Here is a 65,614-nt window from a genome sequence, read left to right as displayed (position 1 = left end):
CCTCAGGTTTGCTGCAGGAGGGGGGGGTGGGGGTGGGAGATAAAGTGCTGCTCCCCCTCCTCGAGCAGGATCTTCCCCTTTGAAAGGGCCAAATATAACCGAGATGAGTCAGTTCCTCCGAGCTCCCAGCCCCTGTACAATATGGAACTGGAATTTTTCATTTCAGCACTGCAGGGGAGGCACAACTGGAGAAGACAATGGAGCCAGCCCCGACCCAGGCAGGCACTGCCAGCTCTCTGTGCATGAGACATAAAAACAGTTTTTAATCTAAAAATAAATCAGCTGTAAGTGACAGCCAGAGCAGCTCTGCCTCTGCTCGCTGGCAGCCTGGGCAGGACCAGGCCCTGCTCCCTGCCCCAGGGCAGCTCTTTGGGTGAGTTTCCTGCCCTTTCAGGCCACCTTGGGATTTGCAGCCGGACCACTGAGCCAGGCAGGCTCTCAGCACCTGCACCAGGAGCTTCCTGAGCTGGCATCCGACCCAGAAGCAGACCCACAGAGGGCAGGGAAGCCTCCTGGGCTTCTTTTCTAACTGCATTATGGCAGCAAGAAGGGCAAAGAGGCTTCACCAAGCTGGGCCAAGGTGCTGCACAAACCCAGAAACCCACCCAGCTTCTGAGGGAACAAAAGGGCAGTGAGGGTGTAAGGGGCTGGTGGCCTCACTCTGGCTGAGCTGTGGTCACCTCCACATCATGGAGCAGAGCTGACACCTGGGGCAGCCACTGCCCAGATCCCAGAACCCACCCTCCCCATCCCTGCCCTCTCACTCTGCTTGCTCCTGGCTGGTGTTTGGAGGAGGCACAGAGCAACCCCATGCTCAGGTGTCACAGGAGATCGTCTGCAGGCTCCAGAAAGCAAAGGGGGGGCCCAGGGGCTGCAGGTGGGGGCTGCAGGTGGGAGCTGCAGAGGGGCACAGCTGCTGCAGTGTTGAATGCATCTGAGAGCTGAGGGAGCATCCCTCCCTGCCCCCAAACGTCTCTGTGTGGCAACCAGGTCCCACTCGTGAGGCACATGGAGGCAGAGCCCAGCACACAGCACCAGCTCAGGGCAGGTGAGCAGGGCCAGATCCTGCTCCTCTTCTTTACAAGCACCAAGCCTTGGGGCTGGGGGTGCTGCTGCAGTGGCAGTAAGAGGTTTCTCAGCTTTCCTTTGCTCCTGTCGTGCACTGCTCATGCTAAAACCCTTTCCATGGGGACACCTGGGACACCCCTTGCTACAGAGGGCTCAGAGCTGGGGAGGGCAGAACCTAAGGGGCAGCCTTGGGGCAGAGAGGGCAGGAGCTCCAGATGGAGCAGAGAGATACTGAGGAAGCTGTGGCCCAAGCACCTGGCTCAGGTTTTTGCCAGCACACTGCCCAGCTCACTGCACAACCACCTCAGCCTCTTTGCTGCCTGCTTCTTGCAGACATCCTTCCTCTTCCAGCACCAGTGGCCCCTTTGTCCCCATCGTGGTGGCAGCGTGCTCCCTGTGCATGGAAATCCAACAACTCCCAGCCTAGCTGTGAGGGTCTGGAGGAGGCAGGAGGGGGGGGATACCCCAAACCCCCAACCACATCGGGACAACCTTCTCTGTGTTCTTGAGATGCTGTCACCAGGGCTAGAGCAAACCTTCTGCCTCCCTCATTCTTCCCCCCAGCCTGCTCAGTCTTCCAGCACTGCCTTCACTGGGTTGGGTTTCTTCTTCCTTTCTTTTTGTCCTCTGACTTGACTCCTCGCTGGGTAACGCTGTGTTTGATATTTTTAATCACTCAGCATGCATCAGAGTTTGGCAGCAGAAGAAAGTGAAGTTAAAAGAGAGCAGAGATAGTTTGTCTTTGCCCGGGGCTGCCTGCCAGCGCCGCAGCCTCTCATCCCTGGTGCTGTGTTTCCCTCTGCTGGACAGCCAGGAGCTGCAGCCGACAAGGTTCGTTTAAAAGCCGTCAGCGACCAGCAGCAGCTCTCAACCTTCTGGATTGTTTCTTCCAAGAAAAACAAAAGTTCTGAGCCCTTCTGTCTTGGTTGTACAGATAGGAAGACATTGCACACGCATACAGAGACGTGTCAGCAAGGGAAACGGCCGGAAACTGTGCCGGGGGAGGGTTAGGTTGGGCATGAGCAACAATTACTTTACGGCAGGAGTGGTGAGGGGTTGGCAGAGGCTGCCCAGGGAGGTGGTGGAGTCCCCACCCCTGGAGGTGTTCAAGAAATGTGTGGCCATAGCACCTGGGGAGAAGGTTTGGTGGCTGTGGTGGGGTTGGGTGGATGGTTGGACTGATGATCTTAGAGGCGTTTTTCAACCCAAACTATGCTAAGATTCTATGATTTGTGTGTGCATGCATCCGCATCACCACTAAGCCCTCGCAATACGCCCGAGTGTGGCTTTGGAAGGCTGGGGAGATGCAGCAGCACCAAGTCTGCCTCCGAGGACAGCGAAGCAGCATCCTGGCTCCTCCTCGGCACACAGAATTCAACCCCTAAAGCCCAAACCACTCCTGCAGAACACTGACGCCAGGTCGCGACAGTGCCCGAGGCCGGTGCCGGCTGACGACAGCTCTGTGTGACACCGGGGCCGCTGTAACAGCGGGCAGCGGAAAGGGGGAGCTGAGAGGGAAGCCGCTGCAGCGAGCCCAGCTCCCAGGCGCTGGCGGGGAGCGAAGCTTCAAGCATCTCCAGATCCAGGTGGATCAGCCCGGCAGGCGCCGAGCCGGGGAGGGGGACGGAGGACCGAGGAGCGCCGCAGTAGCCGCTGGGGGAAGCCGAAGCCGATCCCCGGACCCCGCCGCCGCCGCCTGCGGAGGCGCAGGGAAGACAGCGAGACCTCCGTGCCGCTGGGGGGCGCCCAGGCGCAGCGGCCTGTGCCGCGCGGGGCCTGCGCGGGGCCCGGAGCGGAAGTGCTCAGCGTCAGCCATGGCGGCCGCGGCGGTGTCGTCGTTGGGCAGCTTGGGCACTCCCGACCCCGAGGCGGGGGTGAGGCGGCGAGCGGGGAAGGGAGGGCAGGGTGTCCCGGCTCCTGCCCGCGCCGGTGGCTGACTGCGGGCTGTTTCAGGGCTCCTCGGGCTCGGAGGATGAGGCGAAGCCCGGCACGGCGGCGGCGGCGGCGGCGCAGAAACGGGAGGAGCGGCTGCGGAAGTTCCGGGAGCTCCATCTGATGCGGGTACGGGCGGCGGCGGCGGCGGTGGGTGAGCAGGGACCGATCCCTGCCAGCACCAGCGCCGGTGCGCGGGGAAGCAAAGCAGAAGGGGCGGCGGGGGCTGCCCGGCCCGGCTCAGGCACAGCCCGGCCGCGGCCCCATGCTCCCTGGGGAGGTTGTGCTGCAGGTCACTGCTGCCCTCGCAGCAGCGATTCCTGTCCAGTCTAACCCCCACCCGGGCGCGATGATTTCCTTAGCCCTCTGCAGAATGCAGCCTTTCTGCAGTGGCCTGGCCCCCTCTCCCGGGACAGGCCCCGCGGGCCCTGGGGGTTCCATTTCTCCCCTTCCTGGGACCCTGTGCCCATGCTCAACCTCTCTGTGCCTAGAACGAAGCTCGCAAACTGAATCACCAGGAAGTGGTGGAAGAAGATAAAAGACTTAAATTGCCTCCAAACTGGGAAGCCAAAAAGGCTCGACTGGAGTGGGAGCTGAAGGTGGAAGAGAAGAAAAAGGTAAAGACCCAACTGCAGCATCCCACAAGCCTGCTGAGCTGCTGCCCCAGGGCCTGCAGGGCGGCCAGACAGCTGTGGCAGCTTGTACAGACAGTGCCCCCTCACAGATCCCTCTCCTCATGGGGCTGTTGTGTATCTAAAGTGTTGACCTGCTGTCACGGTCCGGAGACATTAGATGTCTCGGTCCAGAGACACAGTTCTTTTAAATATTCCCGTGTTGTGAAATTAAAGGCACAAACGAGGCCAAAGTATCAACAGCTAGACTATTTATTACATAAATAAAGTGGACATAAGAAAGGAAGAGGGAGAAAATAGAGAAAGTGGACATAAGAAGGGAAAGGGAGAAAAGAGAGAGAGAGAGAGGGACGAGAGATAGAAGAGGAAAGGAATTATATTACCACACCCCTCATCCCCCCCAAGATAAAGTCTGTGGAGGAAAGGTGCTGCAGGAGATGTTGGGTTTGTAGAGACACCGTGGTGAGGCTTTTGCTGGAGAACAGCTCTGGTCCTCTGGGGAGATGTTGGGTTGATACAGGAACGGTGCTGAGGATTTGGCTGGAGCTGTGGTCCTCCGGGCAGCTTCTGTTCTCCGGAGCAGCATTGTCCCGGCTTCTCAGCGGCCTGGCCCGTCTCCTGTGTTTTCCTTCATCTCCATTTTTCTCCCCGTTTTTCTCCTCTCCTCTGTTTCTCTCCTGTGTTTCTCTCTTGTGTTTCTCTCTACAAACCAGCAGTTGCTCAAGTCTTTTATACAGTTTTTAGTCCTTAGGTATGTAGTCAAATATTGTCCCTCAGGAATTCCAGTGGCAGGAAATCTGTGTGTTTGGGCAAGACCCTGGCTGGAGGAGGGGGGGATCTCCGTCTACCCTGTCTCCATCCAGACAAAGCTCAGGAAACAGGTGGTGATTATCTTGCCCTAAAGGTGTGATGGCTGGGTCCTTGGGTCCATTGTTGTAGTCCCGTGTTATCACGATGCAATCACAAGCTGATTTGCATCCAGGATTGGTGGACAGGATTCTTTCCACCTTCTTTCCAGGGGCTCTGCTATCACTTTATCTTTGTTGACTCACATAGAGAGAGACAAACTTATTAGACTCTCACACCTGCACTGTCAGGGCCAGTCTGGGTGGTTGCAGATGTGATGCTTGATGCATTGTGAAGGTGGAAATGCTCTTTGTGCTGCCTTAGGAATGTGCAGCCAGAGGAGAGGACTACGAGCGAGTTAAGCTGCTGGAGATCAGCGCTGAGGATGCCGAGAGGTGGGAGAGGAAAAAGAAGAGGAAAAATCCAGATTTGGGATTTTCAGGTAATGGCTCAGCTGTCAGTCCTGTGGTGGATGCCTGTAGCAGTGCTTCAGCCCCAGGCTGAACCAGGAGATAAACCTTCACCCTCTCACCACTCCTTTTCCTTCCCACCAAGACTATGCGGCCGCTCAGCTGCGCCAGTACCAGCGGCTGACCCGGCAGATCAAACCTGACCTGGAGCAGTACGAGAGGCTCAAGGAGCAGTAGTGAGTTGCATTTCCGTGTCTGATACCCTCTGTGCTGTTTCTCCCTGGTTAGCAAACACAGAAGGCTTCAGCTAACCCTTTTGGCACCTGCATGTCCTTAGGTGTGCTGCAAGATCAATTCATCTGCTAACACACTCTGAGGGCTTGGCCTGACAACCTGCCCAGCTTCCTTAATGCCACTGCTGAGGTTCACCTCACCAAGCTGAGCCTTTGATGGTTGTCAAGCCCTGGCCCAGGCTGTCCAGGGCAGTGGTGGATTCCCCATCCCTAGAAGGGTTTCAGAGCCATGGAGGTGTGGTGCTGAGGGGCATGATTTAATGGTGAGCTGGCAGTGCTGGGTTAATGGCTAGACTTGATGACCTCAGAGGTCTCACCCAACCTAAACAGTCCCGTGGTTCTCTGAGTAAGTGCCTTGGGAGGTTAATGTGGAGTCAAGCAGGGATGTCTGAAAGCCATCAGCACTGCTGTGTAACCGCTGCCTCTCTTCTGCCCAGCGGTGAAGCGCTCTACCCCACCTCAGACAGCCTTCTCCACGGGACCCACGTGCCGTCCAAGGAAGGGATCGACAGAATGGTGGCAGACCTTGAGAAACAGTAAGTGAAGGGCCAGGATAAGCCAGGAGCAGCCCCAGGGGAGGCCCTGGCAGCAGCTCCTCAGCCTCTCCCTTTGCCCGGCAGGATCGAGAAGCGTGAGAAGTACAGCCGGCGGCGGCCCTACAACGACGACGCCGACATCGACTACATCAACGAGAGGAACGCCAAGTTCAACAAGAAGGCAGAGAGGTTCTACGGCAAGTACACAGCAGAGATCAAGCAGAACCTGGAGAGGGGAACAGCTGTCTGAGCTCTCCCCCCAGCAGTGCCCCCAGGCAGCCCTCTCACAGCTTGGCAGCGCTGGCTCCTGTCACTGCGTGGAGCTCCTTAAGCAATCTCATGAGCAGGAGTTGCTGGTGGGAGCCATTGGCTTGGTGTAGAGCTTGCAGATGGAGCAAGCAGCTTGGGCTGCTTTGTGTCTGACTTCTTCTCAGTTCAGAATAAAGTTTGTCTCCCTTCTGCAAGGCCCTGGAAGCATTGCTTTAGGTGACTGAATGCTTGAGCTGGGTGGGACCTTGGGGACAGAGGAGCTGCCCCAGCTGCCTGGAGCTCCCCCTGCGCAGCCTGGCAGCAGGAGGGCCAAGCTCAACCCTGGGCAGAGGCTGTGCATGGGGAGATGGAGTATGGGGAAGGAGGATCCCAGGGAGGTGGAGTCCCCATGGCTGGAGCTGTCCAAGGAATGTGCAGATGTGGTGCTTCTGGTTCAAGCAGCTGGGTAGGGTTGGACTCGACTCCAAGGGTCTGTCCCAACCTTAATCAGCCTCATTAAGTCATTGCCATAAACCCCACCCCCTTGGCACATGTGCCAGCCTCCTCTGGGCAGTTGCAGTCTCTTCAAAGAAGCTTCCAGACTTGCAGTCAAAGTCAGTTTATTTTAGTGATTTGTTTTACAAAAGGAATTTAAGGAAGTGCTGCCCAGTCCCCCCCAAGCTTCCTCTCTGGCTGAGCCACAGAGCCCAGGGCACTTCAGTGCTGAACTGCAGCAGCTCTGAGCAGCTCCAGCCTCCTCCCTGCCCTACACAGCAACCTCAAGCAGAACAGAGCCTGCCCCACGCTGAGTCCAGCAGAGATGAGAGCTGCTGAGGTGCAAGGCTGGCAGCAGCAGGAGCAGAGACGCCAGCACAGGCTCCACTTCCAGAGGGGCACCCAGGGCAGCTACTCTGGAGGCTCTCAATGCTGCCCAGCCTGGGCAGAATCATCCCAGGGCCAAAATCTACTCCCAAACAGTAACAAAAAATTGAAGACTGAGAAAGCTCAACCTGCAGCCAGCCACTGCCACCAGTCCTCACCCAACACAGCTCTAACACTTGACACAGGGAGAGGCCAGTGCAAAACTAAAGTTTATTGACTGGGAAGTAAACAATTCCACAATGTGCATGTGCAAAAGAACAGCTACTCAGCTATTGGTTAGAAAAAGTTACCCACCTGGAGGTTTCTAGAGTCCATTAAAGCAATACAAAATATTTACAAATATACACAAGACTCCCAGCTGGGGCTTCCTGGATCACTGTGCTCTAGATCTGAAAGAGAAACCTAAGACTCCAAAATTAACATCTCAAAATAAATACTCAGTATTAACAACAACAACAGAAGTGTCCTCAACCTGATCCGAGCTCAGATCTCACTACTGAGGGGAGCAGAGGGCTGCAGGCAGCCTGGGCCACAGGCACTTAGCGTGCCCTGAAGGCTGCACTTTTAGGTGAGAAGTTCAGGAAGGTTTTCTTCTCCTCCTTCTTGACAGGAACCCACTGCCCATAGGGACTTCCCCCCTTCCTGTCTTCTTCTTTGGCCACAACAACTGCTGGTTCTTTAGCCACACTGCTGGCTGGTTTCTGCAGCACTGGCTTTGCCATTGTGTTCTGGAAAGAGAAGGCAAAGGACTGTTTACAGTGCTGGCAAGAGAAGGAACAGACCCAAACCTGTCAGCTGAGAAAGAGGGGACCCAGAGCTGCCAATTTGAATAGAATAAACCAGGTTGGAAGAGACCTTTCAAGATCACCATGTCCAACCCATCAACCAATCCAGCCCACCTGAACAGCTAACCCATGGCACCAAGCACCCCATTAAGTCTCCTCCTGAACACCTCCAGTGATGGTGACTCCACCACCTCCCTGGGCAGCACATTCCAAAGGGCAATCACTCTCTCTGTGTAGAACTCCTTCCTAACCTCCAGCCTAAACCTCCCCTGGCACAGCCTGAGACTGTGTCCTCTTGTTCTGGTGCTGGCTGCCTGGGAGAAGAGACCAACCTCTGCCTGTCTACAACCTCCCTTCAGGTAGTTGCAGGGGCTGTCTGTGCTGGTTACACAACTTTCATCCAGTTAACTGACACAGAATTCAGGAAGCTGCTTTTTGCTTGGCTCTGCATTATCCAAACACAGAACCTGGAGCAAGCTCTGGTGGGACCCAGCTCCACCACGCTGCTCAGGCCTCCTTACAGATGTTCAGCATGATCAGGTGATGGAAAAAGGACATCTGTCCTAAGCACAGCTCTGCTGGCTTTGCAGTGCTCTGCTGCTGAAGCACTGACCTTCCTCATCACCAAACCACTGCAGCCTGGTGCTGCTGTGCAGATCTGGCAGCTGGGGCTGGGCAACACATGAAGGAGGGATGAAGTGCTGGACTGCCATCTGGGGAGGTCACACTTACATTGGGACTGAAAGAAATGCTCCTCTGTATGGTGGCTCTCTCCATCCCACTCCTGGCCATGTCTTCTTCAAGTCTTCTGGACTGCTAGGGAAGAGCAGAGGCAGCTTAAGTGGGAGGACAGATCACCTCCTGCAAGGCAGTCACTAGAGCATCATCTGTCTGGTAGAGCTCTTTCAGGCATTTACTTGTGTGAGCTACTGCCAATATGCAAAGAGATCAATGCTGAACTCGGGCTGGAAAGGATCTTGGCATGTTTATCAACGTGCTGCTGCCAATCCAGAGGTGACCTGATGCCAGGCCCCAGTTAGAGGTGACAAAGCACTCAAAGAAGTGCCAGCATGGAGTGCCAGGGCAGAGCAGGTGGCACGGAGCTGTGCACAGCCATCCTGCAGAGCTTTGGATAATGACAGTTAACTTATCTGCAAGTGATGCAGGCCTCTTCTTCTGCACTCTCTCAACATCTGGAATATATTGCATATATTATGAAAGGGATGCCTGCACCAGTGTGCTGCAGCTCTCAGTACATTTACTTCCATTTGCTCCAGCTCAAGAGTTACTGCAGCTTTGCATTTACCAGCCTGACACAACAGAACCAAACTCAAAACCAAAACCAACCAAAACCAAACCAACATCAACAAAAAAAAGGCAAAGTCACTTTCCAGCTGCTCCAAGTTTCTCCCTCCCTTAACTGCACAGCAGCTATCACCCACAGTGTCCCTTAATTACCACCAGATTTTCTTCATCATGTCTGGAACCATAGTCATGATTTCTATAAGACAGAAATAGAGGATGTAAAATGCATTGTGTGCTTGGGAAGGGTCACTTCTGGGAAACAGTTTTGTTGCACAGGAAAAGCTTTTAACAGTTTCAAGAAGAGTAGAAAGAGCTGACCTTAACAGAACAACCAACCAAAAACCACCACTGCTCACTGAGGCCTGGGAAGGAAGCTTCTTGGTTTAGGTCAGAGACACCAAACTACTCTAATGGGCAGCATTTCACTAGGAGAGCAGCTCAATGCAAGCTACATTCACCTCTCCTCCTCAGGCTGGCACTGAGGGCCAGCTGGCTTGGGCTCAGGGGCTCACCCACCTGGGGAGCCCCCAGTGCTGCCTGCCCCCAGGCTGCAGTGGTTTCTAGAGTAGCTTTTAGCATTCTGGTTAAGTCTCAGGTTTTTGTTCAAGGGTTTGAATTCATCATCAGAGCCCACAGTTCAAAACTACAACACAGCCATGCAGACAAGAAGGCTCAGGAGGTGCTTCTTTACCTTTGCACTGAGAATACTCCAGCCCATACTTACCTCAGCTGGCTCGCCAGCATCCTCCTGCTCTGGTTTCTCAGGTTTGATCTCTTTGGAAGGTGGAAGGATCTTCAAGCTTGCTGGCAAGACAATGTTATCTGTTCCCAGAGCTTTGGCAGCATTAGCTTTTGCAATTTCCAGGAGTTCCCTCTTGTCTGTAAGGGAAAGGGAAATGTCCTTCTCTCAGCTTTGAATCAACATCATAGTTACACAATGGCCTAGGCTGGAGTAATCTCCAAGGTCCCTTCCAACATCCCCACCGTGGGCAGGGACACCTCTCAACTACACTTGGCTGCTCAAGGCCTCATCCAACCTGGCCTCTAACACCCCCAGGGAGGAGGCAGCCCAAAACCTCCCTGGGCAGCCTGGGCCAGTCTCACCACCCTCCTCCTGAAGAACTTCTTCCTCAGCTCCTGTGTCTCCCTCAGCTTCAGACCCTTCCCCCTTGGCCTGTCTCCAGACATCCTCATTAGAAGTCCCTCTGCAGCCTTCCTGCAGGATCCCTTCAGGTCCTGGCAGGCAGCTCTAAGGTTCCCCTGGAGCCTTCTCCTCTGCAGGCTGCACACCCCCAGCTCCCTCAGCCTGTGCTGCCAGCAGAGCTGCTCCAGCCCTTGGCTCATCTTTGTGGCCTCCTCTGGCCTCTCTCCAGCAGCTCTGTGTCCCTCTATCTTTACACCCACACACACCTGCTCCTGCAGGCCTACCAGCTGCTCTCCCTGCACCGAGCGGGCTCCATTCTCACCACAGCTCAGTACTCCAACACCTGTTCATAACCACAGAGCTCTCCTCCCCCCACACTGCTGGTACAACACAAGGGGCAGAACCTGGCTGGCTAGACACAGACTGCCTGCTGTGAGGCTCTGGAGCCAGGCAGTGCCCAGGCCCTACCTTTTTCACTCAGGTGGAGAGGTGACCTGCTCCGAGACCTCGTCCGGGACCTGCTCCTCCAGCTCCTGTAGGCCTCGCGGTAGATGGTTCGGCCGAAGCCGTAGTACCTGCGGCCTCTGGAGCGGGACCTGCTCCTCGAGTAGGACCGCCGGTAGTAGGCCCTGCCGCGGGAGCGGCTGCGGCTGCGGGAGCGGTAGCGCGGGGGCGAGCGGCGGGAGCGGCGGGAGCGGCGGGCGTGGTAGCGGCTGCGGTACCGGGGGTAGCCGCGCGAGCGCGAGCGGCTGCGGGAGTAGGAGCGCGAGGGCCGGCGGGAGCGCCGCGAGCCCTGCCGCCGCGACCGCGACCGCGACCTGGAGCGGCTCCGGCTGCGCGAGGACGCCGACGAGGAGCTGCTGGAGCTGGAGCGCGAGCTGCGGGAGGAGCGGCTGGACGACCTGGCGGGCGAGCTCCCGCAGCTCCTCCTGCGCCTCGGGGAGGCCTCCCTCTTCCTGGGCGAGCTGAGGCTTAGGTCATCCATGCAGCCCGTCATGGCCTCGGTCTTCCGGCCCACCGCCTTCTCCAGGCGGCTGCCCTCAGAGCCCTGCTCCGCCCTGGCTGCCGTCCTGCAGTACCCAGTTTCTGTTCCTGTGGGGGGCAAGGAGGGGAAGCTCAGCACTCAGCACTCACATCCCCCAAGGCATCCCAGCAGCAACACCAAACAGAACCACAGAACAGGCTGAAGAGACCTCCGGGATCATCAAGTCCAAGGCTGTGACACAGAGGCCAAAACCTCAAGGCTAATCAGGCACACCCCAAGGATGCTCATCCAGGTCACTGGCATGGTTTGGACATGACAGATTCCATTCCCATCATTCCCTCTCCTGTAGTCAGTCTCCTACAGGTCAGCACAAGGTGAAGTTTGCTCCTGCAGCGGCACGGAAGGCTCACTGCTCTCCTCCAACAGGAGAGGAAGAAAGCAATGAACAATCTCCAAGGTACACAGCAGCTCCCTGCAGAAGCTCTTCCCCAGGAGGGTGGTGGAACACTGGCACAGGCTGCCCAGGGAGGTGGTGCAAGCTTCATCCCTGGAGGTTTTAAAACCAGGCTGGATGTGGCTCCGGGCAGCTTCAATCATGTGGGAAGTGCAGGGGGGGCAGAACTGGATGATCCTTGAGGTCCCTTCCAACCCTGACAATTCTACTCTTGACCTTATCACCTGCAAAGAACTCTGCACATGCCAGGGGCATCTGCAGCAAGCTGCTGCTAAACACATTCCACCCTAGTGTAAAACACGGCTCAGGATCCCCTCCTCAAGCAGCTGCCACTCCTTAGGGTCAGGATGCAGCAGGGAAATGGCTGTCCCGGCCCGGCCCGGCCCTCTAGCGGCAGCCATCTCACGGCTGCGAAGCTCTCCTGCGCTCCAGGGCGTGACTCGGGCTCTTGTGCAAGAGATCTTATCTCCACGTCTTGAAACCCTGGAGCTACGTCACCGCTTTGCCGTCCCAGGCAGCTCTTTAGTCACAGAACCTCTGCTCAGTGTTTATCGCCCCCCACCCCCCAGCCCAGCCCGGCCGACACCCTCCTAAAGCCCCCCCCCAAAGCCCCCAGCCCAGCCCGGCCGAACCCTTCTTGCCAAAACAGACCAAGGCTGCCAAGTTCCAGGCGAGCTCGCAGAGGCATTCCCTGGGCTCCCTACAGCTCAGGTTTCACTGCTTCCCCTCCAAGCGAGGGCCAAGGTCAGCAGCGCTGTCCCGGGCACGGCTGAGAGCCAACAGCCACCGAAGGCTGCTCCCAGCGCGGCCCTCGCCCTGCCCCGGCCCTGCGCGGAGCCGCCCGGGCGGCAGCGGGCAGGGCTCCCCCGGCAGCGGGCAGGGCTCCCGCCCGCCCGGACCCTGCCCGGCGACCCGCCCGCCCGCAGGCTGACTCCTCCGGGAGCCGTTCTGGCTGCTGACGGCAACTTACCGCTCGGAGCATCCGGGCAGCCGCGGGGCTGGTTCCCGTGAGACGCCTGAGCGCTGCTGGAAGGGAAACACCACGCGTGAACAAGGCGCGTCCCGCACCCCGCCACAGCCACCCCTGCGCCTCAGACGGCAGAGCAGGAAGGGCCTCTGGCCGCCCCCCGCAGCCGCTCCTCACAGGCTCCCCGCAGCCGCCCCCCGCCCCTGCCCCATGAACTCACTGGCTCCAGCCCGCCGCGCCCCCCGCGCAGGGGTCCTGCTCCTGTGGGGACGCCTGAGGAGACAGCCCCGCCTCGTGAGTCACCCCCATAGCGACCGGTGAAGCTCCCTGCGCGCAGGAACCGAGCCGCGACAGCAACGCCAGCAGGACGCAGCCCTCGGAGCGACCGCCCGCGACCGCCACCCAGCAGCGACTGAGCGCAGCCCAGAACCTTCCAGAACCGCTCGCTCGTTACGCAACAGGCAGCCAGGGCGCGTGCGCAGAGCCTGGGCGGAGCCACGGCGCGCCCGCGCCGCCCGCCCTCCCCCTGCGGCGCATGCGCAGAGCGGCCCCGCCTGGGCCGCTTCCCCACGCACTCACCACGCGTGCGCGGGGCCGCGGGTGGCGGGGGGGCGCGCATCAGCTGAGCGCCGCGCATGCGCAGTGCGCGCCCCCGCGGCTGGCTGGAGGCGGCCGTGCAGCGCCCGCCGCCGGTCCCTGCCCTCAGGTGAGGCGGGGGCGCGGCGGCAGCGGCGGCGGCAGCGCGCCCCGGGGACGGGCCGCCGGGCCGCCACGCCGCGGCGCTCGGCTGGGGGCGGCGCCCTTCGTCCCGGAGATGGCTGCCGGGCGCCGCCGGATGCCGCCGGCCGCGGGCGTGAGAGGGAGGCCAGGCCCGCGGCGAGGGCTGGGGTCGGTGACCGGCGGTGCCCTCGCCGCCGGACCGGCCCTGCCCTGGCCGGGGGGTCCGAGGGCAGCTCTGGCAGTGGCAGGAGGCCTTGCGCGGTGCCGTGCGCCGGCCCGGGCTGCCCCGCGGCGTTGTCATCGTTGTTCTCATCACCATCGTTGTTTCTCCCGCAGGTCTGCGGAAGCCGAAAGATGTCAGGGTTCCTGGAGAGCCTGAGGTGCTCCGAGTGCGTGGACTGGGGAGAGAAACGCAACACGATCGCTTCCGTGGCGGCCGGAGTGCTGGTACCGACTGCCTTAGCCGCTCCCGGGGCTCGGGGAGAGCTGCCGGCTGCCCGGGGGCTCGGAGGCGGGACCCGCAGTACCGAGCACAGAGACCTCCTCCCGCAGAGCAGCGGCAGAGAGCGCCCCACAATCCCTGCGGCAGCTCACACTGCCCAGCTGCCACCCCTCTGAGAGCTGCGGGCAGCAGGCAGCTTCCTGGCGTGGCTTGGAGGAGAACCTTTCCAGCCCCTACTGCCAACCAGCTCTGCCCTCCTTTGCCTGTGGTTGGAGGCTGAAAATGATCTTACACACTGACCCCCCCTTTGTCCAGGGTCACTTCTATGCTGTTGAAGGGTTCAGCTCCATCTGTTAACCTGGCTTGTCTGACAGTTTTTCACAGGCTGGTGGATCATCATAGATGCAGCTGTGAAGTACCCTAAGGTGGAAGACTTCAACCACTCCTACCATGCTTGTGGGGTGATAGCCACTATTGCCTTCCTCATGTAAGTGACATTCCTTGCTCCTGGAGCTTAAGCTTGGTGCCCCCTTTCAGTGGTGAAGCAACAGAACCCCAGACCAAGTTCATATCTGGAGCATTTCTGGTGCCTCTCTGATGTTGGTGCCCATAATGCAAAATGAATCAGTGTGGGGAACAGGACCAGGTCTGGGGGGGGAACTGTTTAGCCTTATTCCTCTTCATCAAAGCCCAACATCATCCTGGTTTGGGCAGCTTCCTGAGCAGTTTCTGCTGTTGTTTTGCAAGCACTTCTGGCTTTGCCTTTGCTTGCTGAGCTCTCTCTCCTCTTCTGCTGCTGCAGGATCAATGCTGTCTCCAACGGACAGGTGCGGGGGGACAGCTACAGCGAAGGCTGCCTGGGACAGACAGGTATGGTGCTGCCAGCTGTTGGTCTGGGGACGTGGAAGGGGTGTAGGAGCTGTAGCAGAGTGTGTGCTGTGTGCCTGCACAGCTCTGGTGTGCATGCTGAAAGCCCCCAGTGTCTGCACTGAAGGTGCCTGTGTCTCCCTCCAGGTGCTCGGATCTGGCTGTTCATTGGCTTCATGATGGCTTTTGGCTCTCTGATTGCTTCCATGTGGATTCTCTTTGGAGGTTATGTTGTTAAAGGTAAAGCACAGCATGGGATGTGACCTGATGCACGTCCAGAACATGTCAGGTATTTTAAAGGCTTCCCCCTGAGGGTGCTGAGGCACTGCAGTAGGTTGCCCACAGAAGCTGTGGAGGCTCCAAGGCTGGGAGTGTTCAAAGCCAGGCTGGATGAGGCCTTGAGCAAGCTGCTCTAGCAGGAGGTGTCCCTGCCCATGGCAGGGGCATGAATCTGGCTGACTTTTAGGATTCCTCCCAACCCAAACCCTTCTGAGTCTATAAATCAGTACTGAATTTCAGAACTCAGCCCAGTTTCAATCCTGGGGTTCCCTACACCACCCTCCCACCACTCTGCTGTGAGTGGAGCAGATTTATCTGCTTGGAAATGACAAACCTCCCCCCAGCCTCAGCAGGAGCACAGGTCCTGGGCACCTGGGAGCTGTGCTGCAGGTTCCTGGGAACAGCTCCCAGAGTAAACCTTCCCAGCAGACTGCTCCCAAAGCCTCCAGCTGAAATTGTCTGAAGTGCAAGAGGTTGGTTTGGCTGAGGGAGGGCAGTGTGGTGGTTCTGAGGTGCCAGGGATGGGATGTGCTTGGAAATGGCTTCCAAAAGCTGATGGTTGCTGTCTTTTGCTAGAAAAAGCAGCAGTGTACCCAGGGATTGCTGTCTTCTTCCAGAATGCCTTCATCTTCTTTGGGTAAGGCTCTCCTCCTTCCTCCATTTTTCATGAGACAAACCAAAATGTGCTGTGGTCTGGGGCAGAGTTTGAAGCCCAGACCTGGGTGGGCCCAGGCTGAGAGCAGCTCTGAGCAGGAGAAAGGCATCAGGGGAGGCTCCTGGGAGCCATCTGTGCCATGCTGCACAGAACATCTTCCCATGGAGAGGAGAGGGCTCCAGGGGGCCCTCAGAGCTGCCTGCCAGGACCTGAAGGGATCCTGCAGGAAGGCTGCAGAGGGATTTCTCAGGAGGGTGTCTGAGCCAGGCCAAGGGGGAAGGGTTTGAAGCTGAGGCAGAGCAGGATCAGACTGGAGCTGAGGAAGAAGTTCTTCAGAACCAGGGTGGTGAGACTCTGGCCCAGGCTGCCCAGGGAGGCTGTGGCTGCCTCCTGCCTGGGGCTGTTCAAGGCCAGGCTGGATGAGGCCTTGGGCAGCTGAGTCTGGCTGGGAGGTGTCCCTGGGCAGGGTGGGGAGGTTGGAGCAGAGGAGCTCTGAGCTCCCTCCCAGCCTGAGCCCTGCTGGCATTGCATAACCTGCTGCTGAAGGCAGGGGCTGTCTGGGCTGGGTGTAGGTTTCACTGCAGGCCCAGCAGCTGGCCCTGCAGCACCAGCAGCTGCTGTGTCTGACACAGGAGGCTTTGGATCTGCTGCACTCTGACCTCCTGTCCCCCCTCTGCTCTCCACAGAGGCCTGGTCTTCAAGTTCGGCCGCACGGAGGACCTGTGGCAGTGAGCGCAGCCGGGGAGCCCCCAGGCTGGGCTGCTTTTTAACTCCACACTCCCCACCTTTTGTAAAGCCCATTTTTTGTAAGCAGGTGTGGCTGAAGAGGAGTCCAGGCAAACTTCAGTCTCAGCACTAAGCCTCCTGGCTGTAGCCTGTTGTGTTTTGTACTCCCCCTGTGTCGGTTCGGTGTGGTCCTGCTCTCGGCGCGGGTCAGCTCGCTGCCGGGGCTGAGGGCAGCCTCCTCCTGCCAGGGTGTTTGCTGCAGGGCAGTAGTGTAGAGGGAAACATGGATCTATGTAACCAGCTCTTTGTAGGACAGCTGCAATCCCAGACTTCACTGAACATGCTTCAAAGCTCCCTTTTTAACATCTATTTATGAACCTCCTCCTCTTCCTGGACAATATAACCATCTCTGCAGGTTCAGCTCTCGGTCTCTGCCTGTTTGTTTGTCATGAGTTGCATCATTTTAAGACCTCTAAACTCTGCTGGGTTGGGGTTGGGTTCCCCCCACCCCACCTCCTGGAGTGTTTTAGTCATCCTCCAGTGACAAGAAGGAAGTAGCTGGTGAGCAACAGCTGCTTGGGTTGCTGTGGGTGATGGTGTAGAGGCACAGGATCAATTATGCTCCCCACAGAGCTTCCTGTTGGCCATTTTCTAACCACTGTAAGAACAAGGAAGTCTCTCTCAGAGCAGAGCTCTCCTCACACCAGGGACAGTCACTACCAAGGAGAACTTTGAGCCCCTCTCCCCATTCACCCAGGCTGGCTGCTCCAGAGACCAAGGAGGAAAGGGAGATGGAAGTCAAACTTCATTCCTCCAAAGCCCTCTGCCAGAGCTCAACCATGTGAGTGGCCAAGATCTGCCTGGTTGGTTGCAGCTGAGCAGCCTGCTGTAGCTGGGGCTGTCCCTGCTGCCTCCAGGGGGCTGCACTGGATGAGCTTCCAAGGTCCCTTCCCACCCAAACCACTCCCTGACTCCACACTGGGACTGTGTGGAGTGTCCAGGCTGAGAGGCACCTCAGAAGCTGGGGGCAGCTGCTGCCTCAAGCACACCACTGACTCCCTTATGCCCTGGAAAGGCCAACTTGCCCTTCCTCCACCAGGGATTCTGCATCCCTTGAAACCTGCTCCACAGCTCCTGAGCCACAGAGCTTTGCTTTGCTTGATCCCTGCTGGGTGCATGGAGGTCAGCTGCCTGGCACTGGGCACCCGAGGGCTCAGGCCCTGCCTGCAGCACTCCCTTCCTCCTCCTCACTTCAGCCTTAAGCAGGTGTGCTGGAAAGAGGAAAGCAGTCCCATCTGGGCTTTGGTTTTATTGGTAAGCATTTTGGCAAGAGGCTGACAGCAAGCTGGGCAACTCATCTGGAAGAGCAGGAAGCCTGAGGCTCACTGCACCTCCAGCCAAGGGGCTGCCTGCAGAGGATGCTCTGCCTGGCCCTCCCCACTGTGTGCAGCACAGCCCTGCTTGGCTTGGGCCAAAACAGCTCTGAAGTGAGTCCTGTGCCTTGGTGCCAGGCAGGACCAAGGGCTGCTCCCTTAGCTTCTCCTGCCCCCCACACCCCTGGGGCAGCCAGAGCCTTCTGGGCAGCTGAGCCCTCGGTGCTGCAGACTGTCAGGGCCCAGCCAGGCTGTTCTGAGGCTTGCAGCCAAATCTGACCTGTGAGCAGACACCCCTGAGCCTGGGGACACTGTCCCCAAAGCTGAGTGATTTCACTCCTGGCCAGCTGAAGCCCCAAGGAGCTTGGCCAAGCCAAGGCATGATGGATCTTTCTTGAAGCAGGCAGGTAGCTCCCAGGAGGTGGTGAGGTGCAGGGCTCTGGGCCTGCTGCAGCTCCCTCCTCACACCCTTGCCCAGCAGAATTAATGCAGCTGAACACACAAGCACTTGAGCACTGGGTACCAAGGAGCATGGAAGCCCTGACAAACCAGACTGCAAGGTACATCCTCTGGCTCTCAGCAGCTACAAGCAGTTCAAAGCTTCTAAGCATCTGGGTTGGCAGCAGTGGCTGCAGCCAGCTCTGGGGCTTGCTCTGGGGGTTTTGGTTGACGCATCCTACAAATGATGAATCTAAGCAGCAGCCCAAGCAGCAAAGCAAACTGTGCTCCAGCTGGCAGCTGTGAGATGTGCAGCCAGGAGGGCTGCAAGGATAACTTCAGCTGATGCCCACTGACTCTCAGCTGCTCCCCCAGCCCAGCCCTGCCTCTGCTCTAGAGGCAAGCAGGGAAAAGCTTCTCCTGGCTATGTCCCTTCCCAGGAGTCCTTTCATTCCAAAGCCATCCTCAGGGATTCCTCCATTCCCATTCCATCCTCAGGGCTTCTTCCATTCAAAATCCAACAGCCAAGTGGGGAAACTGTGGAGACAAAGATCCCTGTATGACCTCTGAGCTCCCTTCCAGCCTGAGCCCTTCTGTGGTGACCACGCATGATCCACCCTGAGCCCACCCACAGCTCTCAGGACCCTTGCTGCCCACCAGGCTTTCCTCCCCTGCAGGCTCTGGGTCAGCTGGGGGAGCAGCTCCTCTCTTTTCCAACAGGGCAGCCCAAGCTTCCTGGGGGAGGGAATTCTCCCCTCCCAACTAACCCAGAGCTCAAGGTGCTCTCCATTCCCATGGGGTGCATTCCACACTGAGACTTACCTCCCAGTAACATTGGTCTTCAAAGTACTTGGACACAGGGGTGGTCCTAAACACTCTGAGGTTTAAGATGGAACCTGGTGGTAGAAACACAGAGAGCAGGGCAAGGGCAGGGCTGTGTGCACTGCAGGGCTCTTGGGAACACATCAGCATGGAACCCAAACTCAGCACCAGACCAGAGCCACAGAAGCCTTGTGGCTGGGACAGACCTTTAAGGTCATCAGCCCTTAGCCCAGCACTGCCAGGGCACCACCAGCCATGGCCCCTAGCCCCACACCTCCCTGGCTCTGAACCCCCCAGGGATGGGGCCTGCACCACTGCCCTGGGGCAGGGCTTCCCAGCCCTTCTGGGGAAGGAATTGTTCCTCATGGCCAACCCAAACCTCACAACCCACTCAGGCCCTGTCCCAGGGAGAGGAACAAGGGCTGAAGGCTTGGTTCTCCACTGACCTGTGATGAACCCTATTATTGAGGCCACACTGATGGTCAGGCAGAAGGCTCCAACATGAATCATCACCAAGGCACCCAGGCTGCAAAGCAAGAGAAGGATTTCACCTCCTGCAGCTGCTGAGCTCAGCACCAAGGCTGAGCCTGGCCCTCCACAGCATTTCCCAGCACAGTTCTCTCCTTCTCCACTCTCCCTGCAGCTGCAGCTCAGTGCCTTAAAGGAGCCAAGCAGAAGCCCAGCCCAGGCTTCAGAAGGTATTGGTTGGCTCTCAGAAACCACCACTTGGGTCCCACAGCTTCCTCCACTGTGTCTGTGTCAATAAGGGCATGAGGAGAAGGGTAAGGCCCTAAGGCTGCACTGTGACTCCCTCCTGTGTGAGGTGAGGCAAGCAGAGAGCTCCCTGTGGGACACAACCTGAGCTTGAAAGGCCAGAATGAGAACCCAGATCACACCAACCAACAGAGGATGTCCTGAGCTGAGCCCCTGGAGCTCTCCCCAAGGACAGTTTCCAGTTCAGAGCCCACCCTGGCTTTAGCCTTGCCCCTGACTCAGAGTGAAAGCCTCACCTGATTGCTGCCCCCTGCACCAGCCCCCAGGCTCCCCAAAACACAGCCCAAGAGTCCTGGAGGGAGGCACCTCCCCAGCCTTCACCTCCTGTGCCTGCTGCATTTACCAGCAGCCAGAAACAGCCAGAGAGCAGCACCAAAGGCTGAGCCTGACAGCTGGATCCCAAAGCTGCCCAGCCCTGAAGAGTCTCTCACTGACTCCTTTGGACCTCATCTCAGATCCTCTGATGTCAGAGGGAGTCTCTGTGCTGAGACTGAGGCCTCCTGGGGTAGAACTCTTCTCCAGGCAGACCACAGCAGCAGTGAGTTCAACTCAGGAGTTAGGAGCAGCTAAGAGCTTCTGTACCTTGGTAAATTGTCCCAGTTTTGGACCACCAGGAGGACAACCTGGGCAAGGCCTCCAAGCACTGCAGGCCAGCCAAAAGTGAAGTGCACTCCAGAGGTGTCATGGATCTTGAGAGCAGGGTTCAGGCATCTCTGGAAGGAGAAGAGGTTTCAGGGCTGCACTGAAGGAGCCAGGCTGGTGACAGCACTGGTGGCTGCCCCAGAGCTCCAGCTCTGCTCCTGCAAACTGCAGTCCTCTGCTCTGCTCAAGAGCATTCCTGGCTGCCTGGCCTCAGCCTCCTGCAGAGGGGATTCCCATGCTGCAAAAGGAGGTTTGGCAGCATCAGGGAATCCCAGAGGGCTCAGGCTGGGAGGGAGCTCAGAGCTCCTCTGCTCCAACCTCCCCATACCCAGGGACACCTCTCAGCCAGACTCAGCTGCTCAGGGCCTCATCCAGCCTGGCCTTGAGCACCCCCAGGCAGGAGGCAGCCACAGCCTCCCTGGGCAGCCTGTGCCAGAGCCTCAGCTCCCTCCTGCTGAAGAACTTCTTCCTCAGCTCCAGTCTGACCCTGCTCTGCCTCAGCTCCAAACCTTTCCCCCTGGGCCTGGCTCAGACTCCCTCCTGAGAAGTGCCTTGCAGCCTCCCTGTAGGCTCCCTGCAGGCACTGTGAGGCTGCTCTAAGCTTTCCCTGGAGGCTTCTCCAGGCTGCACAGCCCCAGCTCCCTGCCCCTGCCCACCCTGCTCTGGCTGCAGCCAGCACCCAGCTGCCTTTGGGCTGCAGGAGGCACTGCTGGCTCCTGGGGAGCTGCTCAGCAATCAACACCCCCAAGGCTCTCTCAGAGCTGCTCTCAGCCTTGCAGTGTGACTCCTGCAAGCCACCCAGAGCTCCCTGTCAGACCTGAGCCTTACCTGCAGGCAGTAGGCCCCCAGGCTGGTCAGCAGGCTGGCAAGCAGGCCCAGGATCATTGCAATCCAAGGGGACTCGATCCTGGGAGCTGCAGAGCCCACAGCAACCCCTCCAGCCAGCACTGCACTCTGGATGTGGCTCTGCAAAGGAAACCAACAAAGCCATGAGAGCCCAGGCAGCACTTCCAGCAGCCCAGGCTGACAGAGCTCAGCATCCCCTCACAGGTCAGAGCTCTCCAGGCTGGCTCTGGGCCTCTGAAAACTCCAAACCACAATCTGAGGCTGGTCAGAGCCTCAGTGCCCTGCTCAGGAGGCTAATGGTGAGAGGATCACAGAGTGGTAGGGGTTGGAAGGGACCTCCAGAGCTCCAGGCCAATGCTCCTGCCAGGGCAGGGCAGCCAGGGCAGGGGCAGCCAGGGCAGGGGCAGCCAGGGCAGGGGAGCCAGGGCAGGGGCAGCCAGGGCAGGGGAGCCAGGGCAGGGGCAGCCAGGGCAGGGGCAGCAGGGGAAGCTCCCTGGAGCTGCTGGGCACACTGCTGAGTGCCAGGCTGCACTTGCCTGCACTTCCCAGCACTACTGAGAGGACAAAGCAAGGCCTCCCCCCGAGGCAGTGCCTTCCTCCCAGGCCTTACCATCTGGAATTTGCCATCCTTTGTGGTCAGAGCAGAGAGCACAAAGGCAGCCACAGTGCTGGCTGCCAGGGCAAAGTAGGTGTTGGAGATGGTTCTGCTCCTGCCCTCCTCATCCAGCAGCAGGTTGAAGCTTGGCCAGAACAGCCAGAGGAAGAGAGTGCCTGGCAGACAGAGACAACCAACTGCCAGCCCCTGCTCCAAGCCCCAGGGACTCCATCAGCAGCTGCCCCTGGAGGGCTGCAGGCTGCCTTCTGCTGCAGGGGCTGGGAGAAGTCCTGATAATAACCCCCCTGAAAGGTCCCTCCAAGGAGGAGAGTGCCACACAGTCAGCCCAGCCCTGCTCAGGGCCTGCCTCCTGGGCCCTATCACACTCCCCAGCCCTCCCCAGGCTGCTATCTTGCTCCCCATGGGGCTGGGCAGGGACTGCCCTTTTCTATCTCTGCACAGCACCTTGCAGAACAGAGCTGAGCCCTGGCCCCAGCTGGGGAGTGCAGCAGGACTGAAGCAGCAGCTGGGAGCTCAGCTCTGCTGTGCAGCTCCCTCAGCAAAGCTCCTGACAGGCAGAGGGGCAGCCTGGCTGGGAGAGGCAGCAGGTGACTGCCCCAGCCTCTGTGCTGAGACTGAGCCAACCCACCCAGGCCCAGCAGCAGCAGCAGCTCCCAGGCTGGCAGGGCAGCTGCTGAGGGCTCCCAGCCACTCTCAGCACAGCAGCAGCACTCTGCTGTGCCTGCCTGCATTCAGACCTGCAGCTTCAGTGAGCTGTGGCCAGCCCCCAGACCTTCCTCCTGCTCTCCCTGCAAGCCCTCCCCCCTCCAGCTGCCCAAGCAAGTGCCTTACCCAGCATGGAGAGCAGCTCTGCCCTCGGGGTCCTCCTGCTCTTCTCAGAGCTTGGGGCTGGCTCAGAGAAACGGGAGGAGAGTGCCAGGCCAAAGCAGGCTCCAAAGAGGTGCACATGCCTCATGGGGATGCTGTCTGGGAGCTGGAGCAAGAGAACAACCCCAGCTGAGGCCTTTGATGCAGCTCCTGCTCTAGCTGCCAGGGTGAGCTCCCTCCAGGCCTCTGCAGGAGTCACTGACTGCAGCTTAGCTCCCCTGAGCTCAGTGCAGCTCCCCAGAGCTCAGTGCAGCTCCCCTGAGCTCAGTGCAGCTCCCAAGCCATGCACAGAGACCCTGGGGCAGGTTTCACTGCACATCCAGTGCAGGCCTGGCTCAGGCTGGGCTGGGCTGTCACTCACCCTGGGCAGCAGCCAGGCTGACTGCCACAAGGAGGAGGTGAAGCTGTTCAGTGCCTCAGCAGAGGTCAAGGCCTCCACCCAAGGGCTGGGGGTGGTCAGGGCATGGGCAGTGCCCAGTGCTCTCCCTCCCAAAGCCAGCAGAGCTGCTGCTGCTCCAAGGCCAGGAGGCAGAGTGTGCAGGGTTTGGAGTCCCAGGCTCCAGCCAAAAGCACAGCCACAGCCTGGGCAAGGGGAGACCAAACCCTGCTGGAGTCAGAGCTGCTCAGGCTGCAGCAGACCCTGGAGCTCATCCAGGCCAGCACTGCTGCCCTGCCAGCCACCTCCCCAGCACAAAGCCTGCATGGCTTGTAGGCCCCTCCAGGGATGAAGCTTCAGGCACTGCCTGCATGCTCCTGCCAGCAGGGCACCAACAGAGCAGCAGCAGGCAGCATCCCAAAGCCCCAGGGACATCCCCCCCAGGCCTGGGGCACACCACAGCACCTGCAGGAACACCTGGGTCAGCCATCTGCTCCCATGGAAAGCCAGGACCTCCACAACTGTCATCAGGATCAGCTGCACAGGATTGGCCTTCCCCAGCACAGCTCCAGTGGAGATGACCACAGCAGTCATGCTCACAACAGCCTTAGTGATCCTGCAGGGAAGCAAAACCCTGCCAGGGCCAAGCAAGGGCACTCCAGCCCCCCCAGACTGTGCCAGGGCCAAGCAAGGGCACTGCAACCCCCCCAGACCCTGCCAGGCCCAAGCAGGTGCACTGCAACCCCCCCAGACTGTGCCAGGGCCAAGCAAGGGCACTGCAACCCCCCCAGACCCTGCCAGGGCCAAGCAAGGGCACTGCAGCCCCCCCAGACCCTGCCAGGGCCAAGCAAGGGCACTGCAACCCCCCCAGACCCTGCCAGGGCCAAGCAAGGGCACTGCAACCCCCCCAGACCCTGCCAGGGCCAAGCAAGGGCACTCCAGCCCCCCCAGACTGTGCCAGGGCCAAGCAAGGGCACTGCAACCCCCCCAGACCCTGCCAGGGCCAAGCAGGTGCACTGCAACCCCCCCAGACTGTGCCAGGGCCAAGCAAGGGCACTGCAGCCCCCCCAGACTGTGCCAGGGCCAAGCAAGGGCACTGCAGCCCCCCCAGACTGTGCCAGGGCCAAGCAAGGGCACTGCAACCCCCCCAGACCCTGCCAGGGCCAAGCAAGGGCACTGCAACCCCCCCAGACCCTGCCAGGGCCGAGCAAGGGCACTGCAGCCCCCCCAGACTGTGCCAGGGCCAAGCAAGGGCACTGCAGCCCCCCCAGACCCTGCCAGGGCCAAGCAAGGGCACTGCAGCCCCCCCAGACCCTGCCAGGGCCGAGCAAGGGCACTGCAGCCCCCCCAGAGCTCCTGAGGCAGCTGGCACCATGGCAGTGCTGACCCACAGCAGGCCCCCAGGGGAAGCCTCTCTCCTGCACAGAGAGCAAGCAGCAGCTGCAGGCTGCAGCCAGTTACCTCTGCAGGCCATCCAGCCTCTGCCTCTGGAGGGGCACAGGCAGTGCCTGCTCTGCCAGCACAGAGCTCTGCACGCCCAGCACGAGCAGCAGGAGGTTCAACCCAATGCTGCTGAACCCAAACCTTCTGAGGAACAGGAAGGAGAAGCCAAACCCAAACAGCAGCATGTGGCTGACATCTTGGAAGGCTGCAGGACAGAGCAGGGCAGGGGGGAGGGAGGTTACTGCTGGGGAAGTCATCTCTGCAGAGGGAAGCCCTGCTCAAAACCCCAGGGCAAGAGCCCCAGCTGAGAGGCCTGCAGCTAGCACTGCGGAGGGCCAGAGGCTGCCCAAGAGACCAGCTCCAGGCTTTGGGCAGCTGGAGGTGCTCCCTGGGCCGTGCCCACAGCCCCCCAGGGCTGTGCCCACAGCCCCCCAGGGCTGTGCCAGCCCTCACCTGCAGCACAGCACCAAGCTGCTCCCAAGCAGGTCTCCCCTGCTGAGCCACAGGGCAGGGAGGCCACCACAGGAGCACCCCAAGGATCAGGCAGCTGCTGTCTGTCACCTTCCCCCCTGGGGCCAGAGCACAACCCATGCACAAACCATCCCCAGGCTGCATCCCACCCCTGCATTCCACTGGGCTCCCTCCAGCAGGCCCCATCAAGCAGCCAGGAGAGCAGTGCCAGCCTGGGCTGCCACTCTGCAGCACAGAGCCATCCCTGCCAGGAGCTCCCAGCGGTGCCAGGCCTCAGCTCTCCCTCCCTGGGAGCCAAGAGCCCCCCAGGCAGGCAGCAGCAAACAGCGCAGCTGAGTGTCCCGTCACAGCTCTGGCAGGGGTCAGTGCCCAGCAGCCCCGGGAGGGAGGGCACCCAGGGGGCACTGGAAGCATCCCCCCGCCCCTGCCAAGCCCAGGGCTGCTGAGCCCAGCCCCAGCCCCCTGCAGCAGCAGCGCTGAGGCCTGCCCCGAGGCAGGCTGCGGAGCTCACCTGCAGAGCCAGGGCTGAGGGCGGGCCCCGCGCCCTCGGGGACGAAGAAGTAGAAGAGGAGCAGGAGGAGAGCCTGCAGCAGCAGGATGAGCCAGGGCAGGCTGCCTCGGAAGCTGCGGTAGTGAGCAGGCATGCTGCCCCGCCCGGCCCCGCCCGGCCCCGCCCGGCCCCACCCGGCCCCGCCCCGCCCCGCCCCGCCCCGCCCGGCCCCGCGCTCCCCCAGCAGTGGGCTCGGGAGAAATGCCCCACGAAGCCCAGAGCAGCAGGAAGGAGGTGATGGGGGCAGGACTGAACAGCCAGGGGAGGTGACAGAGCCTGGGAGGAGTCAGCAGGGAGCAGCTCCTTATCTGTGCCAGGCAGGAGCATGACCTGCCCCCAGTGCACCCAGGGAGCCCTGCTGGGCACAGCCAGGGAGCCCTGCTGGGCACAGCCAGGGAGCACTGCTGGGCACAGCCAGGGAGCCCTGCTGAGCACAGCCACAGAGCCCTGCTGGGCACAGCCAGGGAGCACTGCTGGGCACACCCAGGGAGCCCTGCTGGGCACAGCCACAGAGCCCTGCTGGGCACACCCAGGGAGCACTGCTGGGCACAGCCAGAGAGCCCTGCTGGGCACAGCCAGAGAGACCTGCTGGGCACAGACAGAGAGCCCTGCTGGGCACAGCCAGAGAGCCCTGCTGGGCACACCCAGGGAGCACTGCTGGGCACACCCAGGGAGCACTGCTGGGCACAGCCAGGGAGCCCTGCTGGGCACACCCAGGGAGCACTGCTGGGCACAGCCAGAGAGCCCTGCTGGGCACACCCAGGGAGCACTGCTGGGCACACCCAGGGAGCCCTGCTGAGCACAGCCACAGAGCCCTGCTGGGCACAGCCAGGGAGCCCTGCTGGGCACAGCCACAGAGCCCTGCTGGGCACAGCCAGGGAGCCCTGCTGGGCACAGCCACAGAGCCCTGCTGGGCACACCCAGGGAGCACTGCTGGGCACAGCCACAGAGCCCTGCTGGGCACAGCCAGAGAGCCCTGCTGGGCACAGCCAGGGAGCCCTGCTGGGCACAGCCACAGAGCCCTGCTGGGCACAGCCACAGAGCCCTGCTGGGCACAGCCAGGGAGCCCTGCTGGGCACAGCCACAGAGCCCTGCTGGGCACACCCAGGGAGCACTGCTGGGCACAGCCACAGAGCCCTGCTGGGCACAGCCACAGAGCCCTGCTGGGCACAGCCAGGGAGCCCTGCTGGGCACAGCCACAGAGCCCTGCTGGGCACAGCCAGAGAGCCCTGCTGAGCACAGCCAGGGAGCCCTGCTGGGCACAGCCAGGCAGGCTGGCAGCACCTCCTGCCCCAGCACACCACCCCCAGGGCTCTCTGCCTGCGGTGGGGCTGTGCTGGCTGCCTGGCCTGCATCAGAAGCAGTCAGTGCCTGTGCAAGCAAGCCCTGAGCCTCAGGCAGTGCTGGCCCTGAGCACTCAGATCCCTGAGGGGAATCAGCTCTGCTCCAGCCCCCAGCAGGACACATGGCTGTGGAACTCTGCATGGTCACCCCCAGGCTGGGGTGCCACAGGCACACAGCACTCTTCAGAGGGCTGGGAATCAAACCACTGAGCTGCACCCTCCAGATCCTTCAGCTCTCACTGAGCCTCCACCCAGAAGTGCCTCAACTTAAAACCACAGAGCTGGCAGGGCTGGAAGGGAGCTCAAGGCTCAGCCAGCTCCAGCCCCCTGCCATGGCCAGGGACACCTCACACCACAGCAGGTTGCTCACAGCCACCTCCAGCCTGGCTGCAAACACCTCCAGGGCTGAGGCTGCCACCACCTCCCTGGGCAGCCTGTGCCAGGCTCTCACCACCCTCATGGGGAACAGCTTCTGCCTCACAGCCAATCTCAATCTCCCCAATTCTAGTTTTGCTCCATCCCCCCCAGTCCTATCCCTCCCTGACACCCTCCAAAGTCCCTCCCCAGCTCTCTTGCAGCCCCCTGCAGATCCTGGAAGGCCACAATGAGGTCTCCTGGGAGCCTTCTCCTCTCCAGCCTGCACAACCCCAACTCCCTCAGGCTGTGCTCACAGCAGAGCAGCTCCAGCCCCCTGCTCCTCCTCCTGGCCTTTCCCTGGACACCTTCCAGCCCCTCCAGATCCTTCTCTTGCCTCATGGTGACTGCAAGGCACTGCTGGTTATGGCTCCTCTGGTAAGGCACAGCACAGCCTCTTTTAAAGCTGCTGGAGTGAACACCTGGGGCAGAGGAGCAGGGCTGTGTGGTGGCAGCTGACTGTGCTCAGCCCTAGGCACAGCCACCACCATTTGCTGGGTAAGGGGATTTGGCTCTTGATAGATCAGATGATGTGGTTGATAGATCAGATGATTTGGTTATTGCTGATCAGATGATTTGGTTATTGCTGATCAGATGATTTGGTTGATAGATCAGATGATTTGGTTATTGCTGATCAGATGATTTGGTTGTTGCTGATGATTTGGCAGCTGAGGACAACCTAAGGAGCCATGAACTGAACGCTGCTACCTGCTCCATATCCACTCTGCTTTTTTTCTTGCTAGCCTGGAACTCTCTCGGTTCAGCTAATCCAGGGGATTAAACGCACATAATTATGCCTCAGCTTTCCTCTTTGGAGGCCATTCCCAACCCCAGAGCCCTGCTCGAGACAGGCACGGCACAAGCAGGAGGGCAGAAAGCCACCTGCTGGCCACGGAGAGCTGCGCTGGACAGACACACAGCACAGATCACCGCCCTCGGGTCTCGGGAAGCTGCTCCTGCGAGCCCAGGCTGCATGGCAGGGGTCTGAAGCCCTCTGTGAGGGTGGTGAGACACTGCAGCTTCCTCATACACCCCCAACTGGTTCACCAGCCTTCAAGCCCAGGACTTAAGCACCTTAACCCCCACACCACTCAGGCCTAACAAACCCAGGACTTAAAGCCCTTAGCCCCCACACCACTCCTAAAGGACACTGAGAGACTTCCCCAGGTGCTGCCCTGGCTTCAGTGAAACCCCAGTGTGGGAAGGTCCCCTGCTCAGCTCCTTGGGGTGGGAATTCTGTGGCCATGGGGGGCTCACTCAGAGCTGGCAAACATTCCCCAGCCAAGAGAAAGCCTAACAGCTGAAAGGGCACTTTCGACACTGACTCAGTTCATTGATGCAGAGTCTTTTGTGTGGCTCAGAAATCAATGCATCCAATTAGCTCTCAACAAAGTCCCAGGGCTCACCCCCAGAGTGAGAGTGCCCCTGGGCTCCTTTCAGCACTTGGCCACGGGCAGAGGAACACAATGGAATCTGACACTTGTTACCAGATCCCCTCTCAGCGTCACCACTCAGGGGAAATCCACCACAGGCTAGAAAGTCAGCCCTGGCTCTCCCGGGGGTGGCACACCACGGTGTGAGTGCTGGCCAACAGCTTCAACTCCCTCGGGTTAGGAAAGATGTTGAGCTGCTGGAAGGTGTCCAGAGAAGGGCAACAAAGCTGGGGAGGGGTCTGGAGCACAGCCCTGGGAGGAGAGGCTGAGGGAGCTGGGGTTGCTTAGCCTGGAGAAGAGGAGGCTCAGGGGAGACCTTCTTGCTCTCTACAACTCCCTGAAGGGAGGCTGGAGCCAGGTGGGGGTTGGGCTCTTCTCCCAGGCACCCAGCACCAGAACAAGAGGACACAGTCTCAAGCTGTGCCAGGGGAGCTTTGGGCTGGATGCAAGGAAGAAATTCTTCAGAGAGATTGGCCACTGGGATGTGCTGCCCAGGGAGGTGGTGGAGTCCCCATGCCTGGAGGGGTTTAAACACAGCCTGGCTGAGGCCCTTGGTGCCATGGCTGGGTTCATCAGGTGGTGCTGGGTGCTGAGTTGGACTCGATGGGCTCGAAGGTCTTCTCCAGCCTGGTTCGTTCTGTATTCAGGATGTGACAGGGTGTGAAGTACAAACCCGTCTCCAAGCGAGACTCCACGGCCTGCAGCACGACCCCAGCACCTCACCCCCACTCTCCTGTGCCGGTTTTAAGGCACATCAGGAGCCGCACGCCCCAGGCTCAGCCCAGCGTCCTGTGGCTCTCGCTCAGGGAGGTCCATCACGGCCAGAGCGGCCTGGCGAGCTGCTCACGCCCAGCCCAGCGCTTGGCTGCAGAAGCCAAGGCAGCCAGGAACGGAGGGGAGATCCCTGCCCCCCCCAAGCGGCCCACGGCGGGCGGGTGCCGCAGCGGGCCAGGCCTCCCTCAGGCTCGGGGGCCGCCATCGGGTTCCTCACGGCTTCCACAGTCCAAGGGAAGCCACAGAGGCTCGGGGCGGGGACTCTGCCGGGCGGACGCCGGGGTGTGGAGATCCCAAACCACAACCCCCGGGCCCCAAGCCGGCGGCGCTGCGCTGTCCGGCCGTGACTCGGCAGCCGCGGGCGGCGGCGGGACCGCTCTGCCCCGCCCCTCACCTCCCATTGGCTGAACGTCAGCCCCTCCCGACAGGCCTCCCTTAGGGACTACCTTCCCATTGGCCGAAGGCTGGCTTCCCTCGTGACCTCTGATTGGCCCATCTCCAGCCACCCTCCGTCTTTGGGCCGATCGGCGAAAGAGAGGCCAGGTCGCCCCACCCCTCCTCACTTACTGCCTCACGATTGGACCGATCGCTTGTCACTCTACTGTGTGGGTCCTTTATTGGCTGGACGGGGTCTGTCAGTCACTCAGTTTTCTCCTCCTCCGTGAGCTGTCAGTACTGGGCTGTGCGGTGGGGGACGTACAGGGCGCGACAAGCTGCCAGAGTTTAGCTTCCCCATTCCCAACAGCTTATTTGCCAGCAAGCTTGTCAATCAAGTGTAAGGGGCGGTACTTCAGGGCTAGTGTGACAGAGGAAATTGATCCCTCCTTTTTCCGTTTCCGAGTGGATAGCTGCGCTGTCCTTTTATTTTTATTTGCCTCTTCCATTGGGAAGCTTCGCTGTCGATCACAGCACAGGGCGGGAACAAGCGCAGAAGGACAGTAGGCGGGAAAAGAACGAAACCTTCCCAGGGATTGGCCCGCAAGCCATCAATTCACGACTCCCTCCCTTTGACGGGCTGGCGTGGCCGTCAATCAAGGGCGTGGGCGGGCCAGCCGGTGGCGCTGGGCAGAATCAACTTTCTGGTGTCGCCATGGGGCTCCTCGGCCGTCCGTCTGCCTTTCCGCGCTGCCTATTGGTGGAGCAAGCTGTCATTCCGGCGGAGTCGGCAGCTTGATTGGGCAGCGCCGCAGGAGGCGGGGCGCTGCGCGGCGACTGCGCGGGGGGACGCGGCGGGGAGGGACGGACCAGGAATTATTTTTATTTCTTTGTTTCCCAGGGAGAAAAAAAAAAAAAAACCACCTGGAAAAAAAAATACCAAGGGGGAAAAAAAAAAAAGGCAAACCAGCGACCCCAGCCCCGGGCGAAGGAACCCCCCGCGAGGGGCGGATGCTGCTGCCGTGAGCGGGGCGGGCCAGGGCAGCGCGGGGCCGGGAGCGCGGCGGCGGCGGGCCCCGGGCCGGGCTGGGCCGGGCCGGAGGCGGCCGGGAGGATGAAGCGGCGGAGCGCGGACTGCAGCAAACTGCGGCGGCCGCTCAAACGCAACCGCATCACCGAGGGCATCTACGGCAGGTACGGAGCGGGGGGCGGTGGCGGCGGCGGAGGGGAAGGAGAAGGAGGAGGCAGAGGGAACGCACCGGCCCGGTCCCTTCGCAGCGTCGTCCCTTCAACGGCTCCCCGCTGTCCCGCGTCCCCGCCGCGACCCTGTCGGTGGGGGCCGCCGCGACATGGCGTCCGGCTGCCCTCCGGCGCTGCCCCGCCCCGCCCCGCGCCCTGCTCGCGCCGTCGCTAGGCCGCGCCGACCCCTCCGCCGCCCCCTCCCCTGCTGCCGGCCCCGCCGGGGCCGGGGGGGAGCTGCTGGCCAAGGTCCTGCCGGCTCTGCCTGGAGGAAGCGGCGAGGAGCCCTTGGGAGCCTCCCGCCACCGTCGTGCCCGGGCGCTGGAGCCTGCAGAGGACCCTGGCCGCCCTGTCTCCCGGGGGAGGTTTCCCGAGCGACTTCTCGGGGCTGGGTGTCCCCGGGGGGGTCAGGCTGGGGAACCGCACGCTGTGCTTCAAAGCGATGTGGTGCCGAAGGACGCGGTTCAGCGCCAGGCTTGGCAGAGTTCGGCAACGGTTGGCCTCGGCGGTCCCGGACGTCGTTTGCAGCCGCAACAATCGAGCGGTTCCAGGGCGCTGTGACAGCAGCAGCGTGGCAGGGCAGGCTGGCTGCTGCCCGGCGCTAGGGCGAAGAACCTCGGGCTTCACGTGGTGCTGGAGGTGCTGTGCCGTGGCCTCTGCGGTGGAAGCGTGCCAGGGTGAAAGGTGTAGCAGCGAGCGGCAGGCTGCGTGGGTGCTGCGCTGGGTGGCCCCGTGTGGGGCGAGCACCGCAGGGAGCTGTAGCTGTCGCTGCCCTACCGCTGCCCGGCGGGGTGGGGAAGGAGAGCGTAGTGAAGGGAGAGCCGCGTTCAGGGGCAGCAGCTCCGCGCTGCCTTCGAGCAGCAGCTGGTTTGCCAGCTGTTGACATGCGGAGCACACCGAAGCAGGGAGACGTTCCCAAGCGTTTGCTTGTGGTGAGCGTATTCTAAAGAGCGTTTTGAGCTCTGCCTTCCTGGCTGTGCATGCCAAATTTTGTCTGACAGGCACTGATTCTGTTTCTCTGAATAAGGACTTCTGAGTTTGGGTTAGTAGGGAAGCTGTGCAGCGCTTGCTGGAGCACAGCGATCCACTCCTGTTTCTACTTCAGTTGAGGTTTGTGTATGCAGTGGCTGGAAGCTTGAGCAAACTCACACAATGCAGATGTTAGCTTTGCATGAGGGAAGCAGTTGACTGTGAGCCCTCAGCAGCTGTCACAGCCCGTTCTCACTGAGTGAATCCCTGCGTGAGAGCAGAGTTGCTTTTGACTCTCAGGTGTTGAGGAAATGGTGCTTGGGGTGTTCAAAGGCATCCATTGCTCACAAGCTAATGTTTGAGATGATTGATCATAGGAAAAGAATTCAAGTACAAGCAGTGCCTTATGGAATTACTCAGTTTGAGAAGTCCTTCAGCATCCTGTGCTCTCTGCTGTCTGTGAGGTGGCTGGCTGGGCAGGTGGGGTGAGGGAAGGAAGGAAAAGCGGGCAGAGCTGAGAGCACCACCAGCTGATGAATGTGTCGAGCGTGGAGAGCTGTTGGAGCTGTGGGAAGAGCTGAGACAGACACCTGGCTTCTTGGACTCGCTTTTGCTGGATGTTTTAGTTCAGAGCTAGGCTTTTCAGCCTGTGTTTCATTTCAGCCTTTGTTTCATGCAGCTTTTGGGTGCACAGGAGTAGTCAGTGACTTCAAAGTATCATCCCACAGAAAGAAGATTGAAAGTAGAGTGAAGGCTTGACTCTGGAAATCCAAGCAGGGAGAGGGATTTCTGCACAGATCCTGGCTCCCCCTCTTGCTCTCCTGCTTCTCCTATCCCCTGGTGGTTTTTTAACCCCCCCTCTCTTTTCTTTGCCCTCCACAGCTCAAAGAGACACAGGTAGCTTCTCCTATGACTATAGATCTCTCCATGCTTGTAATGACTGTAGTTGTTTACTCTGTTTATCTTAATTGTCACCATCAGCTTACACAAAGCCAGTAAATACAGTTATCAGGAGGTAGCATCATAGTGTTACAAGCAAAGCAAAGGCTGAACAAACAGCATGATTGAGATACTCAACTCTGCTAGGATTTCTGTTTGCTCTTTGAAATTGAGGCCAATCTTCCCCTCCTTGTTCCCTCTCCAAGCTTTGGGTGCAGAGCCAGGCACAGCTGCCACTGGCAGACACATGTGAGTGCCCTTGAGAAGCTGCAAAGCTGAGGGGCTGTGGAGCAGGTGAAGCAAGGAAGGAATTGTCCTGCAGAGCTGCTGCTGGTGGGGTGCTCTCTGGGTGTAAATCTGAAGCAGATTACAGGAAGCACCTAGGGGAAAAAGCATTCATAGTCACAGAGTCAGAAATGAAAGCTCTCAGGGTGCAGTGCAAAATGTGAATTGCCTGGCACCCTGGATGTGAAGTGCTGTGGCAGCTCATGCAGGAGCTCTGAGGGGTCACAGCCTCACTTACTTGGCATTTTACAGCTGTATTTCTTTAAGGTACTTCCCCCCCCACACACACACACATTTACTGCCTGAATTAAATGGACTGTTTGGCTTCAGCCCCTCTCAAACACTTCCAAAGTCATTCCTGACCAATCTTCCCCCTGCCCCTTCCCCACCAGCTTGCCAGCAGCTGCCCTCCCTGCTCTTCTTCAGACTGCTTTTTCCATCCTGCAGTTTCCTTCCTCCTGCTCTTTGCCCTTTCCCCCCTTTCAGTTTACTCTCCCTCCCCATCTCCAGCTCTGAGGCCCTTCATGATGTGCCAGCACTGCCTTTAGCTCTTTCCCCCTGTGCCTGAAGCCTTGGGTGGCAGTGGTGCAGTACCACAGCTTCAGCTGAATGCTGCCATCTGTGCTCTGCAAAACCTGATGAATCCCCATCTACTATGTGCAGTACTTGTGATATTTAGAGGTGTTACAGTGCAGAGGGAGCATCACAACAATCAGAACAGAGCTGCTTTCAGTAGGCCTCCAAACCCAACAAACTCCTGATGGGAAGCATGAGAGCTCCTGGCTCTTTCCACAGTGTGCTCACAACTTGGCCTTTTTCACTGCTTTTCAGGCTCTCTGTTGCCGTTGCTCTGCAGCTCCTGCCTGATTAACATCATACCTCTGACACTCAACATGCCTGAAAGCCTTAGTTGTTAATTAAAGTATTCATTGCAGCTTGTCATCAGTTAAGCAATTAAAGTTTACTTGTTGCTGCTTGCTCCTAACTCTTCCCAGTCCCCATCCCTGCTCTGCTTTCTTGCTGATGCTGCTGCTTTAGGCTCTACTGAGTCATACTGGCACTTGGTACCAAGTCTGGCTGGTTGGATGTCAAGATGAGTTCCACATGGCAGTGGCTTTAGCTTGCACTGTCACAGCAGCTGACTTCTGCTGTGGCTCCTGGATTTCCTGACAGCAGGCCTCAGACACTTGGGGAATGGGAATGTTTGCAGCCCTATGGATATGTGTTGCCCTTATCACAGCCCTAGCCTGGGCTGGCAGCCAAGTGAGTGCCTGGGAGGATGTCTGTGTCTGATCTCCAAGTGCTTACTGACTGCCATAGGGGCAGGCTGGGCATCTCTGCTGGGCATCATACCAGGAGCCCTGTGCTGGGGGACTTCTGGTTCTCTGTGCCACCCAGCTTCTGATGTGGCTTCTTTCCAAGGACTTGACTCTTAGCTCTGCTGACAGCCAAACAAACTGCAGGGCAGAACAGCTCACCACTCACTTCAGGAGCGTGGCTTGCTCTCTGTTTAGGCTTTTCCTTTGGAAAGCTGTGATGGTTCTTCCTCCTGATTTGTTCTGGCACTTTTTTTGTAGGCTTTCTATATGGAGGGGAAAACCTTTTGCTTCTCAGCCTACCCTGGAGGTCTGTAACAAACCAGCAGTGCTACCTTTTAGGCCTTCCACTGAAATTCAGATCTCAAATCTGATTTAACTTGCATTTAAATGTGTTCTGCAGTGTCAGCCCCGATGGTGGATGTGATATCACTTCCCTCTGCCAGTGACTTTCATTCCCTGCTCACTGCAGTTCCTCCTGCTTGCTTTGCTGTGCTCTGGATCTGGTGTTTTCAGCTGAGTTACCCCAGTGGGTTCACAGCTTCTCCTGTTTCAGCACTGCAGCTCCACTTGCTGATTTCATGCCTGTGGTTCTGCAGCCCCTTGCACTTGCTTCCAGAATCACTGCTAGGGGTTTTCTGCTTTGTCTTCCTTTGCTTGACACTTGCATAGCTCAGCTGGCCTGCTCTGTGCCATTATCAGACAGTGAATACACAGTCTGGGAAGTTTCCTGGGATTCTTTGCATTTTCCTTCTCACCCATTCAGTCAGCAAGTGTTCCACACAATAGCTCCCAATATAGCATCATGGAGTGGTTTGGGTTAGAAGGGACCTGGCAGATCATCTAGTGCCAACCCTGCCCTGTGACACCAACATCTCCTGCTGGATCAGGCTGCTCAAGGCCCCATCCAACCTGGCTCTCAAGGATGGAGCCTCCACAGCATCCCTGGGCAGCCTGATCCAGAGCCTCAGCACCCTTCTGGGGTTGACTTTTTCCCTAGTGTCTCATCTCAATCCAGCTCCTTGCAGTTTGAAGCCACCCCCTGGTGCTGTCAGACAGCCCTGGCACATCCCAGCAGCTGTGTTTTCTCCCCTCCATGCTTGCTGTGGTTACTCTGTTGTCACCTTTCGTCTCCACCAGTAATGATCTCCCATCTTTGTGTGTTCTTCGGCATCACCAGTGATGGCCATGTGACATCCCCAGTGTTCTGGCTGGGTAACCTTCAGGTGGTGATGGGAGATGAGCAGGGCTGAGCAAAGTGTGCTCAGCTTCACCTTTCTGAAGCCTGCCTCTGTGCTTGGCACCCTGCCACCCTCAGGCTGTCATTGTCCCCTGTGAGTCAGGCTGCAGAGTGCAGCATGCCCCCAGTGCTGCTCCCAGTTTGGCTTTGGGGTGTGGTTTGAATCTGGGGAGGCTCTCTTGAGTGAGTTCCTTTCTCTTGAGGTATTTTTACCTTACAGCAAGCACAGTGTCTGTTTCTGTGGGGCAGTAAAAAGAGAACAAAGAAGAAGAGAAGGGAAAAAAGGAGGAACCACCAAAAAACCCCAGGGGGACAAAAAGAGGCAATGGCATCTGGCACTGGGGGGCAGGGAGGAAGAGCAAGGAGGCAAATGATGTGCTTGAAGATTCCCAGGGGGGCACAGGCACTGCTGGGTTATGAAGGAGTCTTTCTCTCCAGTGTGCCTTAGCAATCCCCTGAGCTTTCAGCGGCTCTGCAGCGCTGCGGTCGCTGCTCCTGGTCCCCTGCCCTCCTCGGCAGCGTGGCCAGCCTCCCCCCTGCGAGCTGAGGTGCCCTGTGCTGCTCTGGGAGGGGAAGGCCTGGCCTCCTTCACCCTGTCCCAGCACTCCCCCCTCGGACACGTACAGAAAGTCTGCCAGCCCGGACGGGAGGCACTTGCCCTGCAGGGAGAGGCTGCCGGCATCCTCCTTGGCACCCCCGAGCAGGGCCGAGCCGAGGGCTGGGGAGGTCAGGCAGCGCTGTGCCGCTCAGTGTTACCTCCGAGCCAGGCTCCTGACGCAGCAGCTCTCGGAGCCGGGGAGGTGTGTGGATGTGCCCAGAAAGATCACTGACCGGGGGGAGGCTCCCAGGCTCCGGAGGGCTGCCGCTGCGCTCCGAGGGCTGGCTGGGGGTGGGAGGGGAGGCGCGGAGGGACAGAGCCTCGCTAACAATGGCAAGGGAGGAACCGTGCCTGGGAGGGATGGAGGGGCTGAGGAGCGAAGATGGGGAGGCTGGCACACAGCAGAGAGAGGGAGGAGGCTGCTGCTGAGCCACTTCAGTCATTTCGTTCCTCTGATCTTACCTGAAGGGTCTGTGGTACCAAACCCAAGAGCAGAGCAGTGCTGAGGGTGGCCAAGGGAGAGGTCTCCCAGCCTGCTGCCCTTGCAGCTTTAACCCTGGCTGGCTGCTTTGCAGCTACTGCTGGCTCCTGCCTTCCCTGAGGAGGTGTCTGTTCAGGAGGCACCTGGAAGTCAACTGCTGAGCCATGTGCCTGCCAGGCACAGCACCCCTCGGTGTGCAGCTTACACCCTCACAGGAGAAGGGGAGCTCCCTCCTACAGAGGCTCATTGCCATCTGCAGTGTGCAGCCAGGGTGCTGCCAGCCAGCTGTGTGTGGAGCTGTGGCAGCACAGAAGCTCAGCACCCCTCTAAAGCCAGCCCATCCCCGGGGGGGTTGATGGTCTGAGGCTGCTGCTTGGATCAGTTTTATAGAATCACAGAGCTGGCAGGGCTGGAAGGGAGCTCCAGGCTCAGCCAGCCCCAACCCCCTGCCATGGGCAGGGACACCTCACACCACAGCAGGCTGCTCACAGCCACCTCCAGCCTGGCCTTCAGAACCTCCAGGGATGAGGCTGAGGTGTTTAGTGATGTGCTGCAGTCTCTGGGGGGAGCATGGGGTAAAGAAAAACAATGGATGGAGTTCAGCACCTTTAAAATGTTTCCTGAGTGCCTGTGTGCATAGAACCACAGAATTCCTTCAGGTGGAAGAGACCTCTGAGATCATTGAGTCCAGCCAGCAACCCAACCCCCCATGGCCACCAAACCCTGGCCCCCAGTGCCATGGCCACAGGTTTCTTGAACACCTCCAGGGCTGGGGACTCCACCACCTCCCTGGGCAGCCTCTGCCAGTCCCTGACCACTCTGGCACCAAAGAAATAGTTCCCAATAGCCAACCTAAGAATAAAGCAGCAGGAGGAGTCCTGCAGCTGATCCTCAGAACATGTTACCCACCCCAGAGCTTTGCTGCTGAGGCCAACACAAGTGGATGAAGTGCTTTATAAAAGGAAACAACTGTCTTGTGTCTCAGTCTTGCACTCATTAAATGCTTAATTGCCTTTGAGTCCTTCAGGTGACTGAGGAGCCAGCTCTTGAATATTGTGGGGAGAAGCTTCTTCCCAATGCTGTGCTGCTACAATTCCCCTTTGAAAGGTGGTGAAAGTCAGCAGGGGCTGGGGACTGATGGGGGTTTGCTCTCAGGAATCAGTGTAATGGCTGTGCTACAGAGCTCTTACTCAGCAGATGCTGTAACCCAGAGCAGCACTTACCAGCTGAGCAGCACTGCTTCTGGCAGCTCTCCGTTGCCACAAGTGTGACTCTGATGGGTTTCAGGGGCAGAAGGAGGAGCAAGAGCTGGGAGTTCCACCCAGGACAGAAGTGCCTACACCTCACAGCAGCCAGAAGAATGATTGCCTGGTGTGCTGCTTTGAGGGAGCTTTCTCAGGTCTGAAGCAGCAGGGCCAGGAGAGTGTGGTGGCTGTGGAGCCAGGTGGCTGTCACCTCTTGTGTCTGAATGGCTTCTGGGTGCAGCTGCTTGCACTAGGGTTGTGGTGGAGATCTAAACCTCAGTAACCAGAGAGCAGCAGCATGTGCAGGCAGGGACCTGTCTAGCAACAGGGCCAGGGGGAATGGTTTGAAGCAGGGTCAGACTGGAGCTAAGGAAGTTCCTCAGCAGGAGGGAGCTGAGCCTCTGGCACAGGCTGCCCAGGGAGGCTGTGGCTGCCTCCTGCCTGGGGATGTTCAAGGCCAGGCTGGATGAGGCCTTGAGCAGCTGAGTCTGGCTGAGAGGTGTCCCTGGGCATGGTGGGGAGGTTGGAGCAGAGGAGCTCTGAGCTCCCTTCCAGCCTTCTGATAGACATTGTCTCTCTTGTACCTCCTCTGGAGCTCTGCACAGCTTCCTGAACAAGCTCCATGGCCATGAGTGGTGCAGAAACTTGACCCTAGCTGGCACTGGGTGTGCAAACTCTTGGCAGCTTATCAGTAAACATTCCAGGGCAAAGTTCTGCAGAACTTGTTGGCAGTGTGAGAGAGGAGGGAAAACCACTTGCTGAAGGGAAAACTGCCCTTGATTTAAGCACCAAGTGTACTTGTTACCACCCCAGCCCCTCAGTGCACCCCCCTCAGTGCAGTGCAGCAGGGCAGATGGGCTTGGGGAGCGTGGAGGGGCATCCTAGAGCTCTGGGTACTGGGCTTTGGGCAAGAGGGGGTTTGCATCCTCCTCCTTGGGCTGAGCCCTCAGGTGCTGCAGTGCTAGATATGATCTCAGAGCATTTGGAGCTGTGGAGCCAAGGAGGATCATCAATGGCCCAAAATACAAGGGAATGTGGCTTTGAGATAATTAAGAGCTCTTAGACTGTCTGGTCTGAAGGCTCCTGTGAAGTGCTGTAGCTCTTGGGCTGTCTGGGCTTCAGGCTCCTGTGCCTCTATTTTTCTGGGGCTCTTTTGTGGCTTTGGAGTCCTTCCTTTGTCTGGGGGTGTGGGGTTTTGTTGTTTTGGGGCTTCTTTGGAATGGCTGCACTTGCTTCAGTGCAGTCCTGGGCAGTCCTGGTCTCTGCCCCTCCACAAAGAAGTGCCCATGGAGGTCACTACCTTCTTGGGAGTGCTCACCTGCAATTCCCTTTCTCTGTGTGTCTGCTTGTGTGTTTTTTTGCAGCACTTTCCTGTACCTGAAGTTCCTGGTGGTCTGGGCCCTGGTGCTGCTGGCAGATTTTGTCCTGGAGTTCAGATTTGAGTACCTGTGGCCATTCTGGCTCTTCATCAGGAGTGTTTACGATTCCTTCCGCTACCAGGGCTTGGTAAGTACCACCCAGACCCCCTGGCCCTTGGGAGGGAAGGCCTGCAGGCTTCCAGGGCACATGCTGCCTTGGCTGGTGCTGATGGTCATGTCCCCAGGTGAGCCAGGCTCAAGGCTCTCCTCTCTGCCTGCCTTGTCTGTGGCATCAGCAAGTGGAACATCTAGCACTCAGCATTTGCACCAGAGCAAAGCCCTGTGTGAATTCCTGAGGGTAGTGAGGTTTGGATCCCTGCACCACAGGGTGTGCTGGGGAAGAAAACACAAGCCCTTGCCTGCTGAGAGATTGGCTTCTTGTCCAGAGACTAAATGACACTGCTGGTTGGTTGGGGGTGGCTGTTCCAGGTGGGGAATGCAGTGATGGCAATGCTGGATCAGAACAAAGCAGCAAGGAGTTAAATGTAGCTGTCTGGAGACTTGCTGCGAGAGCAAGCACCATAGGATGAGAGGGAAGGGACTGAAGCTTGAGGAGGGAAGATTCAAACTGAAAATCAGCAAGAAATTCTTTGCAGGGAGGCTGGGGAGAGCCTGGCACAGGCTGCCCAGGGGGGCTGTGGCTGCCTCCTCCCTGGAGGTGTTCAGGGCCAGGCTGGAGGAGGCCTGGAGCAGCCTGGGCTGGTGGGAGGGGTCCCTGCCCATGGCAGGGGCTTGGAACTGGAGGAGCTTGAAGGTCTCTGCCAATCCAACCCATCAGTTGCCTTTCTTTTCCCTTAGTTGCCTAGAACTCTCTGTGGCCAGACTGCTGCTTCTCTTTGCCCTGATCACCACAGGATGGGTTGGGTTGGAAGGGACCTTAAAGATGCTTTCATTCCACCCTCCCTGCCATGGGCCATGCACAGCACTGCTGCTCCTGTGCTGCAGTCATGGTGTCACCACTCATTGGCTGCTAGCATTTCTTGGGACAAACTGACCCCCTCCTTCTGTTCTCCCCCTCCCCATTCTTCTTTCAGGCCTTTTCAGTGTTTTTTGTGTGTGTAGCATTCACATCCAATATCATCTGCCTGCTCTTCATCCCAATCCAATGGCTGTTTTTTGCTGCCAGCACCTATGTGTGGGTACAGTATGTCTGGCACACAGGTAGGTTCCCTCTTTTATTCACAGCTTCAGAATCTCTCTCTCTCTCTCTCCAGATGCATGGATACAGATACCTCAGAGCCCTAAGTAACAGGCAGGAAGCCTCTTCTGCTTGTAGTAATGGCTTCATTCAGTTCTCTTCTGCTCAGAAGAAGTTATTTTGCCTTTGTCAGTAATGCTGACTTGCACTTTGCTGGGGTCCTTCCTGGAGTAATCATTAAGAGGCTGAGCAGTGGAACTGAAGAGCTGTAAAGAACAGTTCCAGAAGAGTAAGGGAACAGTTACTTTCCTGCCTTCAAATGCCACAAGAACAACCAACCCAACCATTTCCCTGATTTCCAAACACTGCTGCAGCAGTTCAGCCAATACAGAAGCAGTTCAGCCAAAGCAGAGCAACCCAGGCAGCAGTGAGATTGTTACATCCATCCTGCTGCTCAATTAGTGTGCTGTTAATTGGGGATTTTATTGTCAGTCCAATTGGTATTAGTCAAAGCTCTGTCAGCTGGATTCAGCTGCTGAGCAGAAAAGGCTCTGGGAGGACCTCAGGGCTGCCTCAGAGCAGGGATCCTGCAGGAAGGCTGCAGAGAGACTTTTCCTGAGCCAGGCCAAGGGAATGGTCTGAAGCTGAGGCAGAGCAGGGTCAGAGTGGAGCTGAGGAAGAAGTTCTTCAGCAGGAGGGAGCTGAGGCTCTGGCCCAGGCTGCCCAGGGAGGCTGTGGCTGCCTCCTGCCTGGGGGTGCTCAGGGCCTGGAGCAGCTGAGTCTGGCTGAGAGGGGTCCCTGGGCATGGAGGGGAGGTTGGGGCAGAGGAGCTCTGAGCTCCCTTCCAACCTGAGCCCTGCTGGGATCCAATCAGGAATCTTTAGGGATAAAACTTCCTTCTGTGTTGGGTGGTTGGGGTTGGGTGGCTTGGGGGTTTGTGTTGTCAGGGAGCTTTTCACTCCACAAGCCCTTGAGGCTTGGGGCTTTTTGTACTCTTTCTTGGTAGCAGTGCAGCAGGTCCCAGGAGTTTGCAGGCTGGCTTGGCTCCTTCCTCAGCCTGCTGCTGCACACAGTCATCCCTCTGACAACTTAGTCACTTACACTAATGACAACGTGGGAGCTAATGGAAGCTGCTGGGAGCCAGTTGCTGCCCAATTTACAGCACAGGGAAAATCTGGAGTTATTTTTAGGGCTGTATTAATATGGGAAGGTGTTAGCTGGAGCCCTGCTCAGGGCTGGTGTTCAGAAGCCCTGCAGGAAAAGCCTGGTGGGCCAGGTCTGGCTGGAGCTGTTCAGCTTGTGGAGTACTGTGATTTACTACAGCCTCTGGGATTCTTCTTCTGCAGTGCTCATCTTAGGGAATAGGAACTTGCTCTGGTTTTGGTGTGGAAGGTAGGATCATTTTAGGTGGGCTTCTGCCTGGCTGAGCTGCTGAGTTCCTGTAAGCTCTGCATAGCCTGGTCCAGTTGAGGATGTCCCTGCTGACTCGAGGGAGGGTTGGATGAGCTGACCTTTGGAGGCCCCTTCCAGCCCAGCCCATTCTGTGGTTCTAAGCTGACAGCTTCTACTGCTCCAGCTCTGGTGTCCCCAGCAGAAGAAGGCTACAGAGCTGTTGGGGTGAGTCCAGAGCCACAGAGGTGATCCAAGCAGCACCTCTGCTATGAGCACAGGCTGGGGGAGCCAGGGCTGTGCAACCTGGAGAAGAGAAGACTCCAGGGAGACCTTTGAGCTGCCTTCCAGTGGCTGAAGGGATCCTGCAGGAAGGCTGCAGAGAGACTTTTCCTGAGGGTGTCTGGAGCCAGGCCCAGGGGGAAGGGTTTGGAACTGAGGCAGAGCAGGGTCAGAGTGGGGCTGAGGAAGAAGTTCTGCAGCAGGAGATGTTGATGTCAGGCTGCTCTCCAGGACCTGGTGTGTTTTTGAGGCCCATGGCCTGTGACTGGAGTTGGTTTGTGCAGGTGTCCAGTGTGCAAGCAGCAGTGCAGTTTGCCATGGGCCAAGAGGTTTAAGAGAGTTTTGCTTGGCTACTGATTTCCCTTCTCACCAGCAGTGTCCTGATGGAGAGCTCTGAGCTGCAGGCTCTTGTCATTGCTCTACATGGAGGCAGCACTACAGTGCTTCCCCCCTCCTGTCTCCTCAGCTTCTCAGCTCACTGAGATCTACCTAACTTGGAGTGAAGAAGTCCAGGCTGAACTACTTCTGAGTCCAAGATCCTCAGCTGAAACATTACCTCACCCTCTGCAGCTCCTTCCATGTGTGCTCCTTCCCTGCTCTCTGCCAGGCTCTGGCACTGGCTGGGCTTCTCTTGGTTTTCACTGATGCCTTAGGAAAGGAGCAGAACACAGTAAGGAGCTTCACAGGTTGCACTGGGCTGGGAGGGACCCTCAAAGGTCACCTTCTCCAACCCCCCTGCCATCAGCAGGGACATCTCCAGCTAGATCAGGCTGCCCAGGGTTACAGCAAGTCTGATCTTGAAGCTGATGTGGGACAGGGCACAGCACAGACTGTGTCAAGGACTCTCCCACCCCCTTCCACTGCAGGTGTGGCAGCAGAGCATGAAGCTCAGCCACCACTGAGTGACTGAGGATCAGTCACTGCTGAGCAGCCAGGGGCTGGAATGAGATCTGTTGGGACCAAGTGCAAAACAGGTGGAGTCCTGTTCCTGTTTGCCCCATCCACAGGTGGAGAGACAAGTCTAGAGCATTCCTCCCCACAGCCATTTAGAACCAGAGCTGGAAGGGAGCTCAAGGCTCAGCCAGCCCCAAGCCCCTGCCATGGCCAGGGACACCTCACACCACAGCAGGTTGCTCACAGCCACCTCCAGCCTGGCTGCAAACACCTCCAGGCAGGAGGCTTCCACCACCTCCCTGGGCAGCCTGTGCCAGGCTCTCACCACCCTCCTGGGGAACAACTTCTTCCTCACAGCCAATCTGCATCTCCCCACTTCTAGTTTTGCTCCATCCCCCCCAGTCCTATCCCTACCTCAAGAGTCCCTCCCCAGCTCTCTTGGAGCCCCCTGCAGACCTGGAAGGCCACAATGAGGTCTCCTGGGAGCCTTCTCCTCTCCAGCCTGCACAACCCCAACTCCCTCAGGCTGTGCTCACAGCAGAGCAGCTCCAGCCCTCTGCTCCTCCTTGTGGCTCTTCTCTGGACACCTTCCAGCACCTCCAGAGCCTTCCTGGAACAGAGGCTCCAGAGCTGGCCCCAGAGCTTCAGGTGGCGTCTGCGCAGAAGGGGAGAATCCCCTCCCTGGCCCTGCTGGCTGTTTCCTCTCAGTTGGCTTCAGAGATGAAAGCTTAGAGTGGGTTTAAAACAAAAGCCTCCTCAACAGCTGCTGGTGGAGAGAGCCTCTGCAGCCTCCCTCCAGCTCTGCCTGAAAGTTCCCTCTTGGAATGGTTTCAAAATAGCTGTGGAAGTATTTCCTGCTTGTGCCTGTTCCTGAAGTGTTTGTTTCTCTCTTCTCCCACCAGAGAGGGGGGTGTGCTTACCAACAGTATCACTCTGGATACTTTTTGTTTATATTGAAGCAGCCATTAGGTTTAAAGATCTCAAAAACTTCCACGTGGACCTCTGTCGTCCCTTTGCAGCACACTGGTAAGTGCCTCCTGCTTCCCTTGGGGCTTGCCTTTGCCTTTGGGCTTTACCTCTCCTCATCAGCCTTTTGTTCCCCCACCACCACCAGGGAAGGAAATAACTACCCAAGGTTTGCTTGGTCAGCTCTCCCCTTGCACATTTGCCACCCAGGAGCCTGTGAGGATTGTAGAATGTAGAGGATGAGAATCAGCCTAAAGAGGAGGAGATCCCAGGAGGACCTCAGAGCTGCTGCCAGGACCTGAAAGGGATCCTGCAGGAAGGCTGCAGAGGGACTTCTCAGGAGGGTGTCTGAGCCAGGCCCAGGGGGAAGGGTTTGGAGCTGAGGCAGAGCAGGGTCAGAGTGGAGCTGAGGAAGAAGTTCTGCAGCAGGAGGGTGGTGAGGCTCTGGCCCAGGCTGCCCAGGGAGGCTGTGGCTGCCTCCTGCCTGGGGGTGCTCAATGCCTTGAGCAGCTGAGACTACTTGAGAGGTGTCCCTGCCCAGGTCAGAGCAGATGATCCCTGAGGCCCCTTCCAGCCTGAGCCATTCTGTGATTCCCTGATCTTTTGTGGGCATCAAACAGCCTTTGGAAGTGCCTCACTTAGGAGGCTGACCTTGAAGCTCCAAAGGAAAAACATCTGATCACTCAACTTAGCTCTTCCACTTCCCTCCCTGACAGATAAGAGGTAAAGAATTGAGCTCCCAGCCAGCCCCTGCAGCTCCATTTGCTGACAGAACTGTCAGAGAGCTTTGACATTGATTTGGTTGTGCCTATCAGCTGCAGCAGGAAGGATTTCAGTGTTCTGATTACCTTGTGCCACCTGCACCAGCACAGGCCACAGCCAAAGCCTCCCAGGGTACCTGACCAGGGTGTTCCACACCCTGCACAAAACAAACAGGTCTTGGACCAAGATTTTGGACAAAGCACAATGGCATTGCCTTTTAAACACTGAGGTTTGGAAGGAGGGCAGAACTGGGATGGAAGGGACTCTTAACCATGAGGCTCTCCTCCTCCTCTGCTCATTCAACAGCACTCTGCAACTGGCTTTCTAAGGAAGCTGCCAGAGTGCAGGAGCCATTTGCCTCTGCCAGTGGCTGCAGCCCTGGGGAGAGGCAGCTGCAGCCCCACTTCTAGAACTGATGACAAGCTGAACCATTTCCACCCAATTCAGCAGCAGAAGGAGCTGTCTTCCCAGCTCCTGAAGTGCTTTTGTAGCATTTCATTAGTGCTTAAGGGATTTATTGCCCAGCCTAGACAATAGAAATGACATGTCTCCTTTCTGGGAGGCTGTAGCCCAGGGAGCTGCACCAGATCACTCCAGGAGCAAAAAAACCAACCAGGGCACAATTTAAATGGATCAGAAGAGCTCTGAGCTCCCTGCCAGCCTGAGCCAATCTGCTCCAACCTCTGCCATGCCCAGGGACACCTCTCAGCTGGACTCAGCTGCTCAAGGCCTTGAACACCCCCAGGCAGGAGGCAGCCACAGCCACAGATTTTCCTCTCTTTGACTGTTCCCTCCTTCAAAAGCTGGGTAGCTCCTAGCCTGAGCAGGGAGCTCATCCTGCCCTGTGCTCAGCACTGCTCAGGCCACACCTTGAGTCCTGTGTCCAGTTCTGGGCTCCTCAGTTTGGGAAAGAGGTTGAGCTGCTGGAAGGTGTCCAGAGAAGGGCAACAGAGCTGGGGAGGGGTCTGGAGCACAGCCCTGGGAGGAGAGGCTGCAGGAGAAGAGGAGGCTCAGGGGAGACCTTACTGCTCTCTACACCTGCCTGAAGGGAGGCTGTAGCCAGGAGGGGGTTGGGCTCTTCTCCCAGGCACCCAGCACTAGAACAAGAGGACACAGTCTCAAGCTGTGCCAGGGGAGGTTCAGGCAGGGTGTTAGAAAGAAATTCTTCTCAGAAAGAGAGATTGGCCACTGGGATGTGCTGCCCAGGGAGGTGGTGGAGTCCCCAGCCCTGGAGGTGTTCAAACACAGCCTGGCTGAGGCCCTTGGTGCCATGGTTGGGTTGATCAGGTGGTGCTGGGTGCTGGGTTGGACTCCATGATCTCCAAGGCCTTTTCCACCCTGGTTAATTCTCTTCTCTTCTCTTTGTCTCCAAGCTGCCTTTGCTGTGTGCATTGTCCTAATCCTTTTAATCTGTGCTCCAGTTAATTGCTGTCTGTGAGGAGCTGCCATTCCCTCTTGATCCAGAGGAGCCTGCAGCGTTGAGCTGCAGCTTTGGTGCAGCACAGCAGCAAGGGGGAGAGCTGTCTGTGATCCAGTTGTGCTCACAGCTCTTGGGTTTTTCCTGCAGCTCCTTCACCTGCTGCTGTGGTGGCAGTGGGAGCAGTAATGCTGCCTCTCTCTGTGTCTGTTCTAGTATTGGTTACCCTGTTGTGACTCTGGGCTTTGGCTTCAAGAGCTACGTCAGCTACAAAATGCGCCTCAGGAAGCAGAAGGAAGTGCAGAAAGAGAATGAATTCTACATGCAGCTCCTCCAGCAAGCCCTGCCCCCAGAGCAGCAGATGCTACAGAGGCAAGAGAGGGAGGCAGAGGAAGGCAAGTTACACTTCTGAATCTCTGTGCTGCTATTTTGAAACCATCCTGCTAAGGAAGAGCTTCTTCAGAATCATCCAAGGGGTTGGGTTGGAAGGGACCTCCAAAGGTCCCAGCCCCTGCAGGCAGCAGGGACACCTTCCACTAGAGCCCTGGGGAGCCTGCCCTTGAGTATCTCCAGGGATGAGGCCTCAGCTCCCTCCCTGGGCAACCTGCTGCAGTGTTCCAGCAGCCTCCTGGGGCAGAACTTGTTCCTCACATCCAATCTCAACCTGCTCTGCTCTCATTGCAAACCATTGCCCCTGGGCCTGGCCCTGCAGGCCTCTGGGAGCAGTCCCTCTGCAGCCTGCTTGTGGCCTGCTTCAGGGACTGGGAGGCTGCCCTGGAGCCTTCCCTGCTCCTACCTGCAGTCCATGTTGGTTTGTTTCAGTGAGCTTAGAGGAGTGGGAAATGAAGTTCTTTTGGTAGTGGTTACCAGGGCAGAAGGAAAGTTGTCCTGTGGCCTGACTTCTGGAGCAGCTCTGCTGTGAAGCAAAACTGAGAGCCCTGGGGCTGTTCAGTCTGGAGAAGGGAAGGCTGAGAGGGGATCTGATCAATGGCTATCAATATTTGAGGGGTGATGGTCAGGGTGTAGGTGCCAGGATCATGTGGGTGGTGCCCAGTGGCAGGACAAGGACCAGCAGGAACAGGATGGAGCCCAGGAGGTTCCACCTCAACAGGAGGAGAAGCTTTGGTGTGAGGGTGCTGGAGGCCTGGAGCAGGCTGCCCAGAGAGGCTGTGGAGTCTCCTCTGGGGAGCCCCCAGCCCCCCCTGGCTGTGACTTCATGGTTTGGGGTTGGCTGAATGAACTAAGGGCTTTGGGGTTTGTTTCTCTTGGTACTGCAGCAGCCAAAGGATTAGCTGAGATGGATTCCTCGATGCTTTTGCAACACAATGGAGGCATTCCAGCCAACAAGAAGCTCTCTGCAACCTTGCCAGAGCTGGAATACAGGGAAAAAGGGAAAGAGAAGGAGAAGGATGCCAAGAAGCACAACCTCGGGATAAACAACAACATCCTGCAGCCTGTGGACTCTAAGATCCAGGAGATCGAGTACATGGAGAACCACATCAACAGCAAGAGGCTGAACAATGAGCTGGTAGGGAGCACGGAAAACCTCTTGCGGGAGGACTCTTGCACCGCCTCCAAGAACTACAAAAACGCCAGCGGGGCCAACTCCTCCCCGCGCAGCCACGGCGCCGCCAACGGCAGCCTGCCCTCCGCCCCCGCCAAGAACGAGCGGAAGCAGAAGTGTGCCGGCAAGAGCCCCGGCACGCACAAGGACTTCCTGGAGAACTGTATTCCCAACAACCAGCTGAGCAAACCCGATGCCCTGCTGAGGTGAGTGGCAGCTGGGCCCCGGGCCCCGCCGCGGCCCTCGCCTGCCTTGGCAGGGCACAACCTGGGCTGCTGTCAGGAAGGCAAAGCTCTCTGGTGGTAAGGTGACCCAGGCCTGGGTTCCTGGGGGCTGCTCCTCATTCTTCTCTCTGGTTTTCTACACAGCCTTCAGCAAACTGCCTCCCCCCTGCTCCCTGCCTCCCCCCTGCTCCCTGCCTCCCCCCTGCTCCCTGCCTCCCCCCTGCTCCCTGCCTCCCCCCTGCTCCCTGCCTCCCCCCTGCTCCCTGCCTCCCCCCTGCTCCCTGCCTCCCCCCTGCTCCCTGCCTCCCCCCTGCTCCCTGCCTCCCCCCTGCTCCCTGCCTCCCCCCTGCTCCCTGCCTCCCCCCTGCTCCCTGCCTCCCCCCTGCTCCCTGCCTCCCCCCTGCTCCCTGCCTCCCCCCTGCTCCCTGCCTCCCCCCTGCTCCCTGCCTCCCCCCTGCTCCCTGCCTCCCCCCTGCTCCCTGCCTCCCCCCTGCTCCCTGCCTCCCCCCTGCTCCCTGCCTCCCCCCTGCTCCCTGCCTCCCCCCTGCTCCCTGCCTCCCCCCTGCTCCCTGCCTCCCCCCTGCTCCCTGCCTCCCCCCTGCTCCCTGCCTCCCCCCTGCTCCCTGCCTCCCCCCTGCTCCCTGCCTCCCCCCTGCTCCCTGCCTCCCCCCTGCTCCCTGCCTCCCCCCTGCTCCCTGCCTCCCCCCTGCTCCCTGCCTCCCCCCTGCTCCCTGCCTCCCCCCTGCTCCCTGCCTCCCCCCTGCTCCCTGCCTCCCCCCTGCTCCCTGCCTCCCCCCTGCTCCCTGCCTCCCCCCTGCTCCCTGCCTCCCCCCTGCTCCCTGCCTCCCCCCTGCTCCCTGCCTCCCCCCTGCTCCCTGCCTCCCCCCTGCTCCCTGCCTCCCCCCTGCTCCCTGCCTCCCCCCTGCTCCCTGCCTCCCCCCTGCTCCCTGCCTCCCCCCTGCTCCCTGCCTCCCCCCTGCCTGCCCTCACGGGGCTGTTGTGAGGCACAACAAACAGCTCTGACGATCACTGAGCAGAGTTGGACTCCCTGTTAGAGCTCAGTGGCTGTGCTCTTGGTAAACCTTCCGTGGAGCAACCTTCACCTCTCCAGGGAGCTGAGTGGGGTTTGATGGTGCCTGAAGAGTTCTTTGTCTGGGGTTGTTGCCCCTGAAATGTTTGGTGTGTTGGTTGTTGATGCCAAGTGTCAGGCGGTGCTGTGCCGTGCGGCGGTGCTGTGCCACCAGAAGCAGCTCTGGTAAGGAAGAGGCAGTGTGTACCTGGTCAGGGGGGATAGGGAGGGCAGTGGTTGGAGACTGGAGCTGGGGAGATCTGGGTTGGCCATCAGGAGGAGGCTCTGTGCAGTGAGAGTGGCAGAACAGCAGAGCAGGTCGCCCAGGGGTGTGGTTGAGGCCCTGTCCCTGGAGACATTCAAGATCAGGCCTGAGGTGGGCAGCCTGCTCTCCCTGGAGCTGTGCAGGGGGTTGGACAGGATGACCTTTCAGGGTCCCTTCCAACCCAATGCAACCTGTGAGATCCATCTAGAGCAACATTTGCCTCCCAGCCCTGGCTTGTGTCTCTCTCTTCCCTTCCCTCGTGTGCTGAACACTCTTGAGCCAACAAATCCTTGTTGGCCAACTCAGCTGGCAGATGAGGTTTGAATCCCTGCAGGTAGCTTTGGATAATTGGGTTTTAAACTCTGCTCTGTCTCTGAGGGTTTGTGCTGTGGGAATACAATTACTGGAGTGGAAATATTATCCTCTCCTCTGGTAAGCACTCTGCCAGTGCTTGGTGTATCTCTGCCAATTAAACATCCAGACTAATTAATAGCTAAAGTCTGTAGAGAAGTTGTGTGAAGCAAAAAGGGAGGAGAGAGCACTGAGTCAGTCTGAGCTGGGAAGCCCATTCAGCTGGGACCAGTGGGGTGCAGCTGGCTCTGTCCTCAGCAAAGCTGCTCCTAAGCACACCCAGGACTGCTGCAGTTGGATGTTGCCACGTTGAGGAGGGCTTCTCTCTGCTCTCCATGCCTTATTTGCTCCCTAAAGAAGGGAGCAGAGGAGTTCAGCGTTGCTGCAGTTCCAAATCTCATCCCCAAGTGTGGAGACAAGAGAGGGGAAGCACTTGACAGCAGAACTTGGCAGGCTGAGAGTTTTGTCCCCTGCAGCTGTGACAAGGAGTGAGCTCTGAACCTGCTGTGCTTGGAGGCTGAAGTTACACAGCCACATTTTTCTCTGCTGTCATATTAGGGTCACTGGAATTGTCCAGAGTGGGTTTCTGCTGCTGTGAGGGCAGGCTGAGGGAGCTGGGGTTGTTCAGCCTGGAAAAGGCTCCAGGGAAACCTTAGAGCAGCCTCACAGTGCCTGAAGGGATCCTGCAGGAAGGCTGCAGAGGGACTTCTCAGGAGGGTGTCTGAGCCAGGCCCGGGGGAAGGGTTTGGAGCTGAGACAGAGCAGGGTCAGACTGGAGCTGAGGAAGAAGTTCTGCAGCAGGAGGGAGCTGAGCCTCTGGCACAGGCTGCCCAGGGAGGCTGTGGCTGCCTCCTGCCTGGGGGTGCCCAGGGCCAGGCTGGATGAGGCCCTGAGCAGCTGAGTCTGGCTGAGAGGTGTCCCTGGGCATGGAGGGGAGGTTGGAGCAGATGAGCTCTGAGCTCCCTTCCAACCTGAGCCCTTCTGTGATCCTAACCCAGAGGTGAGTGTGAAACAACCCAGGCTGTGTCCTTGCAGAGTTCTGTCTCCTGTGATTCCCTGGCTGGGGACAGAGTGTTCTCTGCCTTTGTGCAGTGTCACCTCACTGCTCTGGAAGTGACTGCAGCCCCTTGAGCCTGGTGCTTGCCAGGCTGGGGGTGTGATGTGGCTGTGGGGCAGCTGCTTGGTGTACACTGACTTCCCCCTGTGCAGGCAAGCCAGCAGCACAGCAACCTCCAAGCTCCTGTGTGCTGCTGCTGCTCTCAGTGTCTTGCAGAGGTAGATGCCTGAAATCATTCCTGAGACCTCATTTCCCTTCAGATGCAGTCTGCAGCTCCTGCCCCCCCTGGCAGGCTGGGCTGGGCTGGAATGCCCTGGAGTGGAGACATTCCTCTTGCTTGTGTTTTTGAGCTGGTCTCTTGCCCTGGCCCTGCAGTGCAAGGCACTTTCTGCAGCACCCCTTCCCCTTCCAGCAGTGTTCCTCAGCCCATGGTGACACTTCAGCCATCCCTGCTGGCCCCTGGGAGTGGCTGTGTGGGGCCCTGCCCTGCTGCCCAGCTTGCAGATCTGCTCAGCTCCCAGAGCAAGATGCTTTTTATAACTCCTTGGCCAGCAGACTCCCAGCAGGATGGCAAAGCCAAGCTGCTTTCCTTTTGTGTCCACAGATGATTTCCCTGAGCTGAGTAACCAGGATGAAATGCAAAGTATGCCTTGTGACTGCTGCCTGGGACCTGGGAGGAGCAGGGCTGAGGCAAGACAAGGCTGAGGGGTCTGGAGAGCAGGAGCCTGACATGCTTGGGGGTTTTCCCTCTTCAGTACTTGCTGTGACAGTTCTGCTGCAAGGCTCCTGCCAGTGGGGTTTCTGTTTTCTGTATGTACAGCCTTGCTCTTGGAACAGGAAGCTTTGGGGGTTGGTCTGGCTGCTAAGCAGTTAGTGGTTAGTGCATGTGTGTTTGGTTGTCTGGGGAGGAAGATGCTGATCCCTGTCTCTGGTCACTGAAATAGCATCTTGAGAGCTAAAGCAGAAGGATTCAGGAGGCTCCATCCCTGCTGAGAGCTGGGGCTGTTCAGCCTGGGGAAGAGAAGGCTCCAGGGAGACCCCAGAGCAGGTTTCCAGTACCTGAAGGGGCTCCAGGAGAGCTGGGGAGGGACTTTGGACAAGGGCTGGGAGTGACAGGATGAGAGGGAATGGGTTTGAGCTGGAATAGGAGAGATTGAGACTGGGGATTAGGAAGAAGTTCCTGGTGGTGAGGGTGGAGAGCCTGGCACAGGCTGCCCAGGGAGGCTGTGGCTGTGCCCTCCCTGGAGGTGCTCAAGGCCAGGCTGGAGGAGGCCTTGGGCAGCCTGTGCTGGTGGGAGGTGTCCCTGCCCATGGCAGGGGGCTGGAGCTGGATGAGCTTTAAGGTCCCTTCCAACCCCCCCCTCTGTCAGGGTCAGAGTCTCATGCAGTGTGGTGGGAAGGGAAGGGAAGTGCAGAGCAGAGAAGCAAAAGCATTGGGAATGTAAATGGGAACCTGGGAGAAGATCCTGGGTGACCTGCTCTGTGTGGCCCTGCTCTGGCAGGGGTTGGCCTTGGATGATCTCTTCAGCTCCCTTCCAAGCCCTCCTGTCCTGGCATTCTGTGACCCTTCCTGCAGAGCCTTTTCAAGGCACTGTCAGCACAGTGTGTGGGCTGCTCAGAGACAGAAGCCCCTCTGAAATGCCAGCAGGCAGGAGCAGTTCTGTGTAGCACAAGGAAGAAGCAGCTTGACTTTTGTCTCTCTGTGGATTGCTGCCTTTTGGGTGATGAAAAACGTTCTGAGGAGCTTCTGGGAGCAGCACCTTGGTGCTGCAGGAGCTCCCTGAGGCAGGCTCACTGCTGGGGCTGCTGCTGCCAACAGATGGGGCTGGACCAGAGCACAGGGGGAAAGAGAGCTCTTAGCAAAGCCTCTGAGTCCTTTCTGGGCCTCTTAGAACGTTGGGGGTTTGTGTGCATGGTGTTCAATTCGTGTGCAGCTGCCAGGGGATGGTGGATTTGCATCAGCTGAGCAAACCAAGCACCCAGGCTGTGCTCTTCCCCCAGTTATCAATGTGAGGAGGATTAAGCTGAATTGAGTTGTCTTTAAGATGCTCCATCAATCTTCCCCCGAGCATTTGGCAGAGCACTCTGCCTTGGAGGTGATTACTGATTAATTCTCTTCATCAGGGAGATCAGGAATGATCTGTGGCAGTGCTGGGAGAAGAAATGGGGGGGCTGGGGGGGTGGAATCTGCATTTATCCTGATGCCAAACAGAAAGCAATTGGCCTTGGCTGGCTAAACAAACAGCACAACAGAATCCTCTGCAGCTCAGGCCTCATCCTGAGGATGGTTGTGTGTCACACTGACTTGGGGAGGGAGAGAGAAGCATTTTCTAGAACCCAAGTTTTCTTGCCCCCTGCTTTGTAAGTAACACTTCCACTAAGCTTGGCAATGAGAGACTTAGAGAAAATGAAATGGGAGACAGAAAAATAATAAGAAGGAAGAAAAGGGGAGAAAAAACCCCAAAGTGCTGTGTTACTGGGTCACTTGTCACTGCAGCAGCAGGGCAGGGGGGGAGCAGGGGGGGAAGCCACACACCAGGCTCTGCTCCTAGCAGTGAAGCTCTCTCCCTTCTCAGATGAAAGCACCTCAAGACCAACCAACATCACCTGGGTGCTGGCTTGTCTTGAGGTGCTTTCATTTGAGGAAGGGGGCAACAGGGAGGGAGGGGTTTAACCTCCTCTGGAACTGATGGATGGCCAGGGGAGGTTTAGACTGGAGGGTAGGAGGAGGTTCTACACAGAGAGAGTGACTGGCCATTGGAATGGGCTGCCCAGGGAGGTGGTGGAGTCACCATCACTAGAGGTGTTCAGGAGGAGACTTGATGGGGTGCTTGGTGCCATGGGTTAGTTGTTTAGGTGGTGTTGGATTAGTTGATAGGTTGGATGTGATGATCTTGAAGGTCTCTTCCAACCTGGTTTATTCTATTCTATTCTATTCTGTCTATTCTATTCTATTCTCTCTGGCTGGATACAGAGAAGAGCTCTGCCTTGCTTCTCCCCAGCAGGAGATTTGTAGGCTGAACAGGACTGGGTGATGGAAGATGGATAAGAACCTGGTTCTAAAGGCTGTGGTGACATGAGGGGCAGTGGGCTCAAACTAGAGAGGAGCAGATCTAGACTGGATGTGAGGAACAGGCTCTGCACCATGAGGGTGCTGGAGTTATGGAGGCTCCGAGCCTGGGAGTGCTGAAAGGCAGCTTGGCTGGGGCCTGGAGCAAGCTGGGCTGGTGGGAGGTGTCCCTGCCCATGGCAGGGGCTTGGAGCTGGGTGAGCTTTAAGGTCCTTTCCAAGCCAACCCATGCTCTGAGTCTGTGAAAGCCCCAGTCAATAACTGGGAGAGCAGAGGGCTCATGTGATGTGGCAGTGCTCGGCAGGCCTGGCTGCTTATTCACTCTCTTGTGATCTGCTTTGATTCCATCCCCCTGCCATGTGGGATAGTTCATTATTATTATCATTCAAAAACTCTTTCTTTTGAAAATCTGAGGGGATGATAAAAAAAGAGAGAGGGAGATCAGGTGAGCTGGGGCTGCCTCAGCAACTTGGGTTTTATTAACCCATTTGGGCTGACGAGTGTGTTAAACGAGCAGGGCTTGCACAGAGCCTTCCCAGCCCTTCCTGCAGCTACAGTGAAGTGTACAGCAGATGGTCCCTGTTCAGGAGCAATTACAGCTAAATTTACTGACTCCTGAGCTGGGGATGGCTTGGCAGCTGCTCTTTGTTCAGCATGCACAAGCTGTGCCTCCAGAAAGGGAAGCATCCTCAGGTGAGGATTCGGCAGCCTGCCCCACAGCTCCGCTCCTGCCCCTGCAGTCATCTGCTGAGAAGAGCAAACTTTCCTCCTCTGTTGGCCTGCCCTTGGCCCTGACTTCTCAGACTGAGGCATTTCACTTCTGCTTGGAGAATTCATATGGGTTGGGTTGGAAGGGACCTTCAAGCTCATCCAGCTCCAAACCCCTGCCATGGGCAGGGACCCCTCCCACCAGCCCAGCTTGCCCAAGGCCTCATCCAGCCTGGCCTTGAACACCTCCAGGGAGGAGGCAGCCACAGCCTCCCTGGGCAGCCTGTTCCCATCCCTGACCACTCTTGCCTCAGAGAAACTTTTCCTCATCTCCAACCTGAGCCTCCCCCAGCACAATTCCAGGCATTTCCTCTCCTTCTACCACCTGAGACTAGGGAGAAGAGACCAACCCCACCTGGCTCCAGCCTCCTCTCAGGGAGCTGTAGAGAGCAATGAGGTCTCCCTCAGCTGCTCCTCACCAGCCCTGTTCTCCAGACCCTTCCCCAGTTTCACTGCCCTTCTCTGGACCCACTCCAGCACCTCAATGTCTTGGGAGTGAGGGGCCCAGAGGTGCCCCCGCAGCCCTGGAGGCCCATCCTCACCGGTGCCGTACCGAGGGGCGCTCACAGCCGCTGCCACCTTTGCTCTGCCCATTGGTGGGTTGTTTTAATTTGACATGCACGAAACTTGAGATCAGTGGGAAGGGAAGGTTGAAACTGTCTCTCCAATTGTCTGTCTCAGGTTGGAACAAGACATCAAAAAGCTAAAGGCTGACCTGCAGGCCAGCAGGCAGATCGAGCAGGAGCTGCGCAGCCAGATCAGCTCTCTGAGCAGCACAGAGCGGGGGATCCGATCCGAGATGGGCCAGCTCCGGCAGGAGAACGAGCTGCTGCAGAACAAGTAGGTGTCCCCCACGCTGCCAGCTCGGCCTGGGGGGCTGGCATCTGGGGAAGGAGGAAGGGTTTGGTTAGGTTCCTCCAACACCTGAGTCTGCAAATGCAGCCAGGCTCGCTGGGGACCCTCGGGAGGGATTCGATGTCAGTAAGCGAAGCCCTGGGTTAAATCCCCTGCCTGCTGCCTTCCAGATTACACAACGCTGTACAGATGAAACAGAAAGACAAACAAATGATCAGCCAGCTGGAGAAGAAGCTAAAGGCAGAGCAGGAGGCACGAGCCTTTGTAGAAAAACAATTAATGGAAGAGAAGAAAAGAAAGAAGCTGGAAGAGGCGAGCGCCGCCCGGGCTGTCGCCTTGGCTGCCGCCAGCAGGTACTCACTCCAGCACAGCGCCGAAATGGCCTTTGGAGGGGCCTGGGGGGAAAGCATTTGTCACTCCCTTCCACTTAAATGAGTAGTCTGCGTCTGATTGCTTTGTTCTGAAAGAGCTTTGTTTGTGTGAGGAGGTTTGTTTGGGGGGAGGCAGTGGGAGGTCTGGAAGGTCTCCTTCCAGGAGGCTGAGCCGTGGTGCTGGGGTAGGATCCATGGGCAGGGTGTAAAGGCTGAATGTGCTCTCTGGTCCTGTGGGGGTCAGTCTGCTTTGGGAAGAGGAGTGTTCCCTTTCCCCGGGGGACTGAGAATCAAGGATTCATGGAGTCATGTTGACCAAAGGACTGTCCTGACCTCGCTACTTGAGTGCTTTCCGCTCCAGCCAGCGATGGCTCAGCTCTGTGGTGCCCCAGCGGCTGCAGAGATGGGAAGCTTCTCGAGGTGAAAGCCTGGCACAGCTGTGCATGGCTCCAACCTGCAGTGCCTAAAGAGGAGGAGTTCTGCTTTCCTGTCCTCCACACTTCATAAATACTCCAAATTTGCTCATGTTTGAGGCAGAGCAGTAACCTCCTGCAGCTTTTTGCTTTGTGTGACCTCCTCTCTTTACCTCTTCAATATTTAGATGAGTGTTGGTGTTCTAAAGAGTTGAAGGAAGAGTGAGGCTGGCCTTCCTCATCTTCTCCTCTTTGAATGCCTTTTGGGCTTGGGTTTTTGTTCCCCCTTCCTGCAGAGGAGAATGTACTGAAACTTTACGGACTCGCATCCGAGAGCTGGAGACAGAGTGCAAGAAGCTGACAATTGACATCAAGCTGAAAGAAGATCAGATCAGAGAGCTAGAAATGAAAGTTCAGGTAATGAGCAAGCAGCCAGGGCTTCAGAGCAGCAGCACAAAGGGTGCTTTCAGCCCGCTGAGATTGGTGCATCTACATAAGAGGCAATCAACACCTTGGAGAAGGATGCTCTTGGGGTGCCTGTCTTGCATGTCTTGCATCAGGCTGTGTGAGGAGGTGGCTGTGAAGGTTATCAGCCCCAGCTTCCCACCATCCACTTGTTTAAAGCACCACATGGCTGCTTTAGCTGGCCCTTGGAGGTGCTGAGCAGGCTTCCTGGGTGGGGAGGGGTCTTGGTATGGGTGGCAGAGGGCTGAGCAGCAGAGCAAATGCCACTTGTTCCCCACCCACACTGTAATTATGTTGTACAATATGGCTTTAATCACTTGTATGATGGCCATGTATAATTACTGGAGGTAATATCACTCTGCCCTTAATTAACCATCATTTTAATTTTACAGCATTAATACCAGGCCCAGTGGTGTGCTGTGGGGAGGAGAGAGAGTTCTTGGTGCATCTCCTGTGTAAAGTCAGGGAGAATAACATTTGTCTAATTGCTCCTGCAGGAGCTGAGGAAGTACAAGGAAAACGAGAAGGATACAGAGGTGTTAATGTCAGCACTTTCAGCCATGCAGGATAAAACACAGCACTTAGAGAACAGCCTGAGTGCAGAGACCAGAATCAAGCTGGATCTGTTCTCTGCATTAGGAGATGCAAAACGGCAGCTTGAGATTGCCCAAGGTAAGATGGGAGCCTGGGACTCCACCCACAGCGCTGCTGGCACCAGGAGCTCACCCCAGGGAGAGTCTCCTAGCCTTGGGTTTAGGGGTGGGCTCCAGCCCCTGCTCTGCATGTCAGCTTCCTGTGGGCTTGTTCTGTGCTGCTGACAGCTTTGTGAGCCTCAGCAATCCAGCTGAGCAGCCAGCCTGATCTCCTCAGGCTGCTGAACTGAAGCCAATAAATGTCAGGAGGGATGTTTGGCTTCATTTGTGATGACTGGCTCCAGTTTGATAAAAGAGCTTGAGGAGGGCAGGTTTAGACGGGAGCATAGGAAGAAATTCTTGCCAGGGAGGGTGGGGAGACACTGGAACAGGTTGCCCAGGGAGGCTGTGGATGTCCCCTCCCTGGAGGTGTTCAGGGCCAGGCTGGGTGCAGCCTTGAGCAAGCTGGGCTGGTGGGAGGTTGGAAGTGGATGATCTTTAAGGTCCCTTCCATGGATCTCTGAGGCACCTTAAAGCTGGAGAACTTATTTTTAAAAGCTAGAAGATAATATTTGAACCCCAGGGGGGCTGAGGCTGGAAGGGAGCTCAGATTCCTCTGCTCCAACCTCCCCACCATGCCCAGGGACACCTCTCGGCCAGACTCAGCTGCTCAAGGCCTCATCCAGCCTGGCCTTGAACACCCCCAGGGAGGAGGCAGCCACTGGCCTTGACTCCTAATAATATTTTGATACTCCTGAGGTAAACCCAACCTGGATGGGTGCTGAGGAAATAACCCAGCTTGGTTTAAACCTCCCCTTGGTGAGGTGCAGGTGGGGGCTGGTGCTGGGCTGGTGCCGCAGCCAGCAGAGGGAGCATGAAACCAGCACAAACCATGCCCGGAGTGTCCTTTGTTCAGCTGGGAAACCACCACCAGAATCCAATCACCTTCTGGTGTTTCATTTCCTGATCGATTCTAATTTCATGAGGCAACCTGCTCTAGTGGGAGGTGTCCCTGCCCAGGGCAGGGGGCTGGAACTGGAGGAGCTTTGAGGTCCCTTCCAACTCAACCCCTTCCGTGATTGTGTGAAACACAAAGCAGGAGTTCCATGAGTTGGGCTTGCACCAAGTTGTGTCAGAGCACTGAATGCCTTCTGGCTGCTGTGCTGGGAGGACAGAGCCAGGCTCTGCTCAGGGATGTCCAAGGGCAGGACAAGGGGCACTGGGGGCAAGCTGGAGCAGAGGAGGTGCCACAGGAACAGAAGGGAAAACTTTGTCCCTGTGAGGGTGACAGAACCTGGAGCAGGCTGCCCGGAGAGGCTGTGGAGGGATCCCAAAGCCACCTGGCAGTGTTCTGTGTGACCTGCCCTGGGTGATCCTGCTCTGGCAGGGGGCTTGGACTGGGTGAGCTCTGGAGGTCCCTTCCAACTCCTAACCTTCTGTGATTCTTTATTATCAACTACATCAATCCAGTCACAGTGCTGTGGGGAGCTCTGAATTAGTTGGTATTAAACCTCTTGGTTAGAGTTTCCTGCTTGTAACGAGAATCACTCTGGAGCCTGCCTCTGGAGCCAGAAACTAAGATCTGAAACCTGAACTCTAAACTGTGAGCTCTGCCTTTCTTTCCCAGCCAGGCTCTCCTGATGGTTGTTTCCTGCAGGAAGGATTGATGGGGGCTTAACGATTTTCATTTGTGTGGCACAGTAATGATTGATTTAATGAACAAAGGCCTCTGCCCTCCAGCAGCTGGGGCAGGCTGCCTGCCTGCTCCTGCTTCTCACTGCTCTTCATTTGCTGCTTTCAGGGCAAATCATTCAAAAAGATCAGGAAATCAAGGACCTCAAACAGAAGATTGCAGAAGTCATGGCAGTGATGCCCAGCATCACCTACACCGCAGCCACCAGCACTCTGAGTCCTGTTTCCCCACACTACTCTTCCAAATTCGTGGAGACCAGCCCCTCGGGACTTGACCCCAATGCCTCTGTGTACCAGCCCCTGAAGAAATGAGATGGGAAGGAAGGAGGGAAAGGAAGGAATGAATCAATCCCAACCTGGCTTTGGCGTTTTGGTCTCTGGCCTTTTCTTTTGCTTTTCTTGCCCTTCTTTTCATTGCTTTTTGTTTCCCTTTTATTTTCTTTTGCTTTCTTCTTTTTCCTTTTTTTTTTCTCATGTTTTGTGGGGGTTTCCCTTTTTTTCCCCTTCTTTTTTCCTTTTCTTCCTTCCTTTTTTTTAAACTTTTTTCCTTCCTTTTTTTCCTTTTTTTCCCCTTCCTTTTTTTTCCTTTTTCCTCCCTTCTTTTTTCCTTTTCCCCTTCCTTCTTTTTTTTTCCTTTTTCATTCTTTTTTTTTTTCTTCCTTTTTTCTTTTTTCCTTCTTTTTTTTCCTTTTTCCTTTTTCCTTCTTTTTTTCTTTTTCCTTTTTCCTTCTTTTTTCCTTTTTCCTTCTTTTTTTCCTTTTTCCTTCTTTTTTTCCTTTTTCCTTCTTTTTTTTCCTTTTCCTTCTTTTTTTTCCTTTTCCTTCTTTTTTTTCTTTTCCTTCTTTTTTTTCTTTTCCTTCTTTTTTTTCCTTTTCCTTCTTTTTTTCCTTTTCCTTCTTTTTTTCCTTTTCCTTCTTTTTTTCCTTTTCCTTCTTTTTTTCCTTTTCCTTCTTTTTTTCCTTTTCCTTCTTTTTTCCTTTTCCTTCTTTTTTTTCCTTTTCCTTCTTTTTTTCCTTTTCCTTCTTTTTTTCCTTTTCCTTCTTTTTTTCCTTTTCCTTTTTTTTCCTTTTCCTTCTTTTTTTTCCTTTTCCTTCTTTTTTTCCTTTTCCTTCTTTTTTTCCTTTTCCTTCTTTTTTTTTCTTTTCCTTCTTTTTTTTTCCTTTTCCTTCTTTTTTTTTCCTTTTCCTTCTTTTTTTTTCCTTTTCCTTCTTTTTTTTTCCTTTTTCCGTCTTTTTTTTCCTTCTTTTTTTTTCCCTTTTCTCCTTCCTTCTTTTTTTGTTTCCTTCCTTTTTTTTCCTTTTTTCCTTCCTTCCTTTTTATTTTTTTTTTTAATTTTCTTTTTCCTGGCCCAGTGATTTTTGTCCTGCTGAAGGCATCACCCAGGAGTTGTCTCTTGCAGCCCAGATGAAATTGTATTGTGTGAGACCTGTCTCTTTGTTGTCATCTCCAACCAGGATGGAAGCAACCTCTGGGATCAACCCAGAGCTGCCCCAGCAGAGGTTTTTCCCTTGTTTGGTTTATTTTTGGTTGGTTGGTTTTTTTTCCTGTAAATTTTTAGCTGAACTTCACAGAACTCTGCAATTTCTTTTCCTTGCCCAATGCATTCAAAACAATTCTTGGGGGGTTTGTTTTGTTGGGGTTTTTTTCCCCAAGTAGCCAATTTTTGCCCCTTTTTTTGGATGTATTCTTTGCATGGTTTCCTCTTGAAAAATAAAAGAGAGAGAAAGGGGAAAAAGCCCAACCTGAGCCTGCAGAGCTTTGCTGGGGTTCTGAGCCCTTTCTGCTGCTTTAGGGTTTTTTGTTTCATTCTCAAATTGAATTTGCAGCCTGAGGAGGGGTGGGGGGGGAACAACCCAACCCCCCAGACTCTTTAATTTCCCCACTGAAAGGGTGAAGCAAATCCAACAAAGCTGTGCTTCAATGTTTGGGTGGGTTTTTTATCCCTGGATGTTAACTCCAACTCTGTTGATGTTTGCAGAAGAGAATTTGGTTGACCCTTCAAAGGACCAAATGGAAATAAATTTCTAGGGGGTGTTAAGGGAAAAGACTAAAAAAACAAAGACAACCCAACAGCAGCAGAGGCAGAGGAGCTGCTGCTGTGCTGGTGGCTGTGGTGTGAAGCATTTGGTATTTCCCCTTGGTGGTTTTGTTTCCTTCTCTTTTCCCCCAGCCATTGAGAATTGCTTAGCTGTCTTGTTCACAGTGCCTTGGGAAAAGACATTTCAAGAGGAAACTTGATGGTTTAAACTGATTTTTTTTCCCCACCCACCCTCCACCCCCCTTCACTGTCATCTTAGCTTACTCTATCCAGCTCATTACAGAGCCTACTGCAAATTGGACCTGGGAATTTGGCTGTTCATTCTTTCAAAAGCAAGGTTCCAACCCTTCTGTTTCTTTGGAGAGGAGAACTCCCAAGCAGTGTTCTGTAACTTTGCCTTGATTGTTCTGCATCGTGGAAGGCAGAAGGTGACCACAGGAAGCAGAGTGAAGGAGGAGCTGTGCAATGTACTGTACACAAGAGACTGTAAAGCTGGCTTAATAAAAGCTGCAGTTCTGGGGTTTTTCTTATTGGACTTCATTCACCTGTGATTTGCAGCCAGCAGCACCTCCTGGGGGCACTGCAGCCTGGAGCTGGAGCTTACCTTCCCTGCCAGGACAGGCTGAGGGAGCTGGGGCAGAGAAAGCTCTGGGGGGACCTCAGAGCTGCCTGCCAGGACCTGAAGGGATCCTCCAGGAAGGCTGCAGAGAGACTTCTCAGGAGAGTGGCTGGACACAGGCCAAGGGGGAAGGGTTTGGAGCTGAGGCAGAGCAGGGTTAGGCTGGAGCTGAGGAAGAACTTCTTCAGTGGGAGGGTGGTGAGGCTCTGGCCCAGGCTGCCCAGGGAGGCTGTGGCTGCCTCCTGCCTGGGGCTGTTCAAGGCCAGGCTGGATGAGGCCTTGAGCAGCTGAGTCTGGCTGAGAGGTGTCCCTGGGCATGGAGGGGAGGTTGGAGCAGATGAGCTCTGAGCTCCCTTCCAACCCAAACCCTCCTCTGGTGCACACAGCAGCTATGGCAGTGTGCTTCTGTCTGCCAAGCCTGTGGGGCTCCTTGGGGTGCAGCAGGGCTCCACACCTGCAAAGAAACCAAACCATAGGTCATAGACTCATTGAATGCTTTGGGTTGGAAGGGATCTTCATCCAGCTCCAACCCCTCTGCCATGGGCAGGGACATCTCCACCATCCCAGGCTGCTCCAGGCCTCAGTCCTCCTTAGATGAACATCCAGCTCATGCCAGCCTGAGAGACTTCAGTGTGCAAATACTGAACTGTTTGGATGGGAGGGGGAGGAAGATGAGAAATGAAGTCAGCTCCCATTGGTGATTAGCCTGAAGAAGGAAACCACCAAGCACCCCTGCATGCCGAGAAAATGGGATCTGAAACTGCCTGTGGTGGTTCTTGGCCCTTTCCAAGGAGCCCCCTTGAGAGGTGGGGAGTGCCCGAGGGGAGCACTGCCACCCAGCTTCCTGGCAGTGAGAATTCGCTGGAAGGCAAAGAGCTTTGTGTCCTCTGCAGAGCAGCCACGAGAGGGCTCAGGAGGCCTGCAGAGAGCCTGGTCCTGCTCAGGGAGCAGAGCAGGGACATCGCTGTCGCCAACCTGCCGGAGAAGAACTCAGCCATCGGTGGTGCTTCATTGTCTTCTTATGTGAAAGGGCAGGGAATTCATCTGGGGGGCCCAGAAAGCCAGGGATTAGTGTGGTCATGAAACTGGAATCGATGCTCAAACAATCCAGGTGAGACCAGAGGGGGAGGACAGGAGGCTTTGCTTTATTCTCCATCTCCAGAAGCCTTCCTGCTCCAGAAAGCCAAGCAAGAAAGGTTCGTGGGAGGGGAGGCACTTCTGACAAGGGCTTGGAGTGACTGTGTGAGAGGGAAGGGATTGGAGCTTGAGGAGGGCAGATTGAGACTGGAGATGAGGAACAAAGTCTTTAAGGTGAGGAGAGCCTGGCACAGGCTGCCCGGGGAGGCTGTGGCTGCTTCCTCCCTGGAGGTGTTCAAGGCTGGATGAGGCCCTGAGCACCCTGGGCTGGTGGGAGGTGTCCCTGCCCATGGCAGGGGCTTGGAGCTGGCTGAGCTTGAAGGTCCCTTCCAACCCAAACCCTTCTATGATTGTATGGGTGCCTGCTGCAGGAAGAGCTCTGGTGCAGCCCAACTCTCCTGGGGCTTTGTAGTCGATCAGGAGGGGCAGAGGGCTGTGAGTTGCTGTTTGTGCAACTCCTTTGAGTTAAAGCCCAGCTAAAAGAACCCAAGTTGTGCTTGTTTAAGGAGTGAGGCTTGGCTGACAGCAACCCAGCATTATCCTTTCCCAGGCAGCAGCCTTGGCTTTTGTGCTGTGCTTTTGAAGCTCCTAATCTGCTCTGATTTGCTACCCAAAAAAAAAGGCAGCTGAGTTTTTGTATGTTGGGCTGGAAAAGGTCAGGGCCAGCTCTGCCTGGTGCCAAGAAGCCAGGCTCATTGGAACTTCAATACCACCTTCCTCCTGAGCATCCTGGAGGAAATCATTTTGCTCCTCTCTGCTTGCTTAGCCAGCTGTAAAATGGGATTTTTGTTTCTGGGCTTCTCAGGGAGCTATCCAGGCTTGCTCCGTGCTTCTTGCTGCTTTCCAAGGCGAGAGCATTAGCGAGATGCTGAGGATGGCAGAGGGGGAGGGAGGGGAGAGGACTTCACTGGGCCCAGACAGGAATGCAGCCTGCAGGTAGGAATCTCCCCTGGCAGGCAGGGTGCAAAACGTTTCGCTTCCTCCTCCCTTTTACCTCGCCCACAGCAGCCAAAGTTCGGCCCCAACAGCAGGGGACTGTAACCAGAGGCAGGTTTGTGACACAGGCTCCTGCTCCCTCCCTTCTTAATTTGTTTCTGATTTACCACAGCTGAAGAGAAAAGGAACTGCTGGAGGGCAGCAGGACCCCCGCTCGGGCACTGAGGAGGGAGAAGCTGGAGGGATTGAAACCAGGAGGCTTTTCACTCCTGTTCTGGCAGCAGGGAAGGAATTAAGCAGGCTGCTCCCCATGCTGTGCTCTCTGAATGGCTGCGACACTTAGGAAGTCAAAACGCTCCTCGAGCACTGCCACACAAAGGCAGAGAGTCGTTCAGTGGAGAGGGAGCGCGGTGAGGCTCCCTGCTCAATTATCCCACGGGCACCCAGAGCCACTCCAAGGGGATCATTCTCTGCTGCTTCCAGCAGAGCCCTGAGCGAGGGGAGGCTCTGCCCAGCCCTGCCGCTGCGGCTCGCTGCCAGAGGGAAGGGAGAGCAAAAGCCAGGAGGCAGCTTCTGACCCTACAGAAACTGACCTGGGGAGGTGGAACCAGAGGATTTTCTCAGCACCTCCTCGCTGGCTCCCTGCAGCATTGGATGTTTAGCAGTGGCCACACGGACCGGCACTGCTGGAGTCCCTTCTGCCCTCGGCTGCTGCTTTGCAGCTGCTTTGTGTTTCAGCTGGGCTGGCCCCGTGCCTGCCCAGCGCTCAGCAGAGGCTGATCCCAGGAGGCAAAAGCAGGAAGGGTAGGCAATGCCACTGGGCTCTTCCCAGCTCGTGTGGCTGCTCTGCTTGGCGCCAGGGAGCTTGGGAAGCAGCAGCTTTGTTGGATCTGTGGCAGCACTTCCAGAGGGACCTCGGAGCTGCCTGCCAGTACCTGAAGGGATCCTGCAGGAAGGCTGCAGAGGGACTTCCTGAGGGGGTCTGAGCCAGGCCAAGGGGAAATGGTTTGGAGCTGAGGCAGAGCAGGAGCTGCCTGGAGCTGAGGAAGAACTACTTCAGCAGGAGGGTGGTGAGGCTCTGGCCCAGGCTGCCCAGAGAGGCTGTGGCTGCCTCCTCCCTGGAGGTGGTCAAAGCCAGGCTGGATGAGGCCTGGAGCAGCTGAGTCTGGCTGAGAGGTGTCCCTGGGCAGGGAGGGGAGGTTGGAACAGAGGAGCTCTGAGCTCCCTTCCAGCCTGAGCCATGCTATGATTCATTGCCATCCCTGTCAACTAATCAGTGTTACACTTTGGGGTGCTTCATGCTTTGTTTCACCTTTAAACCTCCTGGGACTTCTCAGCACAACTGCAGAGTCCCACAAGGCAAAGCAGTCCCTGGGCTGAGATTCTCACTTGACAGGTAGAAGAAATTCCCTCCCAGCAGCTCTGCAGAGCTGCTCCACTCAGTGCCTGGCCCTCTGGAGCGAGGGAGCTGCTTCTCCAAAGGACTTCCCTGCCTAGCTGGACCTCCTCCTCCAGCTCCCTTGCTTTTTGCAGTCAGCAAGCAGCTGGTGGAGTTCTGAGCCTGTGGAAAGTCTGTCTTGCTTGGGCTTTGGATTGCATGGCTGCCAGCAGCACGGCTCCTCCAAGCCCAGGCTTTGCAAATTGCTTAGCCTTACGTTTGGCAGCCCAGTTAATTAATAAGTTGCATAATTACACTTGCAGGAGCGAGCTCCAGCACCTCTAGAAAGAGCAGTGGAAGCTGAGCCCCTTCTCCCTTCTCTTGCCTCGAAATGGTTCC

At 57.3% G+C, this 65,614-nt stretch overlaps 5 protein-coding genes across 8 annotated transcripts; 3 read left to right on the top strand and 2 right to left on the bottom strand.

The window, feature by feature from the left end:
• The first annotated feature begins 2,857 nt into the window (after window positions 1–2,857).
• Window positions 2,858–6,176, top strand: SYF2 (SYF2 pre-mRNA splicing factor). Its single transcript, XM_068159124.1, has 7 exons — window positions 2,858–2,942; window positions 3,022–3,129; window positions 3,492–3,617; window positions 4,803–4,920; window positions 5,034–5,124; window positions 5,619–5,717; window positions 5,802–6,176. Exons 1-7 carry the CDS (start codon window positions 2,883–2,885, stop codon window positions 5,965–5,967), a joined length of 768 nt encoding a protein of 255 aa, XP_068015225.1. The 5' UTR covers window positions 2,858–2,882; the 3' UTR covers window positions 5,968–6,176.
• An 863-nt stretch (window positions 6,177–7,039) lies between these two features.
• On the bottom strand, window positions 7,040–12,920 carry RSRP1 (arginine and serine rich protein 1). Of its 3 annotated transcripts, none has more exons than XM_068159123.1 (6): window positions 12,709–12,920; window positions 12,492–12,547; window positions 10,551–11,174; window positions 9,663–9,817; window positions 8,366–8,449; window positions 7,040–7,576 (listed from the first exon to the last, which is right to left on the bottom strand). In XM_068159123.1, the coding sequence occupies exons 1-6, from the start codon at window positions 12,795–12,797 to the stop codon at window positions 7,388–7,390; spliced, it is 1,197 nt and encodes a 398-aa protein (XP_068015224.1). In that variant the 5' UTR covers window positions 12,798–12,920; the 3' UTR covers window positions 7,040–7,387. The 3 variants fall into 3 exon arrangements, with proteins under 3 accessions (XP_068015224.1, XP_068015223.1, XP_068015222.1); XM_068159122.1 differs by having other exon boundaries at window positions 8,366–8,446; window positions 12,709–12,900; XM_068159121.1 differs by having other exon boundaries at window positions 12,492–12,544; window positions 12,709–12,899.
• Window positions 12,921–13,090: 170 nt separating this feature from the next.
• Window positions 13,091–16,597, top strand: TMEM50A (transmembrane protein 50A). The gene is made up of 7 exons (XM_068159126.1): window positions 13,091–13,194; window positions 13,545–13,655; window positions 14,025–14,137; window positions 14,453–14,520; window positions 14,665–14,757; window positions 15,373–15,433; window positions 16,138–16,597. Exons 2-7 carry the CDS (start codon window positions 13,563–13,565, stop codon window positions 16,181–16,183), a joined length of 474 nt encoding a protein of 157 aa, XP_068015227.1. The 5' UTR covers window positions 13,091–13,194; window positions 13,545–13,562; the 3' UTR covers window positions 16,184–16,597.
• Window positions 16,598–17,471: 874 nt separating this feature from the next.
• LOC137451552 (blood group Rh(D) polypeptide-like) lies at window positions 17,472–25,513 on the bottom strand. Its single transcript, XM_068159120.1, has 10 exons — window positions 25,357–25,513; window positions 24,393–24,579; window positions 23,397–23,547; window positions 22,520–22,661; window positions 21,683–21,843; window positions 21,055–21,192; window positions 20,167–20,297; window positions 19,257–19,336; window positions 18,811–18,884; window positions 17,472–18,525 (listed from the first exon to the last, which is right to left on the bottom strand). Exons 1-10 carry the CDS (start codon window positions 25,487–25,489, stop codon window positions 18,499–18,501), a joined length of 1,224 nt encoding a protein of 407 aa, XP_068015221.1. The 5' UTR covers window positions 25,490–25,513; the 3' UTR covers window positions 17,472–18,498.
• Window positions 25,514–30,039: 4,526 nt separating this feature from the next.
• MACO1 (macoilin 1) lies at window positions 30,040–61,675 on the top strand. Of its 2 annotated transcripts, none has more exons than XM_068159119.1 (11): window positions 30,040–30,928; window positions 39,410–39,551; window positions 40,498–40,624; window positions 44,069–44,192; window positions 46,528–46,706; window positions 47,592–48,081; window positions 55,361–55,519; window positions 55,705–55,887; window positions 56,615–56,735; window positions 57,281–57,455; window positions 59,217–61,675. In XM_068159119.1, the coding sequence occupies exons 1-11, from the start codon at window positions 30,849–30,851 to the stop codon at window positions 59,417–59,419; spliced, it is 1,983 nt and encodes a 660-aa protein (XP_068015220.1). In that variant the 5' UTR covers window positions 30,040–30,848; the 3' UTR covers window positions 59,420–61,675. The 2 variants fall into 2 exon arrangements, with proteins under 2 accessions (XP_068015220.1, XP_068015219.1); XM_068159118.1 differs by having other exon boundaries at window positions 47,589–48,081.
• The last annotated feature ends 3,939 nt before the right edge of the window (window positions 61,676–65,614 follow it).

Source organism: Melanerpes formicivorus, unplaced genomic scaffold (genome assembly GCF_026170545.1).
Source record: "Melanerpes formicivorus ecotype bairdi unplaced genomic scaffold, bMelFor1.0.p_v2 SCAF_45, whole genome shotgun sequence".
In the NCBI taxonomy this organism is placed as follows: domain Eukaryota; kingdom Metazoa; phylum Chordata; class Aves; order Piciformes; family Picidae; genus Melanerpes; species Melanerpes formicivorus.
This window is presented reverse-complemented; position numbering and strand designations above follow the sequence as displayed.

Excerpts from the sequence above, each read along its gene's own strand:
- SYF2 (XM_068159124.1), top strand. The coding sequence starts at position 2,883 with ATGGCGGCCGCGGCGGTGTCGTCGTTGGGCAGCTTGGGCACTCCCGAC. Across the intron at positions 4,921-5,033 it reads TCCAGATTTGGGATTTTCAG|ACTATGCGGCCGCTCAGCTG; the intron begins GTAATGGCTCAG and ends CTTCCCACCAAG. Across the intron at positions 5,718-5,801 it reads GTGGCAGACCTTGAGAAACA|GATCGAGAAGCGTGAGAAGT; the intron begins GTAAGTGAAGGG and ends TTTGCCCGGCAG.
- RSRP1 (XM_068159123.1), bottom strand. The coding sequence starts at position 12,797 with ATGGGGGTGACTCACGAGGCGGGGCTGTCTCCTCAGGCGTCCCCACAG. Across the intron at positions 9,818-10,550 it reads TCTCCACCTGAGTGAAAAAG|ACAAGAGGGAACTCCTGGAA; the intron begins GTAGGGCCTGGG and ends TTTCCCTTACAG. Across the intron at positions 7,577-8,365 it reads GCATTTCTTTCAGTCCCAAT|AACACAATGGCAAAGCCAGT; the intron begins GTAAGTGTGACC and ends TTCTCTTTCCAG.
- TMEM50A (XM_068159126.1), top strand. The coding sequence starts at position 13,563 with ATGTCAGGGTTCCTGGAGAGCCTGAGGTGCTCCGAGTGCGTGGACTGG. Across the intron at positions 13,656-14,024 it reads CCGTGGCGGCCGGAGTGCTG|TTTTTCACAGGCTGGTGGAT; the intron begins GTACCGACTGCC and ends CTTGTCTGACAG. Across the intron at positions 14,138-14,452 it reads GCCACTATTGCCTTCCTCAT|GATCAATGCTGTCTCCAACG; the intron begins GTAAGTGACATT and ends CTGCTGCTGCAG.
- LOC137451552 (XM_068159120.1), bottom strand. The coding sequence starts at position 25,489 with ATGCCTGCTCACTACCGCAGCTTCCGAGGCAGCCTGCCCTGGCTCATC. Across the intron at positions 23,548-24,392 it reads AGGCTGGATGGCCTGCAGAG|GATCACTAAGGCTGTTGTGA; the intron begins GTAACTGGCTGC and ends GCTTCCCTGCAG. Across the intron at positions 21,844-22,519 it reads AGAGCTGCTCTCCATGCTGG|GCACTCTCTTCCTCTGGCTG; the intron begins GTAAGGCACTTG and ends TCTGTCTGCCAG.
- MACO1 (XM_068159118.1), top strand. The coding sequence starts at position 30,849 with ATGAAGCGGCGGAGCGCGGACTGCAGCAAACTGCGGCGGCCGCTCAAA. Across the intron at positions 46,707-47,588 it reads AGAGAGGGAGGCAGAGGAAG|CAGCCAAAGGATTAGCTGAG; the intron begins GCAAGTTACACT and ends TTGGTACTGCAG. Across the intron at positions 57,456-59,216 it reads GCAGCTTGAGATTGCCCAAG|GGCAAATCATTCAAAAAGAT; the intron begins GTAAGATGGGAG and ends TGCTGCTTTCAG.